This window comes from Rattus norvegicus, chromosome 6 (assembly GCF_036323735.1).
Source record: "Rattus norvegicus strain BN/NHsdMcwi chromosome 6, GRCr8, whole genome shotgun sequence".
NCBI lineage: Eukaryota > Metazoa > Chordata > Mammalia > Rodentia > Muridae > Rattus > Rattus norvegicus.
Genome location: NC_086024.1, coordinates 92,723,405 through 92,795,493, shown reverse-complemented (window position 1 = coordinate 92,795,493; position 72,089 = coordinate 92,723,405).

Sequence of the window (72,089 nt, the reverse complement as noted above, 5' to 3'; positions counted from 1 at the left end):
GTCTTGGCCATTTGTGTTGTTTTTGTTTTTGACATTTGACCTGGGTGTGTGAACTCTTTGGTTGGGTTTCTGCTGTACTAATCTGGCCTTCCTTACATTGAGCCAGTGTAAGGGTTGTGTGCCTTGAGTTAGGTCAGATAAAGCTGACAGATGAACAGTTTATTTGGGACAAGCAAAGATGGCTACCAAACTATGGGACTGTGAGTGTAGAGATGACAGTGGGAAGAGGGAAGAGTAGGAGAGGGAAGCAGTGTCTCAGCAGTTAAAGGTGGTTCAAAGCAGGTTCAAAGGCAACTGATCTGAAACTTGGCCTGTGAGTGTATAGAGAGCTGTGGGTACGGGTATGGAGGGATAGAGAGGAGATTGAGGAATTGCAGGGATGCTGAAGTTTGGTCTGTTGCTATGTATTGTAGTGCTTAATACTGACCATTGTTGCTCTCAGGGATGAGAGAATCTTCATGCACACAAAGTAAAGCTATATGACCTTGCTCACTAATTTAAAACTGTTGGTTGAATAAGGATGCTGATAGATAAGCAGAAGAGAGGTAGGTGGAATTCCATTCCCAGGCTTAGGGTCTGAGGAGGATCACAGGGGAGAAGAGAAGTAGGTGGAGACAGGAGAAGATATCATGGAATATTTAAGTCATGAAAACATGGCCATGAGGGCTGGTCAACTGGGGCTAAGAGCTGACAAGATGGAAAATGGAGCGTTATAACATGAGGTTATTGACAGGGAAGTAGATTTTAATAAATTAGAGGCTAAATATCTGCCCAGTTCTAGTACATTAAAGATTTATTATAAATATAAACATTTTGTATATTTTATCTGGGAACTGAATGATCAAAGATAGAGTAGTAACCCATGACTGAGATTAAATAATGACTGCAACAGGGGGGAGAATAGAGTGATGGAGAAGGGACCAGGGATAGAGGGGGTGAGGAGAGTTGGTGATGGAAGGGGACTAGGAAGCAGAAGTATCTTACTTGGCATAGGTGGCTCACAAGAAAGATCTTGGGGATGGGATGGGGATGGATCTGGAACTAGGCCTGGAGGAAATGAAACAAAGGGAAGAAGTGATTTACCCAGGAAAGATGTCAAGGGTGGTTCATAAACAAGGAGGGCTCAAATTCTTCAGGTTTAAAACTAGGTTTGTCTATTAAAGTTTTCAAGGAATCAATAAACAAGCTGTTTTATTATTGGGGAAAAAAGCTTTCAAGTACATCGAAAAGGAATTAAAGTTTGATAAATGATTCTGTGGCTACAGACCTTTAACTATGTGTCTAGTTTATCTGTGTCCACATGGGGTGGAAAGAAACAAGCAACAAACAGAACCTCGTAGGAGTCCTGCCTTGAATCTGTGGTGACTGGTTTTAAGCTGGTCATCCTTTTTATCTTTGGTGACATCAAAATGACTTCTATCTCTGTTAACTTTATAAGTCATCATTTTACTTGGTGACTTAATAGTTGAGAAGCATTTTTGTTAATTTTAGTTTAGTATAATTTTTCCCTTTTCTCTGATTTTATTACTGCAGAAAAGTCATAAAAGTAATGTAGACACAATGTTCTAGTTTGCATACATTTAATTTATAAATATCTAAAATATTAAAATTTTCTAATTGGTTTCATCAGTCAAATAAATCATTGTTTCCATAAATATGGATTGTTATTATACAGAATTATATTGAAATAGATTAAATTTCTGTGACACTGATAATTTTAAATCTTAATCTTTTAATTTTTGAATGAAGAGTTAATATGTTGGCTTAACTTTTAATTTTATATCATCAGCTAACATTATGTAATGATACTGATTAAGATAATATTTTTAGTAAATTTTCTTTTTTTAAAAAATTATTTTCTTTCCTTTTTTTTTCCCTTTTCTTTTTTTCGGAGCTGGGGACCGAACCCAGGGCCTTGCGGTTGCTAGGCAAGCGCTCTACCACTGAGCTAAATCCCCAACCCGTAAATTTTCTAAGTAAGAAAAGTGATTACACAATTTTCATTTCCACTTGTTCTTTATTTAGCAGCCACAAATTAGCATGGAAGTTAAGTCCTGGACATAATCAATGTCTTTATTGTTGCTACTTTTTATATAAGTAGCACAAAATAAATGGTGGTGGAACAAAAGCCAGACAGTGCTTGGCTTCTTGCTTTAGTCTCCTAAGTGAGGAAATACATTTTGTTTTGTTTTCCAGTTTTCATGATTGTTATGAGTTATCATATGGCTTAATGGCTTTCATCATGTCACTGTTATATGCACTCTGTTTTCCTTCATTCCTCTACCCCACTGCTCTCCTTCAACTCCTATCGCACCCTGGCTGGTCCTTATCTCCCTACAGTGGCAAACCATTCTACCTCTTGTCACATGCATTCTATTGTCCTCCCTTTGCACTTCCTCTAAGGATTTGTTCTTCTCTTTCATGTTTTCTTTTCTGACTTTATGATTTACATGCACAACAATGTGCACATGCGCATGCGCACACACACACATACAAACACACGCCTACATACATAGGTACACAGGAAATGCAATCTATAATAAATTAAATAATTGAAGTAAAACCACTTAAATAAGTTCTTGTCATATAGATCTTTCACTTGTTTGGTTAGAGTTATACCAATATATTTTATTTTATTTGTGGCTACTGTGAAGAGTGCTGTTTTCCTAATTTCTCTCTCAGCCCATTTATCATTTGTATAAAGGAAAGCTACTGATTTCTTTAAGTTAATTTTATATCCAGCTATATACTGAAATTATCACCTAGAAGATTTCTGGGGTAGAAGTCTGGGGATTGGTTATGTATACTATCATATCATCCTCAAATAGTGATGCCTTGACTTCCCCCTTTCCATTTTATATCTTCTTGATCTCCTTCTGTTGTCTTGTTCTAGCTAGAACTCAAGTACTATATTGAATACATAGGGAGAGATTGGACAGACTTGTCCCTGATTTTACTCGGATTGCTCTGATTAAAATTTCTCTCCATTTAGTTTGATGTTAACTATTGGCTTGCTATAAATTGCTTTGGTTATGTATGTGCCTTGAGTTTCTGATCTTAGCATGAAAGGGTGTTGGATTTTGTTAAAGGCTTTCTCCCACAACAAATTCAAGTCCATGAAGAAAGAAATTGAAGACTCCGGAAGATGGGAAGATCTCCCATGCTCATGGATAGGTAGGATTAACATACTGAAAGTGGCCATGTTACCAAAAGTGATCTACAGATTCAATGCAATTCCCATCAAAATTCCAACACAATTTTTCACAAGCATGCAAAGAACAATTCTCAACTTCATATGGAGAAACAAAGAACCTAGGATAGTCAAAACAATTCTGAACAATCAGTGGACTTCTAAAGAATCATGATTTCTGACTCAAGCTGTACTACAGAGCAATAGTGATTAAAAACTGCCTAGTATTGGTAGAGAGTTATACAAAGGTCGATCAATGGAATAGAATTGAAGACCCAGAAATAAACTCGTATGCCTATGGACCTTTTGTCTTTGAAAAAGAAGTCAAAACTATACAGTGTATAAAAGAAACAATTGGTGCTAGTCTAACTAGATGTCTGCATGTATAAGAACACAAATTGATCCATATTTGTTTTGTATCACCCTATACAAAGTTCAAGTCCAAGTGGATCAAGGGCCTCAACATAAAGCCAGATACACTAAATGTTATAGGAGAGAAAGTGGGAAATAGCTTTGAGCACATTGATGAAGGGGAAAATTTCCACAGAACACCAAAGACTCATGTTCGAAGATCAACAATTGATAAATGAGACCTTTTGATGAAAAACTTCTGTAAGGCAAAGGACTCTGTCAATAGGACAAAAGAGGCTACGGATTGGAAAAAGATCTTCACTAACCCTACACCCCAACAGAGGGCTAATATCCAAACTTTATAAGGAGCTCATTATGTGAGACACCAACAATCCAAATAACACAATTAAAAAGGGGGTACAGAGCTGAACAGAGAATTCTCAGCAGAGGAATCTTGAATGGCCAAGAAGCACTTAAAGAAATATTCAACATTCTTAGTCATCAGAGAAATTCAAGTCAAACAACCCTGAGATTCCACCTTATACCAATGCGAGTGACAGATGAAAATCTGAAGCAACAGCAGACGCTGATGAGGATGTAGAGAAAGGGGAAATACTCCTTCATTGCCGGTGGGAATGCAAACTGGTTCAACCACTCTGGAAATCAATCTGGAAGTTTCTCAGAAAACTAGAAATAGCTATACTTGAAGATTCAGATATACCGCTCCTGTGAATAAATACCCAAAAGATGTCCCAGCAAACCATGTGCTCCACTATGCTCACAACAGCCTTATTTGAAATAGCCAGAAACTGGAAGCAACCCAGATGTCCTTCAACCGAAGAATGGATACAAAAACCGTGGTTCATTTACATAATGGAATACTACTGAGTTATTAAAAACAGGGACATCGAGGGTTGGGAGGGGAATACCCATAAGGAAGGGGAGGGGGGAGGAGGGAGGGGGATTTTTGCCCGGAAACCGGGAAAGGGAATAACACTCGAAATGTATATAAGAAATACTCAAGTTAATAAAAAAAATAAAAAAAAAATAGGGACATCATGAATTCTGCAGGTAAATGGATGGATCTAGAAAATATCCTGAGTGAGGTAACCCAGACGCAAAAGAACATGCATGGTATGTACTCACTGGTAAGTGGATATTAGCCAAAAAATACAGAATACCCATGATATACCTCACAGACCCTAAGAAGTTAAACAAGAAAGAAAAAAGTCTAAATAAAAATAAATAAAAATGGAAGCAAGAAAATGAAATAAAAGATATTGTATCATTAGTCAATAGTTCTTGAACAATGCAGATCTTTCTCTGTCTCTTTCTGTTTTGTGGCAGATGTTGCTGACCGGAAGAAGATTGCTAGTGTAAGCAACCCATGCAAGTTAATGTTTATGTTCTCCTTGGTAAGAAAAGTTTATACACCCTATACACTTTCTTCAGGAGTCTCTGAGCCAGAAATCCTTGTTCCTACCAGTGTTCTGTGCAATCCAACTTTCCACATAGGACAGGCTGTTCTCGATGCTCAGAGGAGGTAAGGGAGGTCTGCCTGGCTTGTGTTTACCTTCCATAGATCCTAGTGTTCTTTTCCAGGTTGGATCTCTACTGATGCTCCCCTAAGCCCCACACTCAGCTGGAGATGTCTGTCAGTATTTGCCTGACGACAGTTTCTCTGTGAATGAGACAGCGCCAGGATCAGCACAGTTTGCAAGGTCTCTGTTGTACCTCACTGGGGCAATGTCTCTCTCTCCAGCCAGGACTGCTGTGGCCCAGTCTCTCACCAGAGTGGGATCCAACTCCTAGAATCCTCTCTGTGGCCTGGCTTTCTTTGGCTGATGGTTCTTACTGTACCTGTGTCTGAAACAGGACAGTTACACACTGGTAGCTCCCTCTGGCCTGTTCTTAGAGCAGTGTGGCGAAGCCACAGTTGTTTCTGGGCTGCTTCTGTGAGAATTGTCTTGAACCTAGGGACATAAAACAATTAGCAAGTCTAATTAATGATTATAGTATTAATAGACACAACAATCACATTTCCTACCCTGGTAAGTGGCTTTTTTTATATATATTGATTGGAATTAAAGCACTTTGATAACTGGCTGTTTATTGAATGTGCCCGAGATGTGAAGGACCACACAATAACCAATGTGGCATTCTGTTCTAGAAGCAAGTCTAATAAAGCCTAAGAAAATTTCATTTCTCTCTGGTAGCTTGAAAGTTGTTCATGCTGCAATAATTAAGAACATTTCAAAGGCCTGTATAGCATCCGGCAAACACACAGGAGTTACATGACAGGCAGGACTGTGACTTAAGCTACCTATTTCCCCAGGTAACACAGCTTTTAGCAAAATACTTTGTAAGTATTGTGCAAGGTCACTTTCACTAAGCACCCAGTGGCACACACAGAGGCACCAGCTGATATGGAGGTTTTAATCTTTGGTGCTCTAAGGCACCACAAGCTGGAACATGTTCCCTCAGGTCATGTATATTTTTTGCTCTTTCTTGTACGATATTCTTGATTTCAGTCCCACAGGTCACAGATCTCAGGACAGTGTGTGAGTGTGCTCTTACTTATTAAGGGCTGCACTCCCAGGAATCAAGAGTACAAGATAGGGGAGGTAAGACAGAGGAAGAGTAGCTGGTAGAACGGTTGCTATGGAGCTGGCTGTCCTGTAAACATTCCTATTTACAGCCTGTCGAGTTGCTTTCTTTTTTGTCTTTTTTGAACTTTTATTCTCTCTTACATCCTGACTTCCCTGCATTCCCAGATCAACTTCTCCTATTTCTCTTAAACAGACAGACAAACAAACAAACAAACAAACAAACCTAGGCCTCCAAGAGATATCCATAGAACATGATCTAATAAGATACACTAAGACTGGGCACAAGTCCTCATATTATCACTGGATGTGCTAAACCAGAGACCCATAACCAGACACTAGGTAGGTAGAAGCATGGGAGGAAATCCCTGGAACCATGTGGAACCCAGCAGAAGAGAAGGAAGGATTGTAGGAGCCAGAGAGATTGAGGACAACCCGAGTACACGGCTTATAGAAATCAATTATGTGGGGCTCATAGGGGCTCATTGAAACCAAAGCTACAAATACAGATTTTGTATGGGTATGAGCTAGGCCCTCTGCATGTAACTTATGGTTGTGTAGCTCTGTGTTCTGTGGGACTCCTAACAGTGGGAGTGAGGGGCCGTCTCTGACAAGTTTCTTTATCAGAGAAGATAGAGGATATTCTTGGAGGCCCAGCAGATTTTGTTCCTGGGCAGGCAAATCTGTTCCCATACGCCTTGGTTGCCCATAGTCAGGCATCACTACCTTCTCTGGAGAATTTCTGGAGTCTCTGCAGTACAAAGTCAAGTCCCCAGGCACAGGGGAAATCTACAACCAGCAAGTGCCTGACAGGAGCTTCAAAAGACCATCCTTTTCCTCTTTCATGCTGCAGAATATCCCATGGGGTCTGGCTGAAACTAGTTTCCTACTGAGGTAAATCTTGCTTATTCCTTCCCCCATTCTAACCTGCTTGCTTCTGTTTTTTTCCTCCCTCTTGGGAGTACTTCTTCAATAAATCACTTGAAAATGAATTTCTGTCTCACATTCTGATTTCTGACTTCAAAGAGGAATAATTTATCTACTGCCTCCTGTCTCGCTTGTTCCTGAATAAGTATCTAAAGGAACAAAGGAAAGGGATTTTAGTCAGCCATGAGGTGACACACTAGCTATACCAGTGTGAAGTTAGTAGGTACTTGTTTGCAGTTGGATTAATGTGGCAACAACTGGAACCAGAGACAGATGAAGCCATGGTCACCTGGGTGACACGGAAGAGAAATCTGTTATGCTCTTCTTCTTAGATCTCTCATATGCACCCAATCCCTGCCTCCTGTCATAATGTGTGATTCCCAGTGCTGTGACAGCACAATGATTTCGCTTCTTCCCTAAGGGAGCTGCACAGAGAATGAAAACCTTTCAAGATGGTAGCCAGCATGGAGGCAAGTAGAACAGGAAAACAACTTGTAGTTGCAACTTCTACCGCTGAATATTTTCAGATATTCTTTGCTGTTGTGTATTCTTGGTTTCTTTCGTTCTTTTCCAAAAGCTTCCGGTCATGAATTGCTTGTCTGGGAGGATAATTGAGACTTTGTTTCCATAAAGTCCGATGCCTAGTTGCTTTGTAGTTACAGTAGCAGGTTTCTCTGACTATTTATGATCATTTACAATGACTGCTGTGAGCTGGAGCATGAGTCATGAACCTGATAGATGCTCTGTGTCGTGCCAACTCTTTTGACTGCACCGAGACTCCTTTGTCCTGTTTCTGTCTTGAGAAACTAAAGTGACAAGACATTTAAAACCTCAGTTTAGTATTTAATTTCCATTCCTTGTTTGGGGGACCATTACCAGCAACGTGACAAAGAGGAAAGTTGCAGGAACACTGAGCACACACGCTGTACGGAGGTCACTGTGAGGGATGGCTTGTGTGGCCGATTCTATCTTAGGTTAAAGATAGATATTCTAACCTTTGTGTAGATAGTTGTATGTAGACATTGTGTTTTTAATTACAATCATGTAAAAGTAATGTCTGTAGTCTATATTTAATAGGTTGTCAACCATTCTACTAGGACAGCTCTTTCTTGTGGAGTCCATGGAAGGCCATTGTCATCTGCCTCTGTTATCACCTTAGTCTTACGAGGAAATCCTTTTCTCAGTGATAATGTGCTTGGCAAAGCATGAGGCCACGAATGAGGAGATTTCTGGAGTTTACTAAGGGCTTTTAATTCCAGTGTCCTTATTTCCTAGTTCTCCATTGTCTATTCCATCACAAAAAAATGAGGAGCAAGAAAATATCCACATGCTAGTTTCATGAACTTTGGTAGTCCATATTATTATTCATCTATGTTTGGTAAAATTTGTATATTCTTGTCCCGTGGAAAAGCAACATGGGCATTTCACTTGATTTGGTTAAGAAAGCATGAGAAACCACAAGAATCTCTTTTGAGCAAAAGTTTTGATAATTGAGTAATGCTTCAAGTTCTTTAAATTATTTGCCCCCTCCCTAGTTTTATTTTCAACGCATTGTCCTCTCTTGGCTTGTGTTCTTCCACCTATGGCATAGAAACCTGTAGTAGAGTATGTTACCTGTTTAGTCACTAACACCCTTGGAGTCAGAGTTCGTTTCCATTGAATTCTTTGTGCAAACCCTGATATGGACAGGATTTGCTTTTTCCTTCCCTGTATCTCAGATGCTGAGTGAGGCTGGTTAAAACTGAAACTGAGGAGTGGAATCCCAAACGGTCTCTACTGTAGCTGGCAACCTCAGAGAGTTTCTCTTTTATTCTTTACATCAGCCTTTCCAAACATTTACCTCCTTCTTCAAAACCACCCAGCCCCTGGTGACCCTGTTCTCCACATATAAACTTTAATCCTTCCATAGGAAAACTTTAATCCTTCCATGGGAAAACTATGTTAAGGTAGGATTTGCCCACGTTGAGTTACCTTGTTCTCCTTGTCAGTTATCTGTGTTTATCCCACCACCCATCTTCCTTTCAGCCAGGAGAGATGGCCTGATACACCTACAGCTCCTGCATTCTAGAGCCAGATGGAGGACCTTGTCAGTGATAGAATCTTCACTCTGCAAGGATTTTCCCCTTAGACAGAAAATTAGTAGATAGTGATTTGCATAGGAGATTCCATTTTGTCTATGACACCATGTGACTGTTTTCTTAAATATATATGCATATTCTCTATGAATTTTGAAACATTTAACAATCACAAGTGTGTACTGGATTTATCCAACCTGTCTCACCTCTTGCTTCTCCTTACCAATATTTCTGGAAGTCTTGCAAATCACAGACCCTGGTAGAGGAAGGGAGGAGGTAGAGTTATAAGATAAAGCTGGGTCTGTGCTGTCATTCAGTTCTGGACCTGCGCTCCTCATCGTTTAGCAGGTTGAACGCACAGCCACATCAAATGCGCTGAGTATTCCAGCTAGCTTGTATTAGGATATCATTCAATCACCAGTGGTTCTCCGACTCACTACAATCCATCTCCTGTTACACAACCTCTAATCCTATCACCCACAGCTACCTTGTGCTATAAGTTAGCATAAAACATCCACACATCTTCACCACATACCCTGCTGAGGGATCTATGTGTGTTCAACATTCAGCTTTCCAAAACTTAAAACTATTTTTTTGTGTGAAAAGACAAAGAACAAACAATGAAAACCCATTGAAAAAAATCCTCAAAAGCCAAATGTTAATGTAATTGAAATTACACACCTTAGAGTATTTTATACTTGTTCTGAAAACCATTAAGGTCCAAAGTCCCCTTTACTCTTGAGAAAATAGACTCACAATTTTTCAGGATCACCCCTAGCTCTTCTTTCGTATTAATGTTCATCTAAAATTTATAATGCCTTCTCTTAAAAATTAAAACCACTTATCATGAATGCCCTTCCATATGTTATAAAGAAAACTAACTTTCTGTCTTTAAGACAGCACTCACTCCACTCCTTATAGCAAAAAGACTGTGGTGGTACAAATGAATGAATGCAGTACTCAGGGGAAGTGAGCCCTGAAAACTGCATTATGTAATAGGCTCATGCACGATTCTTTTAAAGGAAGATTCCCTACCATCCTCCTCCTCACCCATCACCCTTTTTAGAAGGTGGTTCCACTTTTAGTTCTTTACAATTTTAGCACTAAAGTCTCTGCTTATTCAAAGATATTTTCTTATCCAACTGGTCCACACCTGAGTAAATGAAGAATTAGCGTGGATAGTTTTATAGTCCCTCATCTAAATTAGTAATATCAGTTTTTAAAATTTGACATTTTAACTGATTTTTATCAGCTCACAGTTCCACCAAAAAATCCTCTCCCTAGTGGGAATAAAGTATTCCTCTACCTGGCCCACCATGTGATCTAACACAGGAAACTTTGCCCATGGCATTTTCTGTATTACAACCTTTAACTGAAGAATCCCTATCTACATGGGAACACTGACGTCGGTGAGCACTCAGCTAAGAGAGTCCACTGCCTATGCCGAGTCCCATCAGTAGTTAAGTGACTCTTGCATGGCTAGCTCGACCCTCAAGGCAGATACAGAGATACAGCTGCCATTGCACGTTTATAGACATATGCTTTTAAAAAGTGAAGAATACATACATATGTACATACAAACATATGTACGTATGTACGTAATACTGCCCCATGTGAGATTGCCGTAGACTGACTGGGATGACTTTGTCCATCTCTTTGAGAACTGAGAGAAGTAATTCACCTTGGTGTTGAAATTAGAAATTATAATTATAGAACTATAAAATAGAAATTTTAATTTCTAATATGAGTTTTCTCATGACAATAACTCCACACATGTATACATTTTATTTACTATTATTTTGTAGCTGCTCAAATAATAATACCCATTAGTGGAGTTGATCATTTAGGAATAAATGGAAGTGTGTAACATTAGGACAATGTGGGGAAGAGCATATCAATCAGAAATAGTATCTGCAGAGAGGCAGAGACTTATAGAAGCTTAGGATCTAAGTAAAACTCAGGCTGGATTTGAGGATTTATGACAAAGATGACGAGATCCTTGTAAGCAATGAAGTGAATCTTTCAAAAGGTCACTGATAGCAGAGAGAGAACCAGTAAGAAAAAATGCAGCTAACAAGCTACAAAATGTGTCCCGTGTATGCCACATCAAACAACATGTCAAACTAATTTGGCAGTACATTGTACTAGGATAGAAAAATGGAAATATTTCATGTATTCAGAATTATCATTATAACTTATTTCCTATTAAATAACTGTAAAATAATAATTTACTACCATTTAGTGTCTTTGACCCTTGTTACTATTTTACAGGGTAGAGTTTATCATTTTCAATTTTATAGATGAGCCATGAAAATCATATAAGTTAGCTAAGTAACTTCAAACTATTTCCCTACTAAAGTAACAGAATGGGACCTAACCTGGGTCAATGGGCTCTATTGTACCCAGATAGACTCTTGAGTTTGGGTATTTTTGTCTCCAGTTGATGCTAATATTTAAGGAGGTTGTAAAACCTTCACGGGTGTCCAACTTTTTGATATTGTGACATAAACTTGTCATCTACCAATGTGTTGGGTAGCATGCATAGCTATCCTAGAAATTATGCGGACTACAGGTTACAGGTTAATATGCCTGCCAGTATTGGGACTGGAACTTGTCTGGAGGAAATATGTCACTGCAGGATGAATCTTGAGAGTTATAGCCGGATACTACTTCTAGTCTTTTTGGCTTCTTGATTTATCCAGATATAATCAAGTTTCCATTACCATAGCAGAACCACACCTATTAGCACGATTTATCCATCCCCTACGCTCCCTCAAACCATGAGATAAAATAGATCCTTCCTCCGCTAAGTTGCTTATTTAAAATAATTTATCACAGCAACAAGAAAAGTAACTAAGACAGGCTCCAACACCCTTGTCCCTTCTATTTCACCACAAATCCTTTCTGATCTCTGAGAGTTCATCACTGAAGCTCCCAAAGCTTTTCTCTTAGATAATAAAGTTCATATAGACATTTCCCAATTGTTTTACTGTAGTAAGTCTTGCTTAATTAGTATTGTAGTCTTTACTTAGTCTACCCAACCGTCTTGCCCATATTAAAATCATTCTTTTCCAAGAAAACATACCAGAAAGTGGCTACCTTAGTGCCAACCCAGGCCACACAGAAAGTCGCAGAGGTAATACAACTCCACAGAAAGAAATACGAACACTAAATTATGCTAAAAGTATTTTTGGCCCTTACTAAATGATGCATATAGAAAGGCTAGTTAAAAATAGTCCCAGGACTGGGGTGAAGGAAGGAAAATACCTCATTGGCATCGCCCTTGCTTAAATTGCCTAATTAGTCATGCAAAATGCAACCTTTATGTAATGCATGAGTTAACATTGCTATTCCAACCTTCAGTTTTCCATTATCTGACTTTTATGAGTTTAAATTTGCAGTCTTAAAGGTTGCACCACTCCAGGATTTTTGAATTTAATTAAATACAGCAATAGAGAAAATTCACAGTTTTTTTGAAGGAAGTGTTCATCACCTCAAATCTCGCAATGAAAAGCTGAGTCATGAATCTTCTGAAAGAAAGGCTTTCAGCTTACCTAGCTGATGCCATTCCCTTTTTCTTGCAGCTAGTATGAGATCTGCCAAAATCACATGGATGCAGCATCAAGAAAAGACTTTCTCTGTGTTCGTTTTCAAATTTTCTTCATGTTGTTTGGTCAGAGTTCAAAGTCAAATCTAGATAGAATTTGTCAGTTAGACGTGAACGCATTGTAGCCTTAAATTTTGTAACTACTGAAGCAGGTCAATGATTTCTCCCTTCAAAAATTGCCAAGAACGCAATATTGTCTCCGAAGATTGTCACATCCTCAGGTCATATGAAGTATCCCAGATACCAGTATCAAAGCCCCATGACACAAAAGGATATCTTTTCTTTTTTCCCTATTTTATTTTATTGGATATTTTCTTTATTTGTATTTCAAATGTTATCTCCTTTCCTGGATTGCCCTCTGGAAACCTCCCCTGCTTCTGTGAGGGTGCTCCCCCATCCCTCCCTCATCCCCATCCTGGCACTCCCCTACACTGGGATATTAAGACTTCACAGGACCAAGGGCCTCTCTTCCCATTGATGCCTGACAAGGCCATCCTCTGCTATGTATGTGGCTGAAGCCATCCCATCAGACACTCCAGGCAGTGTCCCTGGGAGCTCTGGGGGGGGGGGTCTGGCTGGTTGATATTATTGTTCTTCCTATGAGGTTGCAAACCCCATCAGCTCCTTCAATCCTTTTTCTATCTCCTCCATTGGGGATCCCGTTTTCAGTTCAATAGTTGGCTGTGGGCATCCACCTCTGTATTTGTCAGGCTCTGGCAGAGCCTCTCAGGTGACAGCTATATCAGGCTCCTGTCAGCATGTACTTTTTGGCATCCACAGTAGTGTTTGGGTTTGGAAAATGAGTGCATCAGGAACACTAAAAATTACATATATCATACTGACACTCCACAGAAATGTGTATCCCTAGCAGAAAAAGGAAAAAAAATGCTGATGATAATTAAAGGAAGACTGATGGGGATGTACATGAGGGTAAGGGAAGGGAGACGAGAAAGATCGAGAGATAAAGTATGATCAAAGTGTGTTATGTATGGGAATCTCACAAGTGAACATGCCACTTTGCTCAGTTCATATACATGAACTCTAAAGAGCTGGAGGTATAGGAATAAGTGTTTCTGTGGAATATCTTAGTGGAGCAGGCATCTAGAACTAGATTGTAAGGAAGTGAAGACAACAGACTTTCAAGTATATCACATGGGAGTTGCGTGTGCTACCAAAAAGCTTAGATATGAAAGGGAAAGGAAGGACTGAACAAAGTGAAGGGGGCGGGGAGTATCCATAACTTCAGTGACTGCACAGTGACTACATTCAGCTATGACTACACCTTGAGGAAAATGATTAGCCACAGCTATGATTGACAAGTCAAGACTGCCAGTGCAGGCTCCATTCTTTGACTCTCAATCTGTGAGTGCCTCTGTTAGTGAAGTGCCCTTCATGGAGAAAGCAATGACTTGGATCCTGGTTTTCCCTTTCTTTTCTTTTCATTTTTATTCTCTTCTTTTTTCTTTATTCTTTTCTTTTGTAAATTTTATTTAATTTTTTCACACTCCAGATTTTATCTCCCTCCTGGTCACCCTCTGACTATTTCACATCCCATAACCCCTCAACCCCCACTGTACCAGTCCTCCCTACTCCCTGGGGCCTCCAGTCTCTTGAGGCTTAAGTGCATCTTCTCTGACTGAACCCAGACCTGGCAGTCCTCTGCTGTATATGTGTTGAGGGGTGGGAGGCTCATATTAGCTGGTGTATGCTGCCTGGTTGGTGAACCAGTGTCTGAGAGAACTCTGGGGTCCAGGTTAATTGAGACTGCTGGTCCTCCTACAGGGTTGCCCTCCTCCTCAGCTTCCTCCAGCTTTTTCCTATTTTAACCACAGGGATCACCAGCTTCTCTCGAGTGGTTGGGTGTAAATATCTGCATCTGACTCTTTCAGCTGCTTGTTGGGTCTTTCGGAGGGCAGTCACAATAGGCCCCGTTTTGTGAGCACCCCATAGCCTCAGTAACAGTGTCAGGCCTTGGGGCCTCCCTTTGAGTTGGATCCCACTTTGGGCCTGTCACTGGACCTCCTTTTCCTCAGGCTCTTCTCGATTTCCATCACTGAGGTTCTTTCAGACAGGAAGAATTATGGGTCAGAGTTTTGACTGTGGGATAGCAACCCCATCCCTCACTTGATGCCCTGTCTTTCTGTTGGAAGTGAGCTCAACAAGTTCCCTCTTCCCACTGTAGAGCAATTTTTAATCAGAATAAGAACATTCAAATGGATCAGGATATTCTAATTCAGAAAATAGAAAAAGGAGAAAGTAAATGTAATACACAAAGGGAAAATCAGATTACACTAGAAATCATAAAGCAGTAAATACAGATAACACCACCTGCTAATTAAAGTTCCTATCCACTTTTTAAAAACTAATTATTTTATTTATTTACATCCCAAATGTTGTCCCCATCCCAGTCCCCCCTTGCAGAGTTCATCCCTCCCCCTCCACTTCCCTTCACCTGTGAGGGGCTCCCCACCTCAGGTATCCCCCTACCCTGAGGCATCAAGTCTCTGCAGAATTAAGCAAGACCTCTTCCACTGAGACTAGACAAGGCAGCCCTCTGGTACATATTTGGTGGGGGCTTTGGACCAGCCCATGTATGCTTGTTGGTTGGTGACTCAGTCTCTGGGAGTTACCAGGAGTCCAGGTTAGTTGACACTGTTGGTTTTCCTATGGGGTTGCCATCAAGATCTACTGAGACAGATCTTGGCTTCAATCCAGTTAGTCATGGTGTATCTCTTAAATAGTCAAGGCTATTTGTGTTTATTATTGAGAAGAATTTACTAATTCCTATGGATTTTGTGGGTTTTTCTAGTTGGTTGAATTATTGTTGGTTCCTTCCTCTATTAATTGTTTTCTTTTTAAATATATCTGCCTGTCTATCTATCCAGCTACCTATTATCATCTATGTATGTGTGTATGCATGTATGTATGTATGTATGTATGTATGTATGTATGTATCTATCTATCTATCTATCTATCTATCTATCTATCTATCATCTTTCTATCTATCATCTTTCTTTCTCTCCCTCACTCTGTACTTCTTTCCCTCTGTCCCTCCTATCACTCCCTCCCTCCCTCCCTCCCTCCCTCCCTCCCTCCCTCCCTCCCACCCTCTCTCCCTTTTTCCTTCTTTCCTCCCCAGATAACTCTAACCGACCTGTCCTTTGAATGTCCTTTGTTCACAGAAGAATTTCAATCTGGGACTCAGTTTCCTAAAGGACTTTCCCAGTATGAGACGCCCATCTGCCAGTCCCAGATTTTTCTCTGGTGTGCAGGGGATCGTATTTTCTGTATTGGCCTTTATGTGACTGAGGGATGGTCTGAAGGAGTGTGGGAGGCATATCTGTATTTGTCTTAACCTTTGTGCTGGGTAATGTCTTCCTAGCCAGGTTTTTGGCCGATGTCTCGCATGTCTTGCTGAGAAGATTCGCTTCCTTTCGTGACTCTCGCCAACCTTATTAAATGTCTCCTTTTCCCTGTTCAGACAGCGGCCAGATGGCGTCTTCCTTATCTTCTTTAGGTAGTGGTTCTCAGGGCCTCTTCCAGAATCCCAGCTCAGGCTCCTACGCCATACTCCTGTGCTGTTCACAAGGCCGATGCCGTTCTAGCATCTCCTTACCTTTAACATACCCAGCCTTGGATACATCTCTGCAGGCCACCCAGTCTCTCTGCAGCCTCTTCCTGAGCTTATGTCCTGGAGAGAACAGCCCCATTTGGGCAGTTGTTTCTTCTCTCTGGCCAGACAGAAATAACTCAGGGTGGATGCTTCCGGATGCTTCTATGTGCAGGATTTTGTAGAATTCGGCTGCTATCCTTCCTTTTCCCTACCACTTTCCACTGTCCCATTACCTTCTCGGTGTGTTTCTGATGTCCTTTAGCCTGTCATAGGGATGGAATCTATTATTCTTCTCTCTGACGCTTTTCCTTTACCAGATCACACAAAGGCAGCTTTTAATCTACTGTCTTAGGCAGAAGTCCTTCCAGACTCACTTACTATCTCAAGATATCTCAAGTAATAGCTATGTACATTTAAGAAAACAATTTGCAGTTAGAAGAGACCCACCTTCTATGCTGTTTTAGTTCTGTGGTCTTCTCTCCGAGTGGGACACAGCAGACAGGAGGAGAGGAACTGATGTGACTGATGATAGGTAACTCTTTTGTGATTTTTTCTATAAATAAAACAGAAAAGTAAGCTTAAAATAGGATTTTTATGTTTTATTTGTGTTTTCTTTTTCAGATGGAAAATATAGCGACGTATTGCTTGGGAAAAATCCACTTGTTTTTAATGTTTAATTTTTGATAATTTCAAACATGTATATGATGTATTTTAATAACAGCTATCCCCCACTTCATAAACTGTCATGTTTTTGGGGGGTGGGGAGAAGAGACTTGGGTTTATCATTGGGATTTATTATTACCTGGTCAATTTCTATGGGTATCATATATTTTTCATATGTGAAAAACTATAGAAATATGAAGGTATGTGTTTTATAATGTCTTCTGTCTGGTTTATGATAGATATAAGAATCTCTCAATAGACAGGGGCTGTGTTGCACTCCTGTCATCTCATTTTCTCACTCCTTAGCAGAAGATTCCATAGAAATCATTGACTCAACTGTCAAAGATAATGTAAAGCGGAAAAAGCTATTGGTCCAAAACATACAGGAAATCCAGGACTCAATGAGAAGATCAAACCTAAGGATAATAGGTATAGAAGAGAGTGAAGACTCCCAGCTCAAAGGACCAGTAAATATCTTCAACAAAATCATAGAAGAAAACTTCCCTAACCTAAAAAAAGAGATACCCATAGACATACAAGAAGCCTACAGAACTCCAAATAGATTGGACCAGAAAAGAAATACCTCCCGTCACATAATTATCAAAACAGCAAACGCACAAAATAAAGAAAGAATATTAAAAGCAGTAAGGGAAAAAGGTCAAGTAACATATAAAGGGAGACCTATCAGAATCACACCAGACTTCTCGCCAGAAACTATGAAGGCCAGAAGATCCTGGACTGATGTCATACAGACCCTAAGAGAACACAAATGCCAGCCCAGGTTACTGTATCCAGCAAAACTCTCAATTAACATAGATGGAGAAACCAAGATATTCCATGACAAAACCAAATTTACACAATATCTTTCTACAAATCCAGCACTACAAAGGATAATAAAGGGTAAAGCCCAACATAAGGAGGCAAGCTATACCCCAGAAGAAGCAAGAAACTAATCGTCTTGGCAACAAAACAAAGAGAATGAAAGCACACAAACATAACCTCACATCCAAATATGAATATAAAGGGAAGCAATAATCACTATTACTTAATATCTCTCAATATCAATGGACTCAACTCCCCAATAAAAAGACATAGATTAACAAACTGGATACGCAACGAGGACCCTGCATTCTGCTGCCTACAGGAAACACACCTCAGAGACAAAGACAGACACTACCTCAGAGTGAAAGGCTGGAAAACAACTTTCCAAGCAAATGGTCAGAAGAAGCAAGCTGGAGTAGCCATTCTAATATCAAATAAAATCAATTTCCAACTAAAAGTCATCAAAAAAGATAAGGAAGGACACTTCATATTCATCAAAGGAAAAATCCACCAAGATGAACTCTCAATCCTAAATATCTATGCCCCAAATACAAGGGCACCTACATACGTAAAAGAAACCTTACTAAAGCTCAAAACACACATTGCACCTCACACAATAATAGTGGGAGATTTCAACACACCACTCTCATCAATGGACAGATCATGGAAACAGAAATTAAACAGTGATGTCGACAGACTAAGAGAAGTCATGAGCCAAATGGACTTAACGGATATTTATAGAATATTCTATCCTAAAGCAAAAGGATATACCGTCTTCTCAGCTCCTCATGGTACTTTCTCCAAAATTGACCATATAATTGGTCAAAAAACGGGCCTCAACAGGTACAGAAAGATAGAAATAATCCCATGCGTGCTATCGGACCACAACGGCCTAAAACTGGTCTTCAATAACAATAAGGGAAGAATGCCCACATATACGTGGAAATTGAACAATGCTCTACTCAATGATAACCTGGTCAAGGAAGAAATAAAGAAAGAAATTAAAAACTTTTTAGAATTTAATGAAAATGAAGATACAACATACCCAAACTTATGGGACACAATGAAAGCTGTGCTAAGAGGAAAACTCATAGCGCTGAGTGCCTGCAGAAAGAAACAGAAAAGAGCATATGTCAGCAGCTTGACAGCACACCTAAAAGCTCTAGAACAAAAAGAAGCAAATACACCCAGGAGGAGTAGAAGGCAGGAAATAATCAAACTCAGAGCTGAAATCAACCAAGTAGAAACAAAAAGGACCATAGAAAGAATCAACAGAACCAAAAGTTGGTTCTTTGAGAAAATCAACAAGATAGATAAACCCTTAGCCAGACTAACGAGAGGACACAGAGAGTGCGTCCAAGTTAACAAAATCAGAAATGAAAAGGGAGACATAACTACAGATTCAGAGGAAATTCAAAAAATCATCAGATCTTACTATAAAAACCTATATTCAACAAAATTTGAAAATCTTCAGGAAATGGACAATTTCCTAGACAGATACCAGGTATGGAAGTTAAATCAGGAACAGATGAACCAGTTAAACAACCCCATAACTCCTAAGGAAATAGAAGCAGTCATTAAAGGTCTCCCAACCAAAAAGAGCCCAGGTCCAGATGGGTTTAGTGCAGAATTCTATCAAACCTTCATAGAAGACCTCATACCAATATTATCCAAACTATTCCACAAAATTGAAACAGATGGAGCACTACCGAATTCCTTCTACGAAGCCACAATTACTCTTATATCTAAACCACACAAAGACACAACAAAGAAAGAGAACTTCAGACCAATTTCCCTTATGAATATCGACGCAAAAATACTCAATAAAATTCTGGCAAACCGAATCCAAGAGCACATCAAAACAATCATCCACCATGATCAAGTAGGCTTCATCCCAGGCATGCAGGGATGGTTTAATATACGGAAAACCATCAACGTGATCCATTATAGAAACAAACTGAAAGAACAAAACCACATGATCATTTCATTAGATGCTGAGAAAGCATTTGACAAAATTCAACACCCCTTCATGATAAAAGTCCTGGAAAGAATAGGAATTCAAGGCCCATACCTGAACATAGTAAAAGCCATATACAGCAAACCAGTTGCTAACATTAAACTAAATGGAGAGAAACTTGAAGCAATCCCACTAAAATCAGGGACTAGACAAGGCTGCCCACTCTCTCCCTACTTATTCAATATAGTTCTTGAAGTTCTAGCCAGAGCAATCAGACAACAAAAGGAGATCAAGGGGATACAGATCGGAATAGAAGAAGTCAAAATATCACTATTTGCAGATGACATGCTAGTATATTTAAGTGATCCCAAAAGTTCCACCAGAGAACTACTAAAGCTGATAAACAACTTCAGCAAAGTGGCTGGGTATAAAATTAACTCAAATAAATCAGTTGCCTTCCTTTATACAAAAGAGAAACAAGCCGAAAAAGAAATTAGGGAAACGACACCCTTCATAATAGACCCAAATAATATAAAGTACCTCGGTGTGACTTTAACCAAGCAAGTAAAAGATCTGTACAATAAGAACTTCAAGACACTGAAGAAGGAAATTGAAGAAGACCTCAGAAGATGGAAAGATCTCCCATGCTCATGGATTGGCAGGATTAATATAGTAAAAATGGCTGTTTTACCAAAAGCAATCTACAGATTCAATGCAATCCCCATCAAAATACCAATCCAATTCTTCAAAGAGTTAGACAGAACAATTTGCAAATTCATCTGGAATAACAAAAAACCCAGGATAGCTAAAGCTATCCTCAACAATAAAAGGACTTCAGGGGGAATCACTATCCCTGAACTCAAGCAGTATTACAGAGCAATAGTGATAAAAACTGCATGGTATTGGTACAGAGACAGACAGATAGACCAATGGAATAGAATTGAAGACCCAGAAATGAACCCACACACCTATGGTCACTTGATTTTTGACAAAGGAGCCAAAACCATCCAATGGAAAAAAGATAGCATTTTCAGCAAATGGTGCTGGTTCAACTGGAGGTCAACATGTAGAAGAATGCAGATCGATCCATGCTTATCACCCTGTACAAAGCTTAAGTCCAAGTGGATCAAGGACCTCCACATCAAACCAGACACACTCAAACTAATAGAAGAAAAACTAGGGAAGCATCTGGAACACATAGGCACTGGAAAAAATTTCCTGAACAAAACACCAATGGCTTATGCTCTAAGATCAAGAATCGATAAATGGGATCTCATAAAACTGCAAAGCTTCTGTAAGGCAAAGGACACGGTGGTTAGGACAAAACGGCAACCAACAGATTGGGAAAAGATCTTTACCAATCCTACAACAGATAGAGGCCTTATATCCAAAATATACAAAGAACTCAAGAAGTTAGACCGCAGGGAAACAAATAACCCTATTAAAAAATGGGGTTCAGAGCTAAACAAAGAATTCACAGCTGAGGAATGCCGAATGGCTGATAAACACCTAAAGAAATGTTCAACATCTTTAGTCATAAGGGAAATGCAAATCAAAACAACCCTGAGCTTTCACCTCACACCAGTGAGAATGGCTAAGTTCAAAAACTCAGGTGACAGCAGATGCTGGCGAGGATGTGGAGAAAAAGGAACACTCCTCCATTGTTGGTGGGATTGCAGACTGGTAAAACCATTCTGGAAATCAGTCTGGAGGTTCCTCAGAAAATTGGACATTGAACTGCCTGAGGATCCAGCTATACCTCTCTTGGGCATATACCCAAAAGATGCCTCAACATATAAAAGAGACACGTGCTCCACTATGTTCATCGCAGCCTTATATATAATAGCCAGAAGCTGGAAAGAACCCAGATGCCCTTCAACAGAGGAATGGATACAGAAAATGTGGTACATCTACACAATGGAATATTACTCAGCTATCAAAAACAACGAGTTTATGAAATTCGTAGGCAAATGGTTGGAACTGGAAAATATCACCCTGAGTGAGCTAACCCAATCACAGAAAGACATACATGGTATGCACTCATTGATAAGTGGCTATTAGCCCAAATGCTTGAATTACCCTAGATCCCTAGAACAAACGAAACTCAAGACGGATGATCAAAATGTGAATGCTTCACTCCTTCTTTAAATGAGGAAAAAGAATACCCTTGGCAGGGAAGGGAGAAACAAAGATTAAAACAGAGACTGAAGGAACACCCATTCAGAGCCTGCCCCACAGGTGGCCCATACATATACAGCCACCCAATTAGACAAGATGGATGAAGCAAAGAAGTGCAGACCGACAGGAGCCGGATGTAGATCGATCCAGAGAGACACAGCCAGAATACAGCAAATACAGAGGCGAATGCCAGCAGCAAACCACTGAACTGAGAATAGGTCCCCTGTTGAAGGAATCAGAGAAAGAACTGGAAGAGCTTGAAGGGGCTCGAGACCCCAAAAGTACAACAATGCCAAGCAACCAGAGCTTCCAAGGACTAAGCCACTACCTAAAGACTATACATGGACTGACCCTGGACTCTGACCCCATAGGTAGCAATGAATATCCTAGTAAGAGCACCAGTGGAAGGGGAAGCCCTGGGTCCTGCTAAGACTGAACCCCCAGTGAACTAGTCTATGGGGGGAGGGCGGCAATGGGGGGAGGGTTGGGAGGGGAACACCCATAAGGAAGGGGAGGAGGGAGGGGGATGTTTGCCCGGATACCGGGAAAGGGAATAACACTCGAAATGTATATAAGAAATACTCAAGTTAATAAAAAAAAAAAGAAAAAAAAAAGAAATACTCAAGTTAATAAAAAAAAAAAAGAAATCTAAAGCCATAAGAATGTCAACGTAATGGTCTCCCCTCCCAGAAAGAAAGGACACATTTGAAAAAGATATTGGAAGGACCTATTAAGTCAGTGTTCCTCACATATGAGTGACTATGGGACCACTCACTGGAATATGAGAAACCCAGGATGGCCACATCATCAAGATGTGATTCTTCTGAAAATGAGAAAGACTCTTGTTGGGGAGATATGTGGGGACTGGGAGGAGGTGTGATTACATTGCATTGTGTATGTGTATGAAGTTATCAAAAATTTAAAAAAATCAAAAAAAAAAAAAAGAAGAGGGCCAGGGGTTCAGGTTCATCTTTGACTAAATAGTGAGTTCAGAGTCAACCTTGGTTTTGTGAGATCCTGTCTCAAAGAACAAAACAAACAAACAAACAAACCGTCCCAATAAATTTGATATTTCATAATAAACATAACCCTTAATGTTTGGAGGCTGGTTCCATTCTTATTGGTTTATATGATTCCCATATGATTTAGGTGAACGTCATAGTGAGAAAGCTGTAGGACTAATATTCCTACTGGAGAAACACAGGCTGGTTAAGCTTCAGGTGATCCATGTGTGATCTGAGGTAGGTAGGTGTTTCGAGTAAAATGATTGAGATTGTATTTGTCAATGTGTAATGCCTTATAAATATTCATCAAATTGGTATTCTATGAGAAACATGCAGCAAAGGTAGAACTTGGCAAGATGAAAACTTCAAACTTTGCCTCAGTCTTAGACTAGGGATAGGAATATTTTGGGTAATAGTGGTAGAATATTTCCAAGGATTTTGGATAGTGAAAATAGATGTACAGGACGGCTTACTGTGGGCCCCAGGTATAGGCTATCAATAATCCTTTGTTGAATTTTATGCCATCTGAAATCTAAGTACATTCTACGACGTAATTAAGTAAAGTCAGCTTTAAGTTTCTTTAAAAGAACTACATGTAATGGAATGAATTTACATTTCCAATAAGAAGTGAACTAGTAATTCCATTAATCTCAGATACTAGAAATGGTTTCTGCATTGAGAAAGCATGGATCACTCTGTATAGTGCCACCTTTTATTAGTTCCTACATTTTTTGGGGGGGTATATTTTTAGTTGAATATTGTTGCCCAATTCTTGGAATGTAATTGCCAATATAAGTTCCTTAAAGAAAAGAAGATCAGGATAACCAAGAAGACAAGTGTAGGGAAAACTTGAAGATTTTTCTCACCTATAGTCATTATGAAGTAGAACACATAATAGTGTTTAAACCCTTGCTGTCAGTAGAAGGCATTCTGCCTTGATTCCTGCTCAACTGTCTTCTCAGTGCCCATGAGAAATTCTGAGACTTTCATTTTTTCTTTTTTCCATTTCCTTTTTTATATTTATTTGTGTGTGTGTGTGTGTGTGTGTGTGTGTGTGTGTACCTGTGGGTGAGTGTGTGCCAAAGTGGAGGTATGGATGATAACTTGCAACTTTCATGGATTACCTATCTCCATATACTATGTTGGTTATGGAGCTCAGAATGAGATGTTTAGGCTTGGACACAGCACCTTTACACACTGAGCCTTCTAGGCAATGCTCAATTTTTGTAGCCTTCTGAGTCTTAGTTCCCTTTCTGTAACTACAGGAAAACCTTACATCATAAGACTTTTGGAAGAATCAAATGAATTAATGAATTTAAAGCTCTTAGGATAGTATATATGCTTAATTAGATTTAGTCTTTAGTTATTTTATGAACTCTGTACCTATCACAATGTAGATATCTGTCACATTTTCTTCAGTCTCTGGATACATTTAGCATGACTACCATGACTAAGTACTTACTGAATTAAATATATATGTATATATGTATAAATATATTTATTCTTTGAGTGTTTCGTGCAATGCATTTTAAAAAGTTTTATAATTTTTCGGCCTAAAACTGGTCTTCAATAACAATAAGGGAAGAATGCCCACATATACGTGGAAATTGAACAATGCTCTACTCAATGATAACCTGGTCAAGGAAGAAATAAAGAAAGAAATTAAAAACTTCTTAGAATTTAATGAAAATGAAGGTACAACATACCCAAACTTATGGGACACAATGAAAGCTGTGCTAAGAGGAAAACTCATAGCGCTGAGTGCCTGCAGAAAGAAACAGGAAAGAGCATATGTCAGCAGCTTGACAGCACACCTAAAAGCTCTAGAACAAAAAGAAGCAAATACACCCAGGAGGAGTAGAAGGCAGGAAATAATCAAACTCAGAGCTGAAATCAACCAAGTAGAAACAAAAAGGACCATAGAAAGAATCAACAGAACCAAAAGTTGGTTCTTTGAGAAAATCAACAAGATAGATAAACCCTTAGCCAGACTAACGAGAGGACACAGAGAGTGCGTCCAAATTAACAAAATCAGAAATGAAAAGGGAGACATAACAACAGATTCAGAGGAAATTCAAAAAATCATCAGATCTTACTATAAAAACCTATATTCAACAAAACTTGAAAATCTTCAGGAAATGGATAATTTCCTAGACAGATACCAGGTACCGAAGTTAAATCAGGAACAGATAAACCAGTTAAACAACCCCATATCTCCTAAGGAAATAGAAGCAGTCATTAAAGGTCTCCCAACCAAAAAGAGCCCAGGTCCAGACGGGTTTAGTGCAGAATTCTACCAAACCTTCATAGAAGACCTCATACCAATATTATCCAAACTATTCCACAAAATTGAAACAGATGGATCACTACCGAATACCTTCTATGAAGCCACAATTACTCTTATATCTAAACCACACAAAGACACAACAAAGAAAGAGAACTTCAGACCAATTTCCCTTATGGATATCGATGCAAAAATACTCAACAAAATTCTGGCAAACCGAATCCAAGAGCACATCAAAACAATCATCCACCATGATCAAGTAGGCTTCATCCCAGGCATGCAGGGATGGTTTAATATACGGAAAACCATCAACGTGATCCATTATAGAAACAAACTGAAAGAACAAAACCACATGATCATTTCATTAGACGCTGAGAAAGCATTTGACAAAATTCAACACCCCTTCATGATAAAAGTCCTGGAGAGAATAGGAATTCAAGGCCCATACCTGAACATAGTAAAAGCCATATACAGCAAACCAGTTGCTAACATTAAACTAAATGGAGAGAAACTCGAAGCAATCCCACTAAAATCAGGGACTAGACAAGGCTGCCCACTCTCTCCCTACTTATTCAATATAGTTCTTGAAGTTCTAGCCAGAGCAATCAGACAACAAAAGGAGATCAAGGGGATACAGATCGGAAAAGAAGAGGTCAAAATATCACTATTTGCAGATGATATGATAGTGTATTTAAGTGATCCCAAAAGTTCCACCAGAGAACTACTAAAGCTGATAAACAACTTCAGCAAAGTGGCTGGGTATAAAATTAACTCAAATAAATCAGTAGCCTTCCTCTACACAAAAGAGAAACAAGCCGAGAAAGAAATTAGGGAAACGACACCCTTCATAATAGACCCAAATAATATAAAGTACCTCGGTGTGACTTTAACCAAGCAAGTAAAAGATCTGTACAATAAGAACTACAAGACACTGAAGAAGGAAATTGAAGAAGACCTCAGAAGATGGAAAGATCTCCCATGCTCGTGGATTGGCAGGATTAATATAGTAAAAATGGCCATTTTACCAAAAGCAATCTACAGATTCATTGCAATCCCCATCAAAATACCAATCCAATTCTTCAAATAGTTAGACAGAACAATTTGCAAATTCATCTGGAATAACAAAAAACCCAGGATAGCTAAAGCTATCCTCAACAATAAAAGGACTTCAGGGGGAATCACTATCCCTGAACTCAAGCAGTATTACAGAGCAATAGTGATAAAAACTGCATGGTATTGGTACAGAGACAGACAGATAGACCAATGGAATAGAATTGAAGACCCAGAAATGAACCCACACACCTATGGTCACTTGATTTTTGACAAAGGAGCCAAAACCATCCAATGGAAAAAAGATAGCATTTTCAGCAAATGGTGCTGGTTCAACTGGAGGTCAACATGTAGAAGAATGCAGATCGATCCATGCTTATCACCCTGTACAAAGCTTAAGTCCAAGTGGATCAAGGACCTCCACATCAAACCAGACACACTCAAACTAATAGAAGAAAAACTAGGGAAGCATCTGGAACACATGGGCACTGGAAAAAGTTTCCTAAACAAAACACCAATGGCTTACGCTCTAAGATCAAGAATCGACAAATGGGATCTCATAAAACTACAAAGCTTCTGTAAGGCAAAGGACACGGTGGTTAGGACAAAACGGCAACCAACAGATTGGGAAAAGATCTTTACCAATCCTACAACAGATAGAGGCCTTATATCCAAAATATACAAAGAACTCAAGAAGTTAGACCGCAGGGAAACAAATAACCCTATTAAAAAATGGGGTTCAGAGCTAAACAAAGAATTCACAGCTGAGGAATGCCGAATGGCTGAGAAACACCTAAAGAAATGTTCAACATCTTTAGTCATAAGGGAAATGCAAATCAAAACAACCCTGAGATTTCACCTCACACCAGTGAGAATGGCTAAGATCAAAAACTCAGGGGACAACAGATGCTGGCAAGGATGTGGAGAAAGAGGAATACTCCTCCATTGTTGGTGGGATTGCAGACTGGTAAAACCATTCTGGAAATCAGTCTGGAGGTTCCTCAGAAAATTGGACATTGAGCTGCCTGAGGACCCAGCTATACCTCTCTTGGGCATATACCCAAAAGATGCCCCAACATATAAAAAAGACACGTGCTCCACTATGTTCATCACAGCCTTATTTATAATAGCCAGAAGCTGGAAAGAACCCAGATGCCCTTCAACAGAGGAATGGATACAGAAAATGTGGTACATCTACACAATGGAATATTACTCAGCTCTCAAAAACAATGACTTTATGAAATTCATAGGCAAATTGTTGGAACTGGAAAACATCATCCTGAGTGAGCTAATTTTTCATATACTTTATTTTGATCATATTCCTTCCCCTTGCTCAATTCCTCCTAAGTTCTCCCTACCTCCCTACCCACCAGCTTCATGTTGTTTCTTTCTCTCTCAAAATCAAAACAAAAACAAAAAAAAAAACTAATATCAAAGCAAAGTAAAGATAAAAACAAGTAGGCCAAAGAAAAGAGCTCCAATTCAAAACAAAATGATAGTCTGCTTTGTTTCGTTTTGTTTTGTTCTTGTTGACTAGCCATTCCTGTGCATGGAGCCATCCCTGAAGTGTGGTTCACGTATCCAGCGACACGCACTGGAGAACAGTTTTTCCTTTCCCAGTAGGAATCAGTTGAAAATAGCTTCTTTGTTAGTGGTGAGAATTTGTGTCCTTCCCTTCTCCATGCTGGAGTCTTGTCTGTTTTGAACCTTTGCAGGTCTTTTGTATGACTCTGTGAGTTCAAGTGTTCATCAGGCCTGTTGTACCCGGAAGACACTGTTCCCTTGGAGTTGTCCATTACCTGTGGCTCTTAGAGTCTTTCTTCCTCCTCTTCTGCACAGATTCCCTGAGACTTGAGACGGGGTAGGCATTTAATGAATCCTTAATGTTATTCGTATTACGTCTCTCATTTCATGCACACAATCCAGTTTTGGGTCTCTATGGCAATTACCATCTACTGCAAGAAGTTTCTCGTGAGGGTTGAACAGTGCACTCATCTGTGGGAATATTGTTAAATATGTCATCAGGACTTTCTGATTGCTATGTGCCTTTAGCAGGAAAATAATAGTAGGTTGTCACCTTGGGCCGTGACCTATGTAATTTCAAGTTCTCAACCACATTAGCACTGTCATGAGTGGATTCCATATCATGGAGTGGGCCAATCAAAACGTGATTGGTTTTTCCCATATTAATTGTGTCTGTATTGTATTAACATACCCTGCAAGCAGGTTACTATTGCAGGTCACAGGGTTTGTAGGTGGATGATAGTGATGATTACTTTCTCCTTTGGGTATCATGCTAAGTATCTTCCAGTACCTTGAATATCAGTCAGTAGGGGTGAAGCTTCTCATTTGGCACCAGTTCATCTCTCCATGTTTTATGACATTAGTAAGCCATGTCTTCATCAATAGGGCCTTACCATTAGTTTATAGATGTGGAACCAGTAGTCTGGGCAGGAGCCTGGACTATTTGGGAGGACTGTAGGATTCCTTTGGTCAATGACTAAATAAGCTGTTAACTATTTCCTGGCATTGGAGATTTTACTTAGTGACATAAGATGTCTAGCTGGGGCATTATCTCTCCCATTATATGGTGAGTCCTTTTATATGTGTATATATTTTAGGAAGCTTCTGTAGCAATAGGTTTCCATATGGATTTGAAAAGGGCCTTAAGTACTAGTTGACTCTTCTTCTATCCCCCTTTACCCTGCCCTCTCATTCTACTCCCCATTTAATCCCTCTATTCTAATCTTCTCTTTACTCTATATAACACTGTGTTCTTGTTCCCTTCCTTGGAAGATCATTTCCCTTTGTAGCTACATAATTGTGGTTATTTGGATTGTAATACACATATCTTAAGTTTAAAAAATAATATTTACATATTGGAGAAAACATATAATATTTGTCTTTTTGTGTCTGGGTTACCTTATTCAGGACAACTGTTTCTACCTCCACCCACTTACCTGAAAATTTAATAATTTCATTTTTCTTAGATGAATTATATTCAGTTATATAAATGTAATGTGTTTTTATTATATCCACTCCCCATTTCTCCTCATGACTCCTCTCAGATTCACTACTATCTCCTTTGTGTCTCTTTAAAAACTGTTATAACCCATTGACTCCAATTTATGATGTTTATATACTTTTGGATATGGTGCCATTCACTTGAGTGTGTTCAGTCTACTAGATAAAGAAAATTGACTCTCCCTCCCCTAGAAACCATCAACTATCCACAAATCCTTGGTTAGTGGTAGAGACTTGTGTACCCTTTCTCACATCAGAATACACTCTTTCCTGGCTTGATCACAGATGCTGTGAGTTCATGAGTCTTCTCATATCCAGAAGATTCCATCCTGTTATGGCCCTCCCTGACCTCCTGCTCTTACAATCTTTCTGCCCCCTCTTCCATAATGGTCCCTGGGCTTTGAGGAGTTGGTGTGATATAGAGTTTCCTTTTGTGGATGAACACTCTACTGATATTCATTCTCTGCCTTTTGATCAGTTGTGCATTTCTGTGTTATCTAAGAATTTAGAGGGCAGTTTGAGACTATACCCATTTAACAGAATACTTGTAGTAGGTTCACTCCTGGAGCCTATAAGCTAATTAAACATAGATTACTTGTCAGATTTACAGTGCCAGACATACTACCTCCTTAAGTCCAATCCAGAAACAATTGGTTATTCCCAAGACTATTTGCTACTATTGTGCACATGAGAGTATCTTGTCACGCCAGTCATTATTGCTGTTCATGGGATTCACAGATAGGTAAGACTCTTGATGACCTATCTTCCTTCTTTCCTCCCTCCCTCTCTCTCTTCCTCCCTCTCTCTCTCACTCCCTCCCTTCATCTCTTTCTCCTTGTCCTCGTCCTCATCCTCGTCCTCCTTGTCATCCTCCTCCTCCTTCTCTCTCCCTCTCTCTCTCTTCTCTCCCTCTCTCGTTCTCTCTCTCTCTCTCTCTCTCTCTCTCTCTCTCTCTCTCTCTCTCTCACACACACACACACACACACACACACACACACACAGAGCCTGTCTGGCACTATGAAAGTTAGCCATCAGGCAGGAAGAGTACTAGTGGAATCTGGGAAACTAAGATTAGGCCTGTTTCAACTCTGTTTATTTGTGTTCTGTGACCAATGTATGCGGTTTCTTCAGCAACAGGGTCTTATTCCCATGCTCTGGTGGTAATCAAAAGCAATGGTGATAGCCTGTGTTCTTCCTGGGTCTCCAGAACACTTCTGACCATAAATTAGAGGTTTCTCACTGACTATGTTAGGATTTTTATTTGTCAATACTGGCTTCTGGGAGGAATAAAATCCCCTGTATATGGTAACTCAGATTAAACCCTTTCATATGAAAAATATGGAGTTTATAATCTAGTAGGTTTCCTTATGGCTTTAAAAAATCCTTAGTGTTAGTTATTGTTTCTTTATGCCCTCCTGTGCCCTCCACTCCCCAACTGACACCACTTCCCCATCCTTTCTTTTTTTCTTTTCAAATTACCTACATTCTACTTTCTCTGTTCCCTTAAGGTCTCATATGTGGACCTTAGCATTCAATTTTTAGATTTGTGCATTTAATTTGAGTACTAGTGAAATCTGGGAAACTAAGATGAGACTGTTGGTAAGAGGCAAGTCATTAAATGGTTTTAAATCTTATAAGGAGATACAGTTATTGCCAGTTCACAGATAAGAAAACTGAAGAACAGAAATTAACTTGAAGGTATGAATAGATGGTCAGAGTTAGTTAGGATTTGAACTTAGATATAATATCGTGTTTTGAGAGCTCATGTTTAGGTACTCTCTGAGAGGAAAACATTTATCATTTAATGAAAAGGTGTGACTCTAACTCCTTAAACATTTCTTTAGAGTCAGAACCTGGCTAGTTGAAAGAAGGCTTCTATCAGCCTATTTGCAAGGCTAAAATAAATCCCTTTTTTCAATAATCTCTGACTCTCCCTCCTGTTTTCTCTCTCCTTCCTCTCCTCATTCACTTGTCCTTCCCTAGGCCAACGACTTCTACCCTTACGAGCAGGGAACACCTGGTAGTCTCTATGTGAAGTGAGGGGGAAACTTGGCACAAGGGCCAAGTTTATTGTACAATTTCACTTATTTCCATAAAAATAAGTTTTAAAAATATCTTCTTTCCTGAATAAAATTTCACACTGAAGAACGAAAATATTAAAGACTGATATGTGGTCTTCCATCAAGAAAAATTGATTTTCAGGACATAATTTTAAGTGTATATTCAGGTGGACTCATTCCCTGCCCCTTGAAAGTGTGAAGATTAATTTACCATCACATCAATAAGAAGGAGTGATTACGGCAAACTCCTGAGTTGAGGAGAGTCATTAAAAGTAAGCAAGTGATATTTCACAGGTCAAGTGTTTTTATCTGTGAGCTTTACCCTGGCTTTTGGCTTAAAATGCTGTTCTCCAAAGCAATTTAATTCTTACACACATATCTTTTCTGCTCTCACATTTATCTATCTATCTATCTATCTATCTATCTATCTATCTATCTATCTATCTACTATCTATCTATCTATCTATCTATCTATCTATCTATCTATCTATCATCTATTGACTGAGTAGGGAGGAGTGACTTTAATTAATTCTTTTATGATGACAGGGTCTCTAAATCTATGCTCTTATAGCTTAAGTAGTGTGTCCTCATCTTCAGAGTTCTTTTGGATCATCAAACTACATTTACTGCATTAAGATAACTCAGGAATTGACTTGCAACATCAGAAGTGGTATTTCTATATTATTTCAAAACAACAACAAAACATTTATAGAATAGTAAATGTTTACTTTGGGCAGAAGAAAACCTAAGATTCTATAACTATTGAAGAATAGTTTTAGACAGCAGCTGCAGAAATCAGTGTTGTTTTTTTTTTTTTTTGGGAATACTTTGAATTTAACATTAGGACTAGATGTAACAGTTGACAGGTTGATGGAATTAAACTTTCTCCATGGCCTTTGGAGCCAATCATGTGGATAAATCTGCATTAGGTTCCTCAAGTCTTGTAAGTTATCAGAATTTCTTTCATGGTTAATGTTAACTACTTCCCTTTCTGAAAGCATTCCTTCAAATATTACACTTATCATCTGGTTTGAGATAATTCTTGTCAAGGGTCAGGAATACAAAGATACGTCATACAACCATTCTAGTTCTCTCTCTCCCTCTCTCCTCATTTTTCCCCCCACATTAGAGCTAAGTGCAGAAGAACACTCTCTCTCTCTCTCTCTCTCTCTCTCTCTCTCTCTCTCTCCATATATATATATGTATATATATATGTATATATATATGAATGATACAAGTTGTGGAGATTAGGCTGTTTATGTTTATATGGCATAATATGGCAATAGAGACAAGAAAATTATGCATCAACTTACAGTTTCAGGGCTGTTCATAACAGAGCCATGCATTGGAAATGAAGTCTCTCTCCTTTCAAGAATGACAATATGGGGAATCCCAGAAATGTATAGAAAACAAAGTTCCCTTAAAGGCTTGTTATTCAAGGCTACTTGTGCCTTTTCCTACTGCATGTGTTTTATATGTGATTTGGTAGTAGACATGATACACTGTTTTTCTTTCCCTCTCTGTTATAACTACAATTTTTACTCATTTGTACATTTTTCCCTTGAGTTGCTTGTTATGTGGTTGGAATATCAAACCTGCTATCCTATGATATTTTATATGACAGATGTTCTAATTATTTATTCTGAATTGGTTGAATCTTGGACTCAGTTTGAATGATGTACAAATGCTGTTATCTTGTGAAAATAACATAGTCATTTGCGTATGGGACCTGATGGGAGGTGAAAGCCAGTGCTGCTAGGTGGCTCGGATGAACCTTGTATCCTGTGGCAGATCTTTCAATTGCATCTCTCTTTAAAACAGGCAGTTTAGGAGAAATGGCTTGGCTACCTCTGCATAAATGCCTGGTGCCCTGCAGGCACAAATGCATCTCCTTCAGGAGGACCTAACTGAGGACGGTGTGAGAAACTAAGGATCGCTGACATAGACAACGACAGCAAATAGGGAACTGCTGTTTAGAAGAGATGCTTTCTTGAGACCAGTGGGATGGGGGTATTAAAGAAGCTTTCAGCAGTGTTCAGAAGAGCTTGCCGCAGCGTTTCTTGCCTGCTCCCAGAACCTGTGCCATTGATTCTGTGCCACCTAACCTCTAACCCCTTAGGGCAAGTAGGGTGGTACAGTGGGCAGTCCAGAGCACAGGCAAAGCCAATGATTCAAACTTCCCAAAGAATGCGAAATAATCAAAATGGCAAAATTCAGAAGGATTTTGACTCAAATTATGGTTGTTTGACTACTAATTATGCATCATATTTATTTAAAATATTTATTTGGTACTTCTTTTATGGCATCCTTTGTGGAGATGCTAGGTGGCCCAGATTTGATGCCTGGATAATTCGGATGCCGTAGCTCTCGTCATTGTCCTCTCAATTCCTTTTAGTTTATCAGCATTATTTACTTGCTAAGAACTGGTTTGTTCTGTTTGTGTTTTGCATACTCTTTACAATCTCTGGGCTGTAGACCGTGTAGGAGCTTATTCGACACACACACAGCATACTTCATCTATGAACTGCTGTGAAGAGTCCGGTTCTTCAGAACCAAAGCTACAGGATTCCCATTACACAGGGCGACAACAGGATGTCTGAGAGGAGTCCAGTGAGGATGCAGTATTGAGAGTGCAGCAGAAGCCAGACGTCTTGAACCAATGACTTGTTACAGTGAACATTTTTAAAAAAAGGCGTGTGGACAAAAGGGTATCCTGTATGACACACCGCAGCTTCCACAGCGAGAGTTTTTGTTTTCTTTTTTTGTTCGTTTTATTTTTCTTTCGTGAGGAGGTGGCAAGGGCAAAGGACAGATATGGAGGAGTGGGGAGATGAGAGGGATTGGGACGCATGATGGGAAATTCAGTAATTCAATAAAAAGTAAAAACAAAAAACATAAGCCAACAAACAAAGAACAAAACAACCACACCCTGTAAAAAAGCAGGAGAATGTGAGACAGTTTTAAACATAAGTTACAGATTTTAGCTCCTATAAACTTGTCATTCCCTGCTACATCATTCCAGGCTTATGGTGTTTGCTTCGGTTTTTCATTAGACTCACTGGGGTCCCTTAAACGTCCAGCTATTCTGTCTGCGTCTCAGACTCACCACATAAGAGCCGTGTGGTGGTTATTACTGTTAGTCAAGGCTCTTCTGGTGGCTCTAATGTGTAGCACGGGCTGCAATTGGGACTCATTTCATCTATTCTGTGAACGGTGTGGTCCTGAAAGGCAATGGATGCCGATCCTAAATTCTAGGAATGTGTCTTTGTTTCATATCACTTTGAGGCTGTGCCATCATCACCTAACTCTAGTGTTCTCTTTCAGACGAGACCAGTCATCCTCAGGCCCTTCTTGACCTCTGACTCTATTCCTGGAATTCAAAGACCTCCCTGTGTGTAGGTGTGCACAATTATTCCCAGTGTCTGTTATCCGGGATGCTGGAATTTGTCTATAAACTCTGAAATGATGGCTTTTTGTTTTATTTTTTACTTTTTTGCCTCATTCTCTGAAAGTAGAGACTACAGATCACTTTATTGGCCAGAGCTGTTTTGTCCTATTTTGTAGTTGAGTTCAAGGTCAGGTGAGACACACCCAGAGCTGATGTTTCTGGTTAGCTGCTTGCTCATTTCCCCTAGGAATGCTATTTTTTTTTTTAGTGCTCTTGTTTAGAAATGCCTTGACCCTTGATGTAAAAACTCCAATGTGAAGAAGAGGATAACAGGCACGTCGCCTGCTAGAAATGTAGACGGGGCTTGGAGGCACCAAGAATATCAGTGATCACTCTAAAAGGTTTAAGGGAAAAAAAAACCTGAATAGTTTCCAGCAGTGTCTGACCTAATTCTTCAACCTCCAACAAAATGTTTAAACAATCACATTTGGAAGCCTCTGTTGCACAATTTTAGTTGCTTCATGGGCTTAAAAAGCCCTCGTGTTTATGTTTGTAACAATGTATTTTCTTTGGGAGACCCAGTGTCCATGTAGATAATTTCGGGCAACAGCTTGCTGAAAACCCCTGTTCTTCTTTTATTGTTCCCACGAACTGCTGTGATTAGATGCTAGTGAATGCCTAAGGAGAACTAGGTCTGAAATCACAATAACTGGTTGAACTCATGCCATGTGTAAGGGTTATGCAAACGGCTTTGTGGACCTCACAGAAGGCAGGTTTTAAGCCCCTTTGTGTGAAATGATGATGTAAAAATCCCTGAACAGACATTAGTATTAATAATCCTGCAACTGTTTCATTATAGTGATGATAAAAAAAAATCAGAGCAGGCTCCTGCAATCATTTCTCTCCAACTCTGTGACAAATGCATTCTTTACTAGAAAATCCAACTGCTCTAGGTCTTTGGAAACTACACAACAAATGGCCATGGTGACTTTAAAAAAAATCTCACTATTGTTACTATAGTTTACTTAATTCAGCTTATTTAATTCTTCCCTTAGGCTGAAATCACAAATTAATTACTCCTGTGTTTGCTATTGTCCTTGAATTAACTCAAAATAGAACATTTTCAATTTATCAAATTATCCCCCAGCCCGTAATAGTCTACACAACCTTTAACTCTGCACTAGTTAATCCACATCATCATTTTTTTGATGTTGCACTTTAGTTCCGCAGTCTCATTTCGAGTAGCCAATTCCTCTTGCCTTCCTTACCACTTTAACTGCTTTCTAACCTTATTTTTGAAGATATTACTTCCCTTCTGAGTTGACCTATTGCTAAATACACTTGACACATCCTCAGGAAAATGTCATTCTCCTCCAAAGAGATGCTGATCTATATTCCTGTTGGCCTACACGGAACATCCACTAAAACATGAGTCTGAGTAGGTCACTTGTGCTCACTGAACTCCAATGACCCCTCATTTACTTTTCAATGTAGCATCTGGTATGAAGTCGCAAATTGTTTCTTTGGAATATCTTAAAACTTTTTTCCTTGATAAAAGCAATTTTCTTTCTTCTAGGAATACAACATACTGTTTTCCAAAACACTTAATTTTAGGCCCTGTGTTGTGATTTTTTTTCTGCTGTCAGTATCTCAGCCTTCTATTGGATGGTAAACTCCTAAGGGTGCCTTCTATAGAAAAAAATGCTCAATAAATACCTGTCACTGATAATAGCAGATCATAGATCACAGTCTTTCTGTGGGTGGGAGGCAAAGTCCCTAAAGAAACCTATAATTTCAACCTTCCTAGCTTCCCCATATTAAATAGAAAGCACGTATTGAAGGCTTATATATTCCATGATATTTGACATGGGTTTTCCTTTATTTAGTCAAATCCTATGAGATTAGTGAAATGTTTGGATGAGAAAGCAGAGGCACAGGAATATAAAATTAACGGAAGTTCTCATCATGGAGGAGGGACTGGTTCAGAAAGCAAAGATGTCTGATTTTAAAACTTGTGTAGTTACTTGACCTCACCCCATCTTGTTTGGAGCTTGTTTCAAATGGACACAGGAGCTTTGAATATCAAGAGGTTTTGGTCCATGAAATGTCAAGTACCTTAGAAAGCTCCAATGATCTAGTATGCGATGTCCAGATTATTTGACTCTGACCAAGACAAAGAGAGTTGCCAGCTGCCTTGGAGAACTATTCTTGTTTAAATTCCACGGGAAGGTATCAGTGCTTAGAATTCCTTTTCACCAATGTTTTCCAAAGTGTTAGGGTTTATGGTGAATTGAATGAGAAATGTCTCCCACGGACTCAGATATTTGAACACATGGTTGCAAGTCGGTGGCACTGTTAGGGGAGAGGTTTGGGTGTTATCCTTGCCAGGGGAAGTATGTCACTATAGGCTGGTTTTGAGACTGCATTTCCTCTCCCTAATTCCCATTTGTGTTCCACTTCCTGTTTGTGTCTGAAGATTTCCTGCAATTGCTACCAAGATGGACTCTTAACCCTCTGAGCTATAAGTCAACATAAACTCTTCCTTTTTAAAATTGCTTTTGGCCAGGGACTTTTGCCTTAGCCACAGAAAAGTAATCAATCCATGGCCATTTTACCTTACAGTGGATCTGAGAGTCTACACATGGAAGATGTACCAATTTTATTCTATTATACCCATGGAATAATGTTTTCATATTACTTGAGTTTAACAATTTTTCACTTACTGAGAGTACTAATTTAGTGTTATTTAGGCATGGAAATAGTATAAATAATATGAATTGCTTACAGTGTTTCTAAACCTTTCCAGCGGAGTCATCCCATATGCCGTACTCTGTGCCGTGAAAGTACTGGTAAGGCAGCATTTCTAAAGAGCACACTGCTACCTCATCTGACATTTTCTTGTATGAAAATTTTCTTGCGCTGTCTTTGCAAGGCTAGATGAAAATGTGCAGGCTTCCAGAACCCCATCGCTTCTATTTCCTTGCTGTTAGCAACTTTAGGATGTGTCTTGTTTTCAGGCGTGCTAAATTGCCAAGTGTTTATCAGAACAGGCAAAGCAGGACAAAATGGTTTTATTTGAAAAAGTGATTATCACTGTTGGAAAATATTCACAAACTATTGGTAGAGTTCAAAGCAAGAAACCTGGTTACAGGAAATGAGTGGTCCTGGGTTGAGTCTTAGGGCTCTTATATGGTTGCCGTCAATAACATCAGCTCTCTCAAGCTTGGTTTCGTAATTGGCAAACAGTGAGTGAGTAATTTATCTTGTGGTATGGCTGAAATAATTGAACAGTTAAATTCCAACAAAGCAGGAAAGACTCTATCCTGGTTGTCACTGTCTTTGAATGCCATAGATAAGTGGTGTGACATAGGATAAGCAAATGAACCAAGGAGTGAACATTTAATAATGGGAAATGATACGCAGAAGTTTTGTCTGGGTTGGCATGTAGCCAGAGTGGGAGGAAGCATGGTCTGATTGAAGGTGAAGATGAACCATGGGGTTTTTCATTAAGCACGTAACTACCTCTCTCCTCTTTTCATTTTAGCATAGTTAACTTGTGATACTGGGTTGTGTCTTAAGTTATAAATGTTGGTGATTTATTTTATCGTAAACTTTATTTTTTATTTTCTTGTTGCATCGAAGAAACCCAGTCAACATAATTATAAAGCAGAAAACTATTTTATCACTCTTGAATTCTTTAAAATGTTATTTATTGCAGCAAAAGCTTTTTACTTTTATTTAGTGTTGAAATATCTAAATATAAAAGTGAAAAGAAAGAATCATTTAAAATTCTGCATAGAACCATCTGAAAGGCAGGAAAGGGTCCTTCAACATCAGGCAACCATCCTAGCACAACTTGGTGGGCTTTCAGACTTTTAAATGATGAGAAAATAAGTTTTGCTGTTACTGCTCTCCTGTCTGATGTTTTATTGTGGTGCCCAAGCTGAGATTCTAGTGAGAAAGCCGAGTCTTCTTTAGCTCCCTGAAGCTCACATTTCCTTGGTCCATGGCACCCATCCTGGATTGTCTTCACCTTTATACTACCTGTTGTCCTTTCCTTTTCATTTCCTTTGGCAAAATAATTTTCCACTTCTCTGCCTATTTTCAAATAAAATAAAATAAAATAAAAATTCAGTATTCCATATATACTTTCCCCACTGGTTTTATTCACTTCATAGAATGATTTAGACTACAGAGAACAGGGAGATACTCCAGTCAGTAAAGTGCTTGACTACAATCGTGAGGGCCTCAGTTTCAATTCTTAGAACCTAGAAAGAAAATTCTGCACAATGAGAATAATTACTAATACTTTTCTTCTGTAACTAGCAGTGGAGGATACCTATTACTTTTAACCTGATATTTTGCTTGATGTAGTTGAGTATCTCTTTACATTTAAATGGTTTTCGTAATATTGTATATGGTGAATTCCATAGTAAAATTAGTTAAGCAATATACATTTGATGTAATTTAGAATGTTTCTGGTTTTTCACTACTTGAGCACCGCAACAAAACATTCTCCAATATTTATATTTGTACGTTTCCAAATTTTTTTTCAGAATGAGTTCCCGAAGGTGGATTAGTCAGAAGGTATGGAATTTTATTTTAATCTATATGAGAACCTTTGGATTTAGCTTAAAATTTTATATAGAAAGAGAGAAAGATCATGGTTTTGGAGACACGTGTGTCTGGAATTACTGAGTGCGCTCGGGTGGACTCACCCTCCCTTTCCCAGCGTCTGTCTATTGTGATATGGTGTCTGAGTGACATTAGGGCTCAGGAGGAACAGCAACTGTCAGATGTTAGGGCTGACAAGCCTCTTATTTATCTTATTTTCTGCCCCCCCAAATTTAAACAGTGTCCTCCCTAAATGACAGATAACGATGAGAAGCGGGCCCCATTATTCCCTCATTTCACCCACATGATGAATGAGTTAGGAAATGAATGCAGCATCTGAACGCCAAGGGATCCGATTGTCACAGTATGAAAAGCCTTTTAGTGATAACCACATACATGCTTCCATATTACTGCCAGCACAGCCAGCGCAATCTAGTTAGAATAGTAGATGTACAGACTCCCATGTGGGACCATTGATGTTTTATAAACCATTCGCAGCCCAGTGTCATTGCAGTTTGCCAAGCTGCATTTCCCACCCAAGTCCAAATAAAACTGGAGAGAGGCTTCATTTTCAGTTCGATGGGAAATAGACAAATGAAAAGAACTAAAAGGTTTGAGGTCCTCTCTAAAATTTCCATGCAATCCTGCCCCAGAAATGTGTATTATTTTTCTGAATGTGCTCCAGTTGAACCATAGAAAAAATAACGACCAAATAATGTAATGGCTCATTGGTGGGTTTTGTGACCCATCTGTTGGTGGCAGTCGGAAAGGCTCCAGGTAGTTACATCTAAAAAGCTTCTCTGGTAAAGAACCAAGACTCCTTCATGGCGTTTTTTTTTTCTGCCTCCAGATTCATTTTCGCATTTCACTTATGAGGAAAAAAAGTATAAAAATGATGGGAAGTTGTTTGTCTAAAGAGCAGTGAGTTTCCAGCTTTGCTTGGATCTTTCTAGAAAAGAGGTAACGGTGGTTTTATAATAAGCAGCAAGATGAGCTTCGATGAGTCAGGTGCTGTGACTAGGACTACTACCAGCTGCTATGTTCTTTGGTTAGCTAACCCTTTGGTTAGTAACACACTATGATTTTCATTAAGGGAAATCTTTAATTGCATTTATAGCCCAGAGTGTGGGATACTGATTCTCTTTTGCAAGTTTAGAATTCTGGTTTAAGTCAGGTATCAGATCAGGTACACCAGTCATTAGCATGAGGACAGAGGTTCCTCTGGGAACAAACCTCAGAAGGACAGATTTACCTTGAGGTCTTCATGACTCACACCGTGATCTCCTGAAACCTTAGTGATAGGAGGTGATGCTTTGGGAGCCTGGGAATGTGGTAGACAAGTGGAATCATGACCCAGTGAAATGTTAGCTATTTCTGTTAATATGACCTCGTTTACACATTGGAAAATTAGAGACCTTAGATCAGCATTCAGTTCACAAGTTACTCATGAGAGTCATTAAGTTCAAGGGTATTAATGCTGCAAAAGTTTAATGCTATAGAGACCTAATATTAACTATATTGAGACCTAACTGTGAGAGAAAATTAGAGGAACTAGTCAAACAGAACAGTGCTGAAGGGCAGAAAATACTTGAAATTAACTTCTTTCTCTTGTAATGTGCATAATGTATACTCAGGCTATAGCATTTTTGCCCTGAGCTGAAAAGTACTTTTCTTATGAAAATGGGTGGCTTGTACTCTAAATAACTTATATGTTAAATTATTTCATCTTTATAATAACCCTGTGAGTCACTATTTGAGCTCTATCTCAGTGAAGGAAAAATAAGTTTTGGGGGCTAACATGACTTAATTAAGATCATATGAATGAAAAGGAACAAGATTGGCATAGCCACAGTGTGATGGTTTGAATACCCTTGGTCCAGGGAGTGGTACTATTAGGAGGTGTGGCCTTGCTGGACTAGCTGTGGACTTGTTGGAGGAAGTGTACCACTGTGGGGCTGGGCTTCGAGCTGCTCCTCCTACCTACCTAGACACAGTCTTCTCCTACTAGCCTTCAGAACAAGATGTAGAACTCTCAGTTCCTCCTGTGCCATGCCTGCCTGAGTGCTGCCATGCTTCCTGCCATGATGACAATGGACTGAACATCAGAATTAGTAAGCCAGCCCCAATTAAATGTCATCCTTTATGAATTGCCTTAGTTATGGCGATTCTTTATAGCAATGGAAACTTTAAGACAAATGGTGTGAGTGCAGAGTTCAGAGGAGGGCTTGTGGCAGTTAATTCTTATCTCCCATCATGTGGATCTCTGAGTTTGAACTCAGGTCCTCAAGCTTGGCGGATGAATTCTTTACCCACTGAACCATCTTGCTGGCTTAGAAGTCATAGATTTAAAATTCTATATACATTCAGTGAATGGTTACATTTTTTTCTTTTGGAAGAGTTCCTTGGAAGGCAAAGAATCCATAAGCAGTATGTGTGTGTGTGTGTGTGTGTGTGTGTGTGTGTGTGTGTGTGTGTGTGTGTGTGTGTGTGTGTGTATGTGTGTGTATGTGTGTGTGTGTGTGTATGTGTGTGTGTGTGTGTGTGTGTGTGTGTGTATGTGTGTGTGTGGTATTAAGTGGTTGCAGCAAATGCAAATACTAGCCAAAGACATTTGAGTAATTTTACTTTTTTGAAGGCAATTCAAATATTAAAGCAGAATGTAAGAAAAAGGCTTTACATGTTCGTCTATCTCAGAGTCCTTTAATCTTTTCTCTGTAAGGTAAAGGCCCAGTGTACTAATCCCTGATGAAGGACTACAGCCTGAATTAGTTTCAAACCCTTTGACAGAGTGACCCATCACTAGCACCACCGGCCTAGCAAGAAAAGGATTAACTTTGATCTGATGAGCTGTATTTTATAAATAGAATTAATCATGGGCTGCAGGGAGATGAGGTCATCAGATTTACACTGAAGTATTAATGCATTGGAGACATCGAGGTCACATCTGCTCAATTCAAATGGGGAGTCTTCTTTTTTCTATGAAGGTAGTTGGCCTTGACTCCACCAATAGGGCATTCTTTATCAAACACAACAATCCTGCTGCTATCTGTGTGCGTTGTGGAGTCATGCAGAGACCCTGTTAGAGAAAAATGTGTATTTATTTTCTTACTATTATTGATATCTACTCAAAGCCATATATTGGTCGAGAATATAGCTTTGGACAGACACCCTACCATTCTCTCCTACATATTTTTGACTCAACTGTCTCAGCTTTTGCATGTATACTCTGTGTATTAGTAATGTGTATTGCTATCACCTCTTTCTTAACTTATACATGAGATAGGAATAAATGAATTTTGCCTGTCCATCTTTTTGCTCATTGGGCCCCTGCATATAAACTGGGTAATGAAATAATGGATTGTTTCCATTATTAAGGCCATTAGAGGAAATTTACTCATTATGTGTCTTCTGTATATGAACGTTGACATTTTTCCAACTCTGAGGCAGAAGCCTCCATTAAATGGTCTAAGTTCCCTTTCTTTCTGAGATTTCTTGCTAGAACACACACTTGTATACACATGCCCTAACACACATGTACACACACAGGTATACATGTACACACACACACACACACACACGACCACACAGAGTTACATATTCCACAAATTTGTGTAGAGCTCTGATACTGTAGAAGAAATGGACAAATTCTTTCTAGTGTTTCCAATTGCTCAGCTTTACATGCTCAAGCCTAAGAACCTGTTTGCTCTATCTTAGTGGTAACGTACATTTACGGTCTGATTTCTTTCTAGGGTCTGCTGTGCTCTTAAACTCATTCAAAGAAGTTCAACTTCAGGCCATCTGCACTTCAATACCTTCTAGGATAGAGTGCAGAGAGCTTGTGTGTTGTGTGATCTCTTTGAACACTCTCCAGTCCACTTCATGGGCTCTTAACTCAGATGAGTTTGAGAGGGCACCTGTCATTTTGTGTCGGGGAAAGGTTGAAGGGCTAGGGCAAATCATTCCAGACAGCTAAGGTATGAAATAGTCTTTTCAGATACCCAGTACCCAAGACCAGAGTTGCTATGGTTTAAACATGGTTTGTAATCACGGCAACTCATGTTAAAATTTAATACCCATTGTGAGGTATTAAGATGGTAGAAATTTATCAATGGGGTAAAATCAGGCTTTAGGGATGACAGTAGAATAAGGTCATCAATGTAGGTCTTTCTCAAATATAGGTAGTTTTATAGGAAGAGAGAAAGAGTCTACAATGCCTTCCTGTTCATGGCCAATCTCATCTTATGTTGGAAGCTGAGTAGAGTCAGGCCTGGTTAGAACTTAGGTGGGAGGGACAGAGAAAAGCAATCCACACATACTCACAATTTGTCTATTCTCGTGTAATGCTTTGGACTACTTCTGGGCTCTGGCAGCAAGAAGACTGTCTTTGGTGGATCAGATTCATGAGCTATAGTAAACCTCTTTTCTTTTTAACTTACCCACTCTGATGCTGTATCACTGGCAACATGAGACATATTAAAGGATGACCCCTACAGCCTCCTTGGGTTAAGGGTTTACCTCTTAAGAAACAAGGACTTCATGAGACAACCCCACATGTTCAGATCGTAGAAGATCTAAAATCCTTGCACTTTCCCAATTCTAAGACTATTAATGGGAGTTTAGGAGGCACCCTGCCTGCCAGAGGCCAACTGCTTCCCAGTTGATCATTTAGGCACCGAGTGGGAGGAGTATCCCTAATAATTCCCATATGAGAATGCTAGTGAATCCTGGGAAATCACGGGAAATGACTTAAACAAGAGGCCACCAAAACCACTCAAGGAAACCCAGGAGAGGAGTGTGTTACTCTGTATCACTTATGCAGCAAATGACGACATAGGGCTCAGTGTGGCAGCATTGGGTTTAGAGCAGCCCCAAGTGTGAGAACATGGAGAGAAAAAGGGAAGAGGAGGAAGATGTGGAGAGGAATGTTGGCTGACACTGTAACAGGCAGTTAGTCTATCAAGGGGATGCTTATCTTTTATCCCTTTTCAAGGCCATTTTTGATTAGACAGATTTCGGAGGACAGATGGAACCAAAGGTGTGTTGTTCAGTGTCTCTGAGTTTTCAAGGCGAGAGCTTGCCTTAGCATCCTTGTCACTGAAACAGGGACTTGCTCTGAAACATGACACCAGATTTGAGAGCAAGTAGAGCCAACCGCACTACTCTTGGGCGGAAGTGGATTCAAAGCGTCCTTACAGATACTGCAGTGAAAGATTGGCCCAGTGCGCTAGAAGTATGAGGATGCCTAGAACACAAGGAACATGTTCTCTATTGAGGTGTTGAAGACAGTGAGTAGAGATGCGTGAGTTTTGAACACAGTGGTAGAGAGGATCTGAGCTCTCCAATGAAAGAGAGGCGTATTCATCTCTGCAAAGTATCTGCTTTGAAAGAGTAATAGAGAAAAGTTCAGCATTTGATGCTGACCACAATAGAATGCAAAAGAGTTAAAGCACTGGCTGTGGGACAGGGTACTTTCTCTTCATTCCTGAGCAGTCAGTAGCTGTGAGCATCTTTAGTTAGGTGCCAGGCTGCTGCAATAGGAGTTAGAATTACAATGGAGGGGACACTGCCTAGAAGTAACTTGTTTGATGTCAGCAGGCTCAGAATGAGGAAGGCTGTGGTTGGACACTGCAAATAAATCAGGGAACAGAGGGGACTGGAGCTCAGGGTTCCAACTGCAACAGATCCAGCTAGAGAGCTCTTTGAGTCTCTCCCAAGACTGTGGAGAGGCACCTGTCACATGTGTTCATGCCAGCAACAGAAGTATCTCCTTTCCCTTCCTTTTCCAAGCACAAGTCAAGCACAATTAAACATAGAAGTGACTGCAAAGGATGTGGAATGATTATGCAGTTAAAAAAAATCACCTGGCGTGCAGAGCAGAAAACACTCAGTATATACAGGAAGTAGGTAAATCATTTTCCTGTCTTGGTTCAGAAGAACATGGAGTGCATTGAAGGAGAACCAGCCCTGCAGAAACCAAGTGCCCCTAGTCACTGGCTTCCAGCCCTGTATTTATATTTTACATAAGCCACACTGAGCCAAATAGAAGAGAACTGGTCAAATTAGCAGGATGTGAGTCCTCATTCCTGGAACTTGTTAAGAGGAGAGTATCAATCAGGCTTACTGAATTAGCATTTTACTGATAGCAAAGCACAAAGCCCTTTAATGATGACTTTGGAGTCTCTGAGCTTAGGCTCTTGACTGCCTGTTCCTAAGCAACAGAAAGATTGGCAGAGAATGTGTTTTGATGTATCATTAAATAAAAGCGGCACAATGCTGCAAACAGTAGGCAGAAATTGGGATAATTGTATTTAGTTTGGGTGTATTATGTCAAAAATAAACAAAGAATCCTTTCTGTCCTAAAAAGCCACCCCCCTTCTCCCATACAGATTATTATTATTATTTTTCTAATTTCCCCCAGAAATTTAAGCATACCATTTCTTTTCTTATGGGAAACATTTCATGGCTTTAGCACCCTCCCCCCAACCCTACCCCATCAGCTCTGCCCTGTCTGAAAAATTATACTATATGCAATACCAAGCAAAGAGGGCTGGGGAGTTGTCTTCCAATAAACTCACCACTGACCCCTTGCTTCATTTTTTCAGAAAGCACAGTTTAGTGGAGTAAAGACTCTGGAAGTTTCAACTTGTTCTAACCCTCAGCCATCACTGTTTCCTCTGTGGTAGTCCCACTGACTCCAGTGTCATGGATGAAATGGCACCTGCATTGGACTCCTCTTGACTACATTCTCAGGCTTAGGACACTACAATGCTGTCTCATGCTGGCTGTCCATTTGCTTCTTCCATGATGACTTTGGATCACTGCCCAACACCTACAGCTTCATATTCTGTCTGACTTGTAATGGATACTTAATAAATATGGAGGGCAAGCATTGGCTAAGGTTTCAAGGTCAATCAGCGGCCAAAATAGACTAAAATCAGGCTTTTCTGCTTTCTGGTTTGATGTTTCCCAAGAACTTTGGAAAACATTAGCCAGCTGTGGAGACAACTGCAGTTTGAGGATATGTCTTCCTGGTGTTCTCATCCAAATTAAGTGGATCCCAATGGTATGCTAAAGACTAAGTTCAGGTACTTAGCTTTGGTTATGAGTCATCAGGACTTCAGCTCCAGCTCAGCCCTGGACTGATCCACTTTTCTGTGACCTTTCATGGAAGGAGCTTGTGCTGACCTCAGATTGTCCCACTTTCCTCTTTTGCACTTATCAAAAAGAACAAAGTGCCTACTTTGTAGGGGCAGAGTTAGCAACTAGTGATTCAACAGTTCAAAGAGACAGATGAAGACCCTACTCACATGAGCTGACCTTTGAGCGCATGTACTACCGTCTAGCCTCCCATGCTTTCCTCCATGACAAATCTTAGCTTTCACATTCTGTAATTTTGGAGGTCTCTCAGAATTATGAGACATCCTGGCTAGTCACCTATTTTTATTATTAATTAGAATGTGATGAAGTCTTCTCTAAACAGAAGTGGCATCCTGAGCTCCCTTTTCTAGATTCAATGTATTTATAAGAATACCGAATGTTACCTCTTGCTTATTGTATAGTCAACTACAACTTCTCCTCCAATGCATCTTCCCTGGGTATCTATTCTAGAACTTCAAGATATTTTTGTGCCAAAGTCTCTGATGGCTTCAAATAGATAAATACAGTGGGAAAGCTTTTCAATATTCAATTGACTTGTTACTTTTGTGGCATAGTAGACCTCTGACTCTTGAGTGACATATATCCCAAGAACATTATACTCTCTAGATTCTTAAACCTTGCTAGCGAATACAATGCCATCATAACTTGAAAAACATTTCACCTACAGAACTGAATCAGAATCTTAAGAAAGTAAAGACACTAACAAATGTGAGTATTCTCTGCTGTCATAACTACCGTGACTAAAAGCAACTTTGGGAGGAAAGGGTTTATGGGTGTGCATGTCTTGATCACACAGTCTGTCACCACAACAAATCACAGCATAGACTTTATTTAAGGGACTTAGGGGCAGGAACACTATCTACTGGCTTGGGCACAGCCTGCTTTTTAAGGAAATCAGGACCACTTGCCCAGGGCAAGTACTATCCATAGTGGCCTAGACTTTCTCACATCAATCATTAGTCGGGACAGACTTGCCTTCAGGCCAATTTATGGAGGCATTTTTCTCAGTTAATGTCTCATTTTCCTACATGAGTCTAGCTTGTGCCAAGTTGACACATATTACTACCACTACCACCATCACCACCACCACTACCATCACCTCCACTACCACCACCACCACCATCACCACCATCACCACCACCACAACCATCACCATCACCACCACCACTACAACTATTACCATCTCCACCACCACAACCATCACCACCACAACCATCACCACCACAACCATCACCACCACAACCATCACCACCACAACCATCACCACCACCACCACCACCATCACCACCACCACTACAACAATTACCATCACCACCACCACCACCACTAACAAAACTAAACAGCCCACCTGCTATATGATAAGTTCTCTAAGTCAGCTGTGGATTCAAGTCTGAATTCTAGGACTGCAAACATTTCTTGCCATAGAATTTATTTCTATTTAAATAACAAACTAAAATACTGAAAGCAATACATTGCAGAGGACGCTCTACCATTGCTCATATCCCCTTTAAGTTCTTTAACATCTTCAGCTTCAGATCATGTGGCCCATGGCTCTTTTAACTTTCCACACTAGATTCTTGTCCATGTGACTCCTCCTTTAAGCACTGACACAGAATATTGATCTCAGGTAGCTTCCCCTGTATCAAATGCATTGTCTTGGGCCAATGGGCTTGGTAATTTCATATTTTATGTAGGTTAGATGTCTAATTTGGTAGCAAATAAAGTGAATCTGCTAAGAAATTGTGTTTTTACCAATGAGACTCTGCAATTCTCAATTTTCTTCTTAGCTGATTCTCCATGTGTCCCTGTCCTACTCTCTATTTCAAACGGCCATTTTGTCATCTATCTAATCTTTAGTTTCATATCAGTTGGCCAAAGAGAAACACTGGTAAATTAGGGAACAGGAGAAAAGAGAAATCAGGCATTTATTCTAGTCCTTTCTCCTGTCTTTGTAATGGACAGCAGTGACTATTCTGTGGCCATAACTTTTCCTAGGTGGCTTTTTTCCATGCTCTAGTTTTCACTGACTTATACTACTGTGTTTTCTTCTTTCCCGCTAGTCCCTTGTTGCTTCCACGGTCTCTTGCTGGCTCCCATAACCAGGCCTGCACATCTGTAAGTCATGCTTTCATTTTAAACCACTTCACTTCAGCTCTTTACAAAGCAAATGGTAGTCTGTTTCCTCTGGTCCCCGAATGACACAGAGCTAATACACCATCTCCTATCCTTCCTCAACCCTATTGCTTACTTCTTACAGTAATCTTACAACCTCTGTCTAAAAGAATATCAGGGGATGCAAGAGCTGAGAGAAGAGCCCTATGTGACAGGAGGAAAGGGGGGTTGGGACAAGAAAAGCCATCAAAGAAACTAAGAAGAAAATTATTACATCCTTTCCGCTCTTTGTCATCATTTCATTTTATTTATTGACACACTGAGAACTTTGAAAATTTAAATTTAACCCTGAAACACTTTTTGAAACCTTCCATGACTGTCTTGTATTTCTTGAGTAAATTTAAACCTCTCAGGATGGTATGCGATTGTTTTATGTTAGCTTTGCCTTGCTTCTTTCTTCCGGCCCATGGATAAATCCTGGTCTCTGAATTGTCTCACTTTTTATGTTTAGTTCCATATTTTTCTCTTCAGAGCCTCCCATCCTTTGTTTCCCATCATGTTTAATGCCTACATTAACCCCTCAAATCCTGACAGTGAAAATGAACCTAAAATTCATCTCTGTTGAGTGGTTGGCAGTGGCCCACACCTTTAATCCCAGCAGTCAGGAGGCAGAAGCAGGTGGATCTCTAAATCTAAGGCCATCCTGGTCTACAGAGTGAGTTCCGGTACATACAGGTCTACAAAGAGAAACTCTGTCTTGAAAAAAACCACCACTACCACCACCACCACCAACATTAACAATAACAACAAAAATCATCTCTCTTAGTTCCAGCATCTAGCTGTTTTTAAATGGTACTTGTGAGGGAGGCCTTGCATCACACTTCTGTAAAAATGTCTTCTTATGAATTTTCAGATCTCACAGTTTGGAGGGTTTGGCATCCACTAGGTAAGAATGTATCAGTTAGGCGAGGATCCAGAAGGTGCCCAGCAGTGTGAACACTGCCAGTGTCCAGAAACATCAACCTCCCTTTACTTATTTTCACTGGGACTTTATCTCAATTAGAAGTACACTCTCTCTTCATGGTGTTAACTCCAAGAATACTGAAATGCAGATACAGAAATGTTCCACATTGTTCTACCAAAGATCTACCACCTAGTGGTCTTGTGAAAAAAATAAGAATCATTAAAATTCAGAGGCAGTTCACTACCAAATTACAAATTTGGCAGCTTTAATTTGGAATTAAAACAACCAGAAAGTATTCATTTAAAATGTTTTATATCAGCAAACCAGATGTTATCCCCTGGGAACATTCTTAGCAATTAAAATATATAGATACATAAAGTATAGATATATACATATATATTTAAATTCAGATTTATGTGGCGGTTTTGATTTTATGGCACCAGCCAGAGGAAAATTTGAGGTGGTAGGATCAGTAGACATGTTAGCAAACTCCTCTTGTGCCAACCTTCTGAAAATTAATATCCTGAAATGTCAAAGCAGATTGTTATCTCAATCTAGAAAAATCTAAAGGAGGAAGAGTCTGAAGTTTCATTTGCAAACTCATATTAGGACTCACAAAAAGCAACTGCCAAATGTAAGAAGGCAAATCTTGCCATACAGTTCTTTAAATGTTTTATTGTACAGGTGGCCAAGGGAAAAGATTAATGCTTTGATAAAGGGTATCTGTTTTTGATTCGGGATAGGGTAAAACCAAATACTACTGCTCTGTTAAAAGAGTGTTACAATAAAATGACTCCTAATGGTTTCCTGCCATACATCAGAGCCTTGCTCAGCCATCATCAAAGAAACTTCCTCCTGCAACAGATGGGAACAAATACACAGACAACCACAGGCAGACAATGTGCAGTGAGTGAGAGACCTTGGAACAATCGATCCTAACTGTGGTGTCTCCATCAAATCTCTCCCCTTAGAGTTCAGGGAACCCTATAGAAGAGTGTATGAGTCAGGGTGAATAGAAAACATGAAGAGAAGAAGGCCCTCTACATTAACTTCTCAAAGCTCATATGAATCCACAGAGACTAAGAGAGCATGCATAGGACCTGCTGGCATAGGCATGGCTTCTGCATATACTTTATGATTTCCCGTTTAGTATTTTTATGGGATTCCTGAGGGTGAGAACAAGTGGGTCTCTGATTCTTGTGCTTTTTCTTGGGCTCTTTTCCTTCTGTTTAATCTTGTACAACTCTGATGTGTTAGTTTTTGTTTTATATATTTTATCTTATTTTGTTAATATCCCTTAGAAGACTATTTGTTTTCTTTTAGCTTTTTTTGACATTTTTTCTTTTATTGGATATTTTTATTTATATTTCAAATATTACCCCCTTTCCTGATTTTCCTGCCAGAAACCTTCTATCTTCCCCTGCTTCTATGAGGGTGATCCCCCACCCACCCATCAACTCCCTCTCACTTCCCTACCCTAACATTCCCCTACACTGGGGCATCAAGCCTTGACAGAACCAAGGGCTTTTCCTCCCATTGATGTTCAACAAGGCCATTCTCTGCTACAGATGCAGATGGAGCCATAGGTCCATCCCTGTGTTCTCTTGGAATGGTGGTTTAGTCCCTGAGAGCCCTGGGTGGGGGGAGTCTGGTTCATTAATATTGTTGTTCTTCTTATGGGGTTGCAAACCCCTTCAGCTTCTTCAGTCCTTTCTCTAACTCTTTACTTGGGGACCCCGTTCTCAGTTCAATGGTTGGCTGTGAGCATCTGCCTCTGTATTTGTCAGGCTCTGGCAAAGCCTCTCAAGAGACAGCAATACCAGGCTCCTGTCAGCATGCACTTCTTGGCATCAGCAATATTTGTCTGGGTTTGATGGCTGCGTTTGGAATGGATTCCTAGGTGTGATCCTAGATGTCCTTTCCTTTAGTCTTTGCTTCACATTTTGTCTCTACATTTTCACATGTGAGTATTTTTGTTTCCCCCTTCTAAGATGGACTGAGGTAGCCACACTTTGGTCTTCCTTCTTCTTGAGCTTCATGTGGTCTGTGAATTGTACCTTGGGTATACTGAACTTTTGGGCTAACAGATTGGAAAAAGATCTTTACCAATCCTACATCTGATAGGGGGCTAATATCCATTATATACAAAGAACTCAAGAAGTTAGAATCCAGAGAATCGAATAACCACATTAAAAATTGGTTACAGAGCTAAACAAAGAATTCTCAGCTGAGGAATATCAAATGGCTGAGAAACACCTAAAGAAATGTTCAACATCCTTAGTCATCAGGGGAATGCAAATTAAAACAACCCTGAGATTCCACCTCACACCAGTCAGAATGACTAAGATCAACAACTCAGGTAACAGCAGATGGTGGCGAGGATGTGGAGAAAGAGGAACACTCCTCCATTGTTGGTGGGATTGCAGACTGGTACAACCATTCTGGAAATCAGTCTGGAGATTCATCAGAAATTGGACATTACACTACCTGAGGATACAGCTATACTATTCCTGGGCAAATACTTAAACGATGCTCCAATGTCTAACAAGGACACATGTTCCACTATGTTCATAGCCAGAAGCTGGAAAGAACCCAGATGTGCTTCAACAGAAGAATGGATACAGAAAATGTGGTACATTTACACAAAGAAGTACTACTCAGCCCTAGAAATCGATGTCTTCGTGAAATTCGTAGGCAAATGAATGGAAGTAGAAAATGTTATCCCGAGTGAGGTAACCCAGTCACAAAAGAACACACATGGTATGCACTCACTGATAAGTGAATATTAGCACCAAAGCTCGGATTACTCAAGATACAATTCACGGGCTTGCTTGTTTTCTAAAGATAGTCAGAAAGGGAGTAGATCTGGATAGGAGGCAATGGCAGGAGGAGCTTGGATGAGGAGGGGGGAGGGAAACCATGTTGGGATATATTATGTGAGAAAAAAATCCATTTTCAATGAAGGGGAAAAAAATCTAATTTTAGTGAAGGGAAAATAATCAATCTGGTCTGTCTTATTTTATTCTGCCTCACATTTTCAAAACTGGCTTAGCTAATTGTACTAACCAGAGTTCAGCCAAGATGACAAGAACCATTTTTGCATTTGAAGTATTTAGGTTGTAACTCAGGACACTACAGGTTTATAGGTGCTGGGCAAGCTAGAGGGAGAAAGAGCCAAGAAATACCTGCACATATAGAGTTTCCAAAAGCATGCTTCTTGCAGGGGTCTAGTATTAGATTTTGTGAATCCCAGGGAACTCGAGCCAGCTTCTGATACTGTCTCAGTATTTAGCATGGAAGGAGGTTTTTCCAAAGATTTTTCTGCCACTGTACCAGCTGCCTCCCCTGCACAGGACTTGCCCCACGTCTGCTCAGAACTGCCTCTAGAGAATAGTGGCTTCTCCCCTCCGCTTCCTTCCAGCTCTTGTACTGAGTGCTCCAAATTAGCAGTTGTAACTCAAATCCAAGCAGGAAAAGGGATTCCGGGGATGCTGTTCATAGCTTTACCTCTGCAATTTGTAGGTGGTCAAGATAACAGGAACCATTTATGCATCATGCAGTTAAGTGTTCATTCAGGGCACTGCAGGTTTATAAGGAACAGGAATGTGAATAATATTTTATATCATTTCACTGGTAAAAAGGACACATTTCAAACTGGCATTGGAAACTCTCTGAAATATTTTCACTGCTTTTTGTGGGTGAGAAGGAAAATATGCAAAGAAAAGGGAATACTCTTTGGAAGTGATGGACTTGTGTGTGAATCTCTGAGCTAGCGTTCTCAGTTGAGTGATCTTGAGTCGGTCCGTCTGTGGTTGGAAGTCTCTATTTTCCAATCATCAAAATGTGATTAGTGATGTCAACTTTTAGGTGTTTGTTTAAAAGTAAATGAAATCTTCTATGCAAAGCACCTATTTACCATCATAGTACCTGGCATAATAACTGTTTGGCAAATGTTAACTCTGCAAGACATCAGAACTGGGGACTGATTAGGGCTGGAAACCTAATGTCTATTGCCATGCCTTGACCATGTAACATTGTTGTTGCTACATTTGTAAAGGCTGTTTTTCCCCTTGTAACACACCTCTTACAACTTTCAGTATCAATAACCTTTTCTCTCTTAATCTGTTTCTTTTACAATTTTCCTCTTCCAGAAATAGCAGCACAAGGAAGGCAGCTTCTGTTGGAAACTGCCAATAGTTTCCCAATGCTCCCCGAACAATTAAGTTACTTTCTCCAAACTTCCAGCTCCTTCTGTGTAAAGTAATGAGCTGGACAGATAGGGACAAAAAGAAGGTTGACAGATTGTGACCGGTTTGTTTTTATTCCTTTCCCTGACATTTCTTTGCCTTTGGGTTGGGTGCCACGGGGGTGAGTAAAAAAGATGTATATCAAAACAAAACAAAACAAAAACACACAATAACAGCAGCAATGACAACAACACAAAACCCAAAAAGACAAGTACAAGAGAACAAGACAAAACCCGACAAAGAAAAACATAACCTTGGCATTCAGGGCGATACAATCCCGCATAGTAAAGGACATTGATAGGATACATATCAAATAGAGCAGAATTACAGTTCTGGGCTAAAAATGAAGGCTTAATGGATTAAATCTAATAGACATATCAGAAGATCCATGGAGAAGAAGGGAAGAGACGCCTGTAGAAAAAGGACTCAGTTGTTCTCTAAGGGAGTCATTCGTATTGAGAAGAAAACACATTGCAGTGCATAAATAGATGGCTCTTTCCTCATTGTCATTGTATAGACAACAATTTAGCACCTGTTTTCCAAGTACTTGTGTTAAACTCACTCCCATGTTGGATGTGATTGCAGGGACAAACTACTCTATCCAACCTCAAGGATTTCCACACTGACTGCTTGATTGTCAATTTTAACTAATTGGTATATATTAGTTACCAAGATAAATGATACTAGTCCCAGGTTCCTCATTGACTTTTTTAGCTTTTTATCCTAAAGTTTCAACTGAATACAATCCATTCCACACTCTTGCAGATATTTTTATTTAGGAATGTGGGTGGTGTTACCTTTTCTAAAGTCTCATCAAACTAAATTTAGAGTGTAATTTTGTGTGCTGTTACACTGGTCATCATCAGTAAAATGTTAATTAAGGAAGCAATTTAGAAAGCAGGGCTGATCTCAATTTAAATGCAGTTTTAACTGTGAAAACTTATGACCTACATATATATAATTAAAATTAAGTTGCGGGTACGTTGGGTATTGTTCAAATAGCGTCAGAATGAATTAGGGGAGTTGCTACTAGAGCTATGTTTCAGAATGTGTGTATTCAAAAAACAAACCCCACCAAATCTAAAAGAGGGCTGGAGAGATGACTTGAAGATTAAGAGCATGGGCTACTCTTGGAAAGGACCTGGGTCCTGTTCCCAGCACCCACCTGGTTGCCTACAGAAATCTGTTAACTTCAGTTCCACGGTATCTGCTGCCCCCTTCTGGCCTCTATAGGCACCAGTCATGCACACAGTGCAAACGCACGCACACAAAACACTCAGACACATACATGTAAATAAGTGAAAACAAACCAGGAAGAGTCAAGCTCCTGCTTTACCGCAGCACTGGTAACTGTGGGTGTTGCTATACATTTCCCACAGGGATGAATGCATTCCACATTTAGACAAGTTCTCCTTTTAAAGATTTGTGTCTGTACACATACTAATGGATCGGGTGCCATTGTGACAGGGGAGGACTGATTTCAGGTTTAAGTTAAAGTTACTCATTGACTTTTTGTATTTGGCCAAGAAGTTGACTTAGAGTTCCAAATACCATGATAGAACTTGACTTTATTAGTTGTGTGCCATCCTGAAGAGCTCTACTAATCTGTGCCAGTTCTGTTGGTGCTGTTTTATTTCCAAGTGCACATGGCTGTGACCACGGCAGATGATCTGTAGTCTTCCTGTGAATTGCTCAGACCTTGCTTTGTAATTAGGACAGGAGTTTTCAATTTGGGTGCCTGGTATTAAAATGGGTTTTCCTTACTACATTAGTCTGTTCTAGTAATGGATTATCATAGCATGTACCATCAACCATTCTACTTGCATTATCTCCAAATTACACTGGAGTTTTTTTTCCTATTGGGGCACAGAGATTTGCTAGCAAGTAAAGGAAATTTTGGAACTAGAAAGTACAAACCCCTCTGATAATACTAAAACAGCCTTTTATAGATTGATAGTTTGATAGAGATAGAAAGTGAGGCTGATCGCTGTTCCAGAACAGTGGGATAGCATTGCTCTCCTCTTTACAGTCCTCCTCAGAATTCCCATTATTTTTCAAGTTAAATCCCCACTATCATAGCTCATTCCAGTTACTGAGTCTCCTTTGCTTTCACACTAATTCTCTACCTTGTCTTCTACATTTCCCCTCACCTCTAAAGTACACCTTTTTATGTCAGCTCCATGGTACCTAACACAAAGTATCCTTAAAATCTAGCCTTAGCAAAATACCTTTCTGTCTTTGATGATCTTGTTTTAATTCCTTCATTTGGAATGCTTCTTTTTTCTTACCTAGATTGAAGTCTCAGTTCAGAAGATAATTCCCCCTCGGTAGTATTCTCTGAGAACCCACACATAAGCATTTTGAATCTGCCAGAATATAACCAAAGATAGTTTTACAATATCTATCAAGTTAGCCTGGAGATAGATGTATTATACTGGACTGTATATCAGGCTGGCTAAAGGACCGTTATGTTAGACTTTATATCAGACTATATACAGACGTCTATGGTATGCTTATTGTGTACTGATTTGTCTGTGCCATCTCTAGCTATGTCTCTGGCATAGTCCCTGGGACAGAGCAGAAGCTCAGAGGTATCATTTGCTGAAAGTGATAAGGACACTTTACCAAGTCCTCTGTGGGCATTGACTCACCTAATTTTCATTGTGACCTGGTGATAAAGAATTATCATCATCTCCATTGTGTAGATGATGGGAAGTTTCTTCCCTTTTCAAGGTCATTTAGTATTCAGTCAGACTGTCAATGGTATGACCCCAAGGCCTAATTTTTAAACCATGACATGCAATCTTGTTTAGATTCTCAGAAATATTTATTGGGTGAGTTATCATGTAATTAATCACCACTATAAAGTCAGTGGCAAAGTGAACACAAGTCCTGCCCGGAATCTGCATTGCCAGCGCAAGAAATCTTCCTTTAACTCTGATCTGTGTTCTGGTTTAAGAGTCAGAGGAAGTGTGTAAAAAGTACATTGGCTTAATTGATCTTTATTCTGGCTAAATCTTGCTAAGAACAGATCATATGACTTTAGAAAACAACATTTACATATCTGAGCCTCTGTTTTTCTATGTGTAAAGAGATTAGACTGATGAAACTATTTTATAATTCTTCAGAATTATAATTTATAATTTATAATCTTTATAATTTGCCTTCAGAATGTAATTAGAATCTATTTATTTATTTACTTATTTATTTGTTTACTTATGCACAGGGATGTGATTTATGTACATAGATGTATGTGTAGTCTAGAGGTTGATGCTAAGTGTCTTTCTCCACTACTTTCCACCTTAGTTTTTCAGACAGGGCACAATAGTTGGTTAGATTCACTGAACCGTGGACTCCAGGGTTTTGTTTGTTTCCTGTCATGTCACCCCAACCTCTGCGTATACAGATGTGTGCTGCTGAGTCTACACTTTTATGTTCATGTTGAGGTTCTTTTTTTTTTTTCTTTTTTTCGGAGCTGGGGACCGAACCCAGGCCTTGTGCTTGCTAGGCAAGCGCTCTGCCACTGAGCTAAATCCCCAACCCCCATGTTGGGGTTCTTAATTCATATCCTTGTACTTAATGTTGTAAGCATACTTTATTAAGGAGTCTTCCGCCCCTAAATAGCTATTTTTAGAGTTTTTGCTACATTATTTTATAATTCAAAATTATACTATATACTTGTCTTACTAAATCTATAGTTACTTAGCCAGTAAGGCTAAGACTTTCTTCAGAAATACTTGTGTCCTCCTGCATTCCTAATGCACAATGCTCTTTTCTGCAACAGCAAGACAAGAGTGAGATGACATATAAGTAGTGGGTTGAATTATGTTCTCCTAAAGTCCATACGTTATGTCTTGGCATCCAGTGCCTTTAATAATGGATCATATGAGACTGGGACTTCTACAGAGCAAATCAAGTTTAAATGAAATCTTTAACATGATCCCCTATCCAGTATTACCGATGTTCTCATAACATCAAAGTTTGGGTGTAGAGACAGATACAGAAAGAAGGTAACATGAAGAGTCACACAGAGATGATGACTGTCAAGCCAAGGAGACATAGCCTGGGAAAGATCTGTCCTTCCTAGCCTTCAGAGGGAACCAACTCTACTGATACTTTGAGATTAGACTTCTCACCTCCAGGATTGTAAAATGACAAACTGCTGTGTTTGAGTCACTGTGTGTGGCAATTTGCTATGATATCCTTGAGAAAACGACAGGGCATGTCAAACTTGATTGCCAGAGGTGAGCACTCCATAACTACTGGCATTTGAGTTATATAATAATTCTTGTTGGTAAAAAAAAAATCATGGTTTATATTTTGATATGAATCATACTCTTTCTTGAACATCATAACAAAGACCAGATAGAGTCTAATGATTTTTATAACAATTTTATGATTTGAAGAAGGATTATCTGTTTTTAATATGTGGGAAAACTGAAGCAGAAAGGAATGAAGAGCCTTTTCTTAACCTTTGTAGGCTGTTGTCTTGACTAGGGTTTTTTTTTTTCTAGATTTGCTCTAGAATTCAACTTCCTCCAGTTAGTGTCAGACACTCTACTGTAGATATAGGCAGAACATGAACTGGTATAGGGCAGCCCTCTAATCTACTACGTTTTATCAGGGAGAAAGGCCTATAGACCAATATTGAACATCCTATGATGACACCCCTTTTCCTCAGTATAAAGAAACACAGTTTGGTTTGTGTTCCAATTTGTCTAGATGTGAGTGATAAATTTTGATTGACATTGGTGATTTTGTTCCTACTTATAAAAATTGCTCAAAGGATAAGCATATATTCTAGTTTTGGTCAGAAAAAAAAATAAAGGAAAGAAAGACGAGTGAGGTAACTCAGATCCAAAAGGACATGCATGGCATATATATTCACTGATAAGTGGATATTAGCTAAAAATGCGCAGAATACCTAGGATAAAGTTAACAGAACTCAAAAAGGTTAACAAGCCAAAGGGCCCAAGTGAAGATGTCTCAATCCCACTTGGGAAGGAGAAAAAAAACCAATCACAGGAGGGGGAGGGAGGGTCTTGGGTGGGAAAGGGGACAGGGAGGTGAAGAGGAGAACACGATTAGGTATTGGGTGAAGGAAAAGGACTGAAGCCCTGAGGACCAACAGAAAAAATGGAAACAAGTACCTACCTTGGGGGGTAGGAGGTGGGAGGACCCTCTAGAGTGTACCAGGCACCTGGAAAGTGAGAGACTCTCAGGACTCAAAGGGAGGGACTTAAGATGAAATGCCCTACAGTGGGGAGAGGGAAATTGTAGAGCCCAACTCCAGCAGAAAGACAGGGCATCAAGTGAGGGATGGGGTTGTCATTCCACAGTCAAAAACTGGGATTATGGGAACTGACCCATAATTGTTCCTCTCTGAAAGAATTGCAGGAACAAAAATGGAGAAGAGCCTGAGGAAAAGGAGGTCCCGCGATAGGCCCAAATTGGGATCCAACTCAAGGGGAGGCCCCAAGGCCTGACACTATTACTGATGCTATGGGGTCCTCACAAAAAGGGGCCTAGCATGACTGCCCTCCAAAAGATCCAACAAGCAGCTGAAAAAGTCAGATGCAGATGTTTACACCCAACCAGTGCACAGAAGCTGGTGACTCCTGTGATTGAATTAGGGAAAAGCTGGAAGAAGCTGAGGAGGCGGGCGACCCTGTAGGACGACCAGCAGTCTCAATTAACCTGGACCCCCGAGATCTCTCAGACACTGGACCACCAACCAGGCAGCACACACCAGCTGATACGAGGCCCCCAGCCCTCCACACATGTACAGTAGAGGACTGCCAGTTCTGAGTTCAGTCAGAGAAGATGCACCTAACCCTCAAGAGACGGGAGGTTCCAGGGAGTAGGGAGGTCTGGTGGGATGGGGGTTGTGGGGGTGGGAACATCCTCGTGGAAAAAGGGTGGGTGGAGGTGTGAGATGTGGAACAGTCAGATGATGGACCAGGAGCAGTATAAAATCTGGAATGTAAAAATAAAATTAAATAAAATAAAAAATTAGCACTAATGAATAGAAGAGCAGAAGATATCGCAGCTCACCTAATTTACTGTTGGAATGATTTATAAAACAAGTTAAACATATACCTTGCGTATTTTTTGTTAAATAGCACATAAAAAAAAGAAATTTGTAAATATATGTATTTAAAATGTAACTATTTTAAATATATTTAAATGTAAATATATTCAACATATTTAAACATAAATATATAATGTACAATTTAATAGAAAATATAATTAATAAAAATAATATAACAATAAATTTAATAAATTTAAATATTTTAAATATACATATATATTTAAATGTAGCAGTAGTCTAAATATTGTAAATATTGGTGGGTCAATAATAATGTTTTCTAAGGAAAAAATAAATCTCTGTTTCAAAATATAAAAAACTAAAAGAAAGAGAAGAGAGAAGGAAAGACTAAGACTAGGGTGGTACCTTAAGTCCATTTCTATACTCAGTTCCCTGTGAAATGATGGAGGTCATCTCGCTGTTAATAAGGAGAAACATGACAGGCACAATGAGGATGACAGTGGGGAAAACTGGACCGGTCTCCAACAAGATGCTACAACTCTCCGAAGTTCTTTATAGATGAGAAAATTAAATGTCTTCTTTTCAAGCAATCACTTAAATACTCTGGTTTTTGTCAACCAGTGCATCCTAACTCACATGAGCAGTTGAATTATTAAGAAGATAGGTAGTTAACCACAGTTTGTAAGACAAATAAAGGTTTTTGGAGGAACTGTCTCTAAACATTGGAATGGAAAGGAGATTTCCTTCTATCTCTGTATAACTTGGAGAAGGATCAGGATGTATCTTCCAATAATCAGGATATTATACATTAGGGCAGACACGGATGAGGTTCTCAGTATTAAATGAACTCTGAGTGAAGCAGATTTTGATGCTGTAGGCCAAGTTCAGGAGGAGAAGCCTTAGAAGAAAAGCTGGATCTGTCTCCATAGAGGTTAGACTCTGGGCTTTGTTTAATGTGCTAAGTAAAGCACCAGACTTTATTTTGTGGAGCTAATGATGAGAGAGCCTAATTTTAAGCTGGAGAGAAATTGGGGTTGTAATGATGATGTTTATGTCTTTGAAAGACCAATTCCTCTATGCACTGATGATGGTGATGATGATGATACAGAATGTGTGTGTGTGTGTGTGTGTGTGTGTGTGTGTGTGTGTGTGTGTATGTGTGTGTGTGTGTTCACTTCTATATAACCCAAGAACAGGAAAGAAAAGTTTAGGTTCTGGGATACCTTTAGGGCCAAGTATAAAATGTTGGGAGATTGCTGAGGGATTTTGATAAGGAGAAGCACAATCCATGTCTGTTTTTCCAAAAGATATAGCATCATTTAGAAAATAATTGGTTTTGAATAGAGCTCTTGCAGAATCGAAGATAACATTAGAGCAGCGTGCTTCAGATCTTCTCATGCAAATGCATCACCAAGGGATCTTGTTAGGAAACACAGGTTTTGATTCAGCAAATCTGGGGTTAGATCTGATCCTGTGAACTTTTAACAACCTTCCAGGTGACTTTAAGACTGCTTATCCTCACATCATTGCCTCAGTGACAAGGAATCTCCACCCTGAGACTTACTTAACTGGGGGGGTGTGATGTCCATGCACGTACATGAGGGCATGCACACACAAAAGCACCCCCAAACAACAAGCAAACCAAAGCAACAAAAATCAAAATTAAGCTTAAAAATTAACAATTCTGGGTTGGGAATTTAGCTCAGTGTAGAGCACTTGCCTAGCAAGTGCAAGGCCCTGGTTTCAGTCCTCAGTTCTAAAAAATGAAATTAATTCTAGGTTTTTAAAATTTTTAAAAAACTTCCAAAATATGTTTCAATCTTTCAAATACTTAGAAAGGATATGGTCTCCTCAACCCTTCCTTTCCTCTGAGACAGAGCAGTCCACGTTCCTTGCAGTCAGTTAATTCTGTCTTGCTTCTTGGAACAATTGTTCCAGTTCCAGCACACTGTCACCGCTAGGCTCACAGTTCTCTGTTGATTCTGCAAGAGAATCAAGCTAATCTCTGCTAAATCTGTCTACTGTGTTTTGAGGTTAGTTTTCAATGTCTTCAGCGAGGGAGTTCTATACCAGCTGAAGAATTCTGGCAACTTTAATATTTCTGTTTTTATACTCTGTATCACTTCATTATTTTTTTATTGAATTTTACAAAACAGCCACTCTCTTGTACAAGAGCTAATCAAGTGTGTTTCCTACACTGCACATTTATATAAGTATATATTCTGTCCAAATTGCACAGATTTCAGCATTCAAGGAGAAAGAGATACTGTTTCTTGGATTGCTATGTCTGGATAGAACACATTTTTGAATATTTTGTACTTCTACACTTCTATACTTTAATATCTGGCAACCTATCCTTCGTTATGTTAAATGCATTTTAAAGAAGTATCCTGTGCAAATCCACAGATGACTCCTTGGCATACCAAATGGGTTCATCCCCATAAAAATGCAAATTAACTGTGTGCCAGTGTAGGCCTTGAGCATTTGTATAGAAAATAAAAAGAGGCTTCTAACTGAGCCCAGAGGAGCTCTACCCACAATGAGTTGATGAGCAGACACAGTAAAGGCGCCAGATATATTACACTTCCAGAGTATTTAACTAGAAACTCAAAGTTTTAATCAGAAAGTAGTCTGCTTGAAAAGAGCTGAAGACTCATCAGGCTTTGCAAACCTGAATGGCCCCGCATCCTGTAGTCTTAGGCTCTATGGGCATTGTCAGTTTCCTAAATGAGAGCAGAAATTGGATCAAATTCTACAATGATCAATGAACAAAATGGAGTGATTATTTAAGCAGCGGCAAGTGAGAGCCTCTAAGCCTTTGGCAGTCTTCTCTAAGACTGACCTGGAAGTGTGTGTGGGGTTGTGTTAGCAACCCTGTTTAAGACGGTCATACATGATGAAGGATGACCAGAGTCGGGCTCCAGCCAATTCGTATCTTCTGTGGGGAATAGAAGGAGCCCCAGGTCTGCACGAAGTTCATGGTAGGTGAAGCTTGCTTTGTGAGTCCTCATCGTAGGAGGCTGGCGGGGATGATATATGTGTTATCATGCTTAACTCCCCTTCAAATTTCCAGCGAGTGAAAAGCAGTCAGACATTTTTCTGCTGAAACCACTAATCACCTTCCACAGTATGTTTCCAAAAACATTTGAGCAGCCAGTAAATGACTCTTCCTGATATGCATAATCACTGTGGTTGTTTGTTTTGCTTCTTTATCTTGCCAGGGCTGGGTTTGTTAGAGAGCAGGGAGAAAAGTTCATATAAGCTACTGGGCTTAGCTGCCTAGAAGGCAGCCTGGGCTTGAGGGTCAGCCTTCTGTGCTTGATTCTAGGATTCTAGAATGCACTTTGACCTTGCTGTCAAACTGACATTTTCTCTCCAAAGCAACTGCATTCTTGGATTTGTTATTTTTAAGCCTTGAGTCTACCCCCCATTTCTTAAAAGCAATTCTTAAGTATATCGGCACAAGTTGAATTGTCTAATGTGATTTTTTAAACCCCACATACTACCACTTTCTCAAATCTTTTTGATGTAGCGGTGGTTTTCTAATCAGACAGTTTATGTTACTGTCTTAAAACTGAACTATGTTCACAGAAAGACTGAATAGAAGTTGGCAAATTTTTGGCTTTTTCTTTCATTTATTTCCATAATTTCCTTATCCTTGGTGTTTGTCTGGCAAAATGAATTCAGGTGAATGCAGAAAAGGCTGTGGGTCAGAGGACCAAGTGTCCTTTCCCTTGTGGGGTGGGGTCCTGGGGGCTTCACCGTTCATGATAGGGGTCCTTTTATTAGATAGTAGAGAAGTTACTTGCCTCCTTATTGTGGCAAGTCACCTGACCAACAAAGCATATGGGAGGGGACTTTATTTCGTCTCACAGATTAAGGGCTTAGTGCATCCATCTTGGAGTGGGGGTTATGGTGGTAGGAGTTTGAAGGTCACCTTGTGTCCAGTCAGAAAGAAAGGGGTGATAGATGCTGGTGTGTAGCTTGCTTTCTTCTTTGTATGAATAAAAAGGAATGATGTCTTCTATATTTAGAGTGGGTTTTCCTACCTCATCCAACCCAGTCTATAAATTCCCCCATAGCCATGTCCACGGGTTTGTTCCCATGGTGATTTACATCCCATCAGGCTGACAATCAAGGCATCTCAGAAGCCTCACTATCTTACTTGGGAAACAGCAGAGACATTGCAGCCCTGGAGTAGGATGGAGATTTGGTGGAGGATCTACTGGGCCAGGAAAGGCCATTTGCACAGGATGGGTGTTCAGAAGGATAGATATAATCCAAGATGGAGCCTCAGCAGATATGGCCAAGTGGGATCACTAAAGGACCATCCTTGGCGTCCAGATAACTATATCTCTCTGGGCACTCCACAGGAACCTGGAAGAAAGAAGGGGACCATGAACTGATGGAGATGAACTTTCTGAATTCCAGGTGGAAAGAGAAATTTTACCCAGTTATTTTAAAATAAAGAGAATTATTACGCTTGGTTATATTTTATTTTATATTTTATATTCATTCAAAGCTCGTTAATAGCATGATAAAACTTTCCCTTGGAAGACCTATTATCCCCTTTCAAAACTACTTCTATTCTGTATTCTCCTTTAAAAGCCTTGTTATTTTCATCTTGTTTCCTTCCTTTTCATTCTCAGTCTTTCTTTGAATGATGTAATTATATGTGTGATGCTCACCATTAAGTGGGGAAGGAAATGAGCTTGGTTGAAAAGCAAAGCTGGCAACAAGAAGTTCTGCGCTGTGTCAAGCAGAATGACCAACACACACCTTAGGAGTCATTAAACATGTCAATCCTGCACTGGAAGACTGAGAACCGGGGCGGGTTAGCCACTTACATACAAATGTGAAGAAACACCAAACACCATGCATGGTTGAGTCTTCTTTCTTGCAGCTCAGCTGAAGACTGTTCTCTCAGGGCAGGTGTTTTGAGGGTCATGCACATGACCAGCACTTGGGGGGGTCCCCTTGGATTTTCAGCACATGGATAACGCAGGACACTCAGGTACAGACAATGGGGAGGTACCCTTTCACATGAATGTGGGAGGCAAGGGGAGAACTAGAGATATTTTGACGACTTTTTTCATAGTCTTATTGAATGACTTGCCTGGATCATCCCCCTCAGTGCCTTGTCTTCATCTCACGTTCTAGATCGTATTTTTAAAAGGATCCATGGATTTGCTCTTTATTGTTTTTACACTGAACAGTTCGCTGCCTTTATCGTGTGTTTTGTTTTTGAAATGTAACATAGACTTCAATAACATTCTAAATTGGTGTTAAGTAAAGACGACTCAGACTTGCTATGGATAACGCTTTAATATATTCATAGTATCAGGCTGTGAGAAAAAGAACAACTTCCCTAAAAATGATAAGGATTAGAGCTAAATAAATTATAAACATGAAAAATTACTCATGTTGTCCTCAGGGGTAGATATAAAATAAGTGTGCTTGCTAAGTTATCAGAGAAAAAATATTTTAACAGACATTTCCTTACATTATTATGTTGCACTATAAAAGGAGAAGGATGAGATCGATAGTTATAGGAATTATCACACTTTGGCCTTTTTGCTTAGCAGAAAAATATATCCTTTCCCAAGGTTCTGTCGAGTACAATAGAAGTGTGGGGGACAGATAATGCTTGCATGAGCACCTCAGTCATGGTTTTGGTCCAGATGTTTTATCTCCTATGATGCCCCTATTTAATTAGTAACAGATTCAATATAGTCGCAGATGTGAGTCAGTGAAATGGCGATGATGAAACCATTACCCCGCATAATTGTTTTAGCTGTTCTGCTAATTTTTTCTTCTTCTTCTCTAATGGCCCATCGTGCATTCTTATCACAAATAAAATCTGTGCATCTGGGGGAAGCTGCAGCATGTTGTGTTTGGTAATGGTTACCATTGAGATTATTTTTCTCAAGTGAATTTTGGGCATTTTCGATGTTTTATGTTAACTCGGAGTTGACAAATAAAATGACATAGGTCCTCTGTGAGGCAGACAAACAACCACACTTGTACTGAAGCATTGGTCTACATCAAACATTGACTTGTAGGGTGGCAATTGGTTGGGACAACTTTGAAGATAGAGACATTTCCTTTTGGGGGTTGATGAAGAGTTTGGCTTTGACTGTAATTCTAAATAAGGGCTCTAACTAGCTCTGTCTTATTTCTTAGGTAATTTTAAGGAATCTACCTTGGTTTGCTGACAAGTGCCCTTATCTCCTCTCTTACTTCAATATATCTTTCTCTTTTATTCAGTCTGTGTTCAAGGCATCAAGGCATATATCGAGTATTTCCAAGGTGGTTGTTCATGAATTTGTTTATCAGTCAGGCTATAACTGTACACCAACATCCGAAGAGATGCACAAAGTAAAACCAAACTAGCAAAGTACATTCTCACAGTCCACAGGGAGTTATTTTCTTCCTATGTTTTCTAATTTGTGATATCCATATTTATGTGTTCAAATTTTTATTTGATTTTACCATTTGGTTGAATTTGCAAGCACACAGAGTTGGGTATTTTTGGTGTGTGCTAGTTTCTCTCGCTAAGACACTCTTGGTTGTTCTCATTTCCTGGAAGATGTCAACGACCCCGATGCTGACTGGATCCAGGTGCTGTGCTGACTCAAAGAGTGCAGTAGCTGGGGGCTCTGCTGCACGTCTCTCTGCCCTCATAGCTTATTAAGCAAGCAGCATGAACATGGGCTCTGTGAGATTCAGTCTTAGGAAATAAGACCGAGTTCATTGGTCCCTGTCGAGGTTAATGAGCTTATAACTTCTTCATTCTTCTTGTTTTACTTGTTTGTATTATCTTTGAAATCTTAATGATTCACATAATTGCACATACTTTAAAAATTAATATCAGCTTGGAAATACTGAGATACATAATAACCGTGCACATGGCCTGGAAGATGTCTGGCTCTGAGGGGAATGATTTTTAGCTCTGAGACACAGAGGAGAGGATATAAAGAACAGACATAAATGTATTTGAAATAAAAAAAATGGAACACTAGCCTGACTTAAGGTCAAAGAGCCTGTCTGGGTCATGTATCAGTGATTATCACACAGTGAGCTTGAAAGTGTTATCTGAGATTTCTTTAAAGTCTCCTACTATTGATCTTTTAATATTCAGGCTTCTCGCTCACATTTTCTGTGGCCTATGTCATTTTCTTTCTGTTGATACATAAGTGTTGGACCAAGCATTTGGACTACGCTTTTAAAGAATTAGGTGGAAAGCAATAATGTACCTTTTATATGTGAAAAAGAAGATGGCGGTGATGGTGATGGTGATTATCTCTATTTCTTTTATGTAATGTATAAAATGTAGACATTTTATGAGCATTTTGCCTGCACATATGTACATATGCACACTATATAAACTATTCTTGATTTCATCAGAGATCAGAAGAGAGTGTCAGCTGCCCTGGGATTAGAATAACCAATTGTGGAGTCACGATGTGGGTGCTGGGAACCAAACTACCTGCTGGAGCAGCCAGTGTTCCTGACTGCTGAGCCATAGTTTTATTTTATTTTATTTTATTTTAATTTATTTTATTTTTCAATCTTTTATTGGATTTTTAAAAATTACATTTTTAAATGTTATCCTCTTTCCTGGTTTTCCCTTCAGAAACCCACTCTCCCCTCCCCTCCCCCTGCTTCTATGAAGCTGCTTCTTCACCCACCATCCACTCCTCCCACCTCCCCACCCTGACATTCCCCTACATTGGAGCATTGAGCCTTGACAAGACCAAGGGCCTCTCCTCCCACTGGTGCCTGACAAGGCCATCTTCTGCTATGTATGCGGCTGGAGCCTTTCTTTGCTGTGTTCTCTTGGGATGATGGTTTAGTCCTTGGGAGCTCTGGGGGTTCTGGTTGGTTGACACTGTTGTTCTTTGTTTTATTCACTTCTTTCAAGGTACTCACAGTCTGGGAGTCTTATATTTACTATAACATCTGGGGAGGTCTGGTCAGATCTGAAGTACTGTAACGTTTTCCCTGTGAGTTTTGCTAACATCCAGACAGCTTGTTTGCCTGGGATGGCACAGCCACAGGTTTCAGGTCCTCATTACATCATGTAGCATGTTTTGCCCTCTCCTTTCCTGCGTTCCCTTGAGCACTGTGGATCTGGGATCCTTCCATGTGTGTGTCCCACATTGAATCCCCCCTTTCTTGTCCTTGTCTCCTGGAAATTGGTCTCTAGTTGTTGAAAGGAATCTAGGCTGTTGGCATTGATGCTGCAGAATCTGTACAGTTTGAATCTTGCTACCACACCGAGTGTATCTAGGATGCCTCAAATATACGTTTGCTGTGTGTTTTCTTTTTTTCTTTTTTTCAACAGGAGCTCTGTCATTTCATAAATATTTCTTGTGGTACCTTAGACAAAAGTATCCTAAAAATTTAATATAGTGTGATTCCACACCAACATGCAGACTAAACTATGTTTTGCTTTCTGATGAGGCAATCCTATCTGTCAGCCTTCCAATGGAGGCTCAGCCTGAGCTGACACAATTTTCTTGAATCTTTCTTTCTGCAGCCTACTCCTGAGGTAATAGAATTCAGGGAGCTTCCCATTCCTTAAGTGTTTTTAGTTGTCGCCAGTTATTTACTGACTGATCCCTCAATAACTTGACTTTGTAAACCAGCTAAGGTTTATATATCTTAATAGAGTTGTCTTGGTGCTATTTCCTCTCTCTCTCTCTCTCTCTCTCTCTCTCTCTCTCTCTCTCACACTCTCTCTCTCTCTCTCTCTCTCTCTGTGTGTGTGTGTGTGTGTGTGTATGTGTGCGCGCGCACGCGCATGCGTATGTGTATTTCTGACAGGCTGTAGCAATTAGTGTAAGGTTTTTGAAAATAACAGTTAATGGTGGTACATTTATCAGCCCCAATACTGAGTAATAGAACCATTAGTCCAAGTGCACATTATCAGGAGCCCAGGAGTAGCAGTGACAGGGAAGCTGGACGGGCGTAATGAGGTGGATGCTTCTGTGCGAAATGTGCGCGCTTGATAAGATGCTGTTTTGTGAGGCCCCGGGAAATGAAATTGCTGAATGACACCAGCACTGGTAGGAATTAGGTCTGTTCCACAGCCTGGTGCCTGAGCAGTGTGCTTTATAATCAGCAAAGCATAATTCGTATTACGAATATAAAACCTAGCATATCCCGCAGTCATGGATGAAGGCAACAGGCCACGGTGTAGACAGCGCCTGTAATTTTGTTGTAATAGAAATCTCAGATGTTCTTATGCCATGTCAGAGTTGTTGCAGATAACTCAAAATACCACCTATTCTGTATACAGCTTTAAAATTACAGATGTTGGTAGAACCTCTGCTGCCTTTATGATGTAAGGTGTTACAAAAGGTGCTCATATATTACTGTTAGATGATTAGGAGGTTGATAGTGTTCTTCATTGCATTCCTTTATATCATTTGTTTCCTGACTTTAAAAACATTATTTGCAGAGGAATTTCATGGCACAGATTAGCATCTTCTACTTCTTGTTTCCTTTAGTATTTTTTTAATTATTAACTTTTCAGCACTATCCAGAATGCTCCTTACAAAGACAGGTCTTTCCTCCCTGCCTATACTATACTGGTGTACCCTTCCTGCAGTTCTGATTACTCTCACAAATTTCAAATTTTCCAAGTGTTATTTAAAATAGCAGAAAGGAGCAAATAAAAATGTAGGCCCCCAAAGACATGGAGTGACATAATCTCTGAGATCCAGAAGACACTAAGTGGCAATTGTGGAATTATAATGCAGTTATAATCTGTTATGCATATTCAGCTGCAGCCATCTTTCAACTTTATAGCTAGTTGCAAACCCTTCTAGGCTCCTTGAGAATGGGGAACATAATTTTGTTAAGGCTGCATTGTAACAATCTTGACATTCAGGAGGCGTTCAATTAATGTTTCTCCAGTTGCATTATAAATGAGAACAAATGCAGTTTCCAAAAAATTGAAGGTAGGTGTTCACTGTTTTGAATACTGCAGTAGTAGCTAAAAGTTTCTGGAAGTTACACCTTTGAAACCTTGTTTTTGGTAATAGTGAAGTTCTTAGAGACATGCATTACATAATGAACATCTATGGTTAAAAACAACAATGACCTACAGTCATGAATGGTAGCTACATAGAACACTAGTGAGCCCATCATAGCTACTATAACAGTTGAAATAAGTGGTTTCCATGCTAGGTTTACAGCTGTTTTGAGGCAACAACTGCTTTCCCCAGAGTAAATACAGATAGTGTTTTTAGTGTAGAGTGTCAGAACATAATCTGTTTGATATGATGGACACGTGTCCCTTTCGGAACTAAGCAAATGCCACATTTGAGATACCACATGCTTTCATTTTCTACACTCAATTTAACTGTTTATTTTATTTCAAATACGAATACATTTAAAGGATACTTTGGTGGTTTGACAAGATTTGGCCCCCATAGACTGTTGAGGTTGTAACAGACTATGGGGACTTTTGAAGTTGGACTAAATGCATTTTGCATTATGTTATGACTACAAGCATATGGGGGCCAGAGAGTAAAATGTGGTGATTTCAATAGGTTTGCCCTCCATTGATATTCATGTGTTTCAATGATGGGCTGTATGATGTGCCACTGTTAGAGGGCGTGACCTTAATGTAGTAGGTGTAGCCTTGTTGGAGGAAGTGTGTCACTGTGTAGGTGGGTTTTGGGATCTCCTACTCTGAAGGTTGGCCTTCTGTGGAATCAGAGCCTCTTCCTGGCTGGCTGTGGAAGACAATCCCTTTCTACTGCTTATAGATGTAGAACTCTGGGTTCCTCCAGTGTCATGGCTGCCTCCACATCTCCATGCTTTCTGCCATGATGATAATGGACTGACCCTCTGAAACTGTAAACCAGCTTCAATTAAATGTTTGCCTTTAAAGAGTTGCCTCGGTCATGGTGTTCCTTCACAGTAATATTTCATTGTTAATTAAGACAGATGACAAAGAGCGAGAGATAGGTAGATAGAGAGAGATTTTAAAATTTTGACCATAAAAGCTTACAAACCTTTAAAAGAAGCAAGTGACTTATTCTAGTGACTTTTAAGCATGAACTCTTTTTTTTGGGGGGGGGTATACTATAAAATGAGAAAGATTGTCTATTTTTGTTTCATCTCTCTTGCATAAGCCCAGATTTCCTTTTTAGTTCCACTACACCTATAAACTTCTAAATTCCTAAGATACTATGCATTTATTTACTATATGTACTGAATGCTGTGTCGTAACTAAACATACTGTGAGGTTCTTCAGAGCCAAAGGTCACATTATCTTATCTACCTTGCTAACTTAAAATGATGACTGGCACAAAAACATTTCTTTAACAAGTTAGTGGCTGAAAAAGACAAAAGATAAAGTGTACAACATATGATTTTTTGGGGGGAGAACTCTCAAGTTTTTCTGTAACACCCCCTTGTCAAAAGTGTCCTGATAAGTTAACATAATTTTCTGGATACTGCTAAATGTAAACCATAAACCCAAGATTCTTTATAAATGTACTCATGGAGGCTAAGGCAGGTAGCAACCTGGGATTTCCCATAGATGATCTGGGATCTGATCACTAAGGTTTGCTTGTGTCATCGATGGTTTTATAAAATTGGTAGAATATTAATATTGACATTTATTTCCAGATTCCACTGGAATGAAAGACTAAACGAGGCAGTATCTAAAGCTTTGGTATAAAAAAAAAACCAGAAATAATTCTGCAAGATTGGCATTAGAATAGTTGAACACTGACCATGCATCACTGTATAATGCAGTCATGATTACCACCTGTGGGTTAGATTACAATGCAGAACGGGAGTCTATGAAATGGGATTCTGCCTTTGCCGCTGAATAACAAGCACCTTCAAATTATTTCTTTGACTAGAGAATTAAGCTGACGTTTGATTTCTTCAAATTTCAGTCTTAATTTTATTTTTTTTCAGGTAAAAATTGCATTCTTAACTGTGAGCATTTTCTTGTGCACATAAAAGGTTGTTTGCAAAGGGAACATTGGACTGTCTTTTGGCAGGTACAAATATCATTCCAAGAGAAATATGGGACAGGCAATCGTGAAGAGGGAACCAATGCCACCGGTGACTCCATTACTATGAAAGCAGTCAGTAACTACCAGTCCTCAGAAAGA